We start from the raw sequence: 72,089 nt of genomic DNA, 5'->3' as shown, positions 1-72,089 counted from the left end.
TGCGGTGTGACCTCAGGCTTGCCAGACTTCGATACCTCCAACTCTTCTTTGCCATATCTTATAAATGCCCTGGTCTTTCCTTCTCCATTCCAGCCTATGGAGTCTAGGCGTGACATTGAAGACAGTCCTTTGGCAAGAGCATACACAATTAAGGGTAATTTTCAGGTTATTATTTCTCCTTTTGGGGAACTTAATAAGATTATTTGATTGAAAATGTAAAAACACAAAACAAAACAAAAAACCCAGGAGACAAATTGAATTTGTCTGAGGTAAAAGGCTTTCAAGCATTCAGCGGTGTGGAAGAGCACATTATACTTAAAATATACCCAATCCCTTATTGGATAGTTGATTTAACTTTGTTTTGAAATTTTATTAGGGGGGAAACTAAAAGGTCAGTGGAGCAAAAGTTTCTATAGCAACCTGGCAGCCACACCTCTTGTAACTTATGAAATCATTAAATTACGAGGTGCAACTAAGTCTGAGATGGGCCTTGTGGGAATTGGCTGACCAATGGTTATATAACTGGAATGAGTGACGGTTTCAGCCCACTTATCAAGGAGGAGCCTGAGGCTGTGTAATATGGCCCTATTGTCAGGAAGGCCTTCAACCTGGGGTGGGGATTGGGGGTTGGGAGTATATATGTTGTGTACATGTCTTCAGGAATGGGGGGGTGGGGAGTGCCCTAAAGAGTGGGAGGACAAAACCTGAGAAAACAGAAAGCCTAAGACTTCATTCTGAAAAGCTTGGTGCTACTTGGACTAGGTAATCCCTGCTGGTCTGGTTCCCTGGCAAGAATGGGCAGGCCTCCTTTTTGGGGGGGAAGGGTGGGTGGAGATGAGTACAAGCCAGATGTACTTGAGAGTAAAGTGATGTGTGGGCAAGAAAACACAGGAAGACCAGGATTGCATGCTGGCGGGTACCAAAAAAACAAATAAAAAACAACAAAAAACCTAGGCCTGGGAACCTGAGGATTTACCAAGGCTAAAAGGGCTAAATTGCCCAGTAGACACGTCCCCCGCAGCCCTCAGTCTCCTCCATCCCAAACCTATGACAACAACCGGAAATTCCCATTTATGCTCAGGTAGAAAATTGATGATAAGTATAGAGACTGCTGGAAATGAATCCCCGCCATTAGTTTCTTTTATCTCAGCCACACCTCTGCAAACCAGATGTAAATAGATGAATCAGCCCACTTTCGCTAAATGCGGGGAATTGCAGCGCCTCATATAAGGCAGCTCCTTTATTTTGCACCTGTGGATGAGAATGGTGTTTGACTTAGAGAAATTTGTTCCCAGTCTGGGTAATACGATGAAGGAGAGAGAGAAGGACATGCGTTCTATTTTCTCAGCATCCTGTGGGAGGGAAGTCTGTCACCTGATCAACACCAGCGCCACCAGAGGGGCCGAAGTCCCCATTCTCACCAGCTGCGTGAATGTTGACAGACCGGTCTGGGGGGCTGCCCAATTCTTGGACCCTGGAAATCGCTTCTGTGTCAACCTCCCTTGTGTCTCAGAACCCACCTCTGCCCTCCCCACCCCCCCAACCAGCACAATCAGGCACCTTATTTGCGTCTTTGATCACATGTGTCTGAGAGAAGGCAGGCGTGGGAGACGGAAGAATGTTTAATTCCGTGGGAGTGGTGGTGAGGGAGGTCAGTTTGGGATAACACCCAGTACCACAGCGCTCATGTGTTGGCTCTAATACTGAAGTCCAGGTCATTTCCAAGTTGCTGAGCGACCTTCAGTCTTCTGTGAGTCACAGCTGCAGCTGAGTCACAGGCACAAGGAGAGAGGGTGTGCTTGCTTCTCATAAGCCTTCTTCCTTATCCCCGCCCCATAGTCTTCCTAGTTCTTCTTCGAGGAAGGGGCTGTGTCTTCTATTACTATTATGACAGAAGTCATGACGGCTTTGGAGTCACAGAGATCTGTCATTTACTACCTATAGATGACTTCCTCTGTCTGAGGCTTAATTTCCTTGGCTACAGTATGGGGGGAAAATAGTACCTCATGGTGTATATCAGAGGATTACTGTGAAGTTTAAACAAGATCAATCATAGAAAGAAATTTTCAGAGTCCCTGTCACACGTAAGTACTGAATGAGTGTGAGTCATTATTAAGTCATTCCCCCAAATCATTTTGGAAATATTTTTGGAAGTTTCTCTGTTATGAGCTTGGTTATTGAGAATCATTTCCTCAAAACCTCATCACCCTGGAGGAAGAGGCAGTGATCCAATCCAACTTCTCAAGCGAAGGGCTGCCCCTAAGCATGTGTTGACCACATCAAAGGGCACATACCCCACAAAGTTGTGCGTGAAACATCACATGGGCTTCTCCCTGTACCTCTCCTGTACACGGTAAGGAGTGGATTATGCAGTAACTACCTCCCGCTTGTTACACTTCTGTGAGGGCAAGTGGTGTCCCAGGTTTCTCCATGTTTATGCTGATGGAATGGTTTGTCCAAGCCACATAGAAACATGATGCTTTTCCTCACTGTCAGTAGAACCTGTCCTTTGGCCACCTGGGTGCCCCCTGGGTTCCCTCTGGGTTCCCTGCACACTTGACATCCCTTATAGGTATCCCTTGGGTGCCCTGACATCACACTCAACCAATGGAACTGACCAACCCTCGAACTGAAGGCTATTTTGCTAGTTTCTTTCTCTGGAAACAGCACATTACAGTAATTGAGATGTTTACCTCTAAACTTCTACATTTACCTTTTTTTTCTTTATTTTTTTTCCTCCAGAGAAAGGAAAGTCTGCAAGTGAGCTTCTATGAAATGTTGCTGTCTTTTCTACAACAGGTGCAGACAGACAATTTCAGGACTGGGTGTGCTTTTAATATCCTCCCCCCAAATCAATAAGGACCAATTTTCCACACAGCCTTTCAATTCCGGATTGTAGTCATGAGAAATCGACAGGTTTCCAGGCTCTGGAGAGAGCTCTTTTTTTTCAGGAACAAATTTTCGGTAATGGTTCATACGCACAAGGCCAAAGGCTAGATCAGTGCGATGTTTTAATTGTTCCAGACACGGTCATCAAAGAACTATTATGGGGTGCCTCTGAAGCACGCCCATGTGTTCCACATGCGAAGGGTAGAGGCACATAAATGTCGGTGATAAGGCGCGGGTTCCTCAGCCTCGTTTGGTGTGCTCATGACGCGCCCCTGGACTGTGCCAACCTTCTCCTGCAGGTTCCTGCAGGGCTTCCGCTGTCATCCACCCCTCACGACAGGCTACAGCCACGGGCAGAAAAGTTCTGCAGTGCTGCTGAGGAGCCTGTGCAACTTTGCCTCTGATCGTCTCATGGATATATTCTTAAATCCAGTAATTCACGCATTTTAGTTTTTCTTACCTTTGGGCTAGTAGGGAGCAGAGAGAGTGGACTTTTCTGTCATAGGGGACTTATGGAATTATTGTGGAATGATATTTATAATTGGGCAGGTCCTTAGAAACCATCTAGTCCAAGGTCTTCATTTTTTACAAGTGAATAAAGTCCAGAGAGATTTTTGTCATTTACCCAAGGCCATTATGGCAATTTAGTAGCAGAATCAGAGCTAGAATCCAGTTCGGTGCTCTTTCTGGGACAACGTGTACTTTCCACTGTATTGGCATTTGTTTTACCTTAGATAATAACAGCTAATATTTTTTGACCACTCTCTATGTGCCAGGAATTGTGTTAAGCACATTATCGGTTTCAATCCCCAAAACAACTCTAAGATGTAGGGACTTATATTTTCCACACTTTTTTTTTTTTTTTTTTTTGCTGTACGCGGGCCTCTCACTGTTGTGGCCTCTCCCGTTGCGGAGCACAGCCTGCGGAGCACGCGCAGGCTCAGCGGCCACGGCTCATGGGCCCAGCTGCTCCGCAGCATGTGGGATCTTCCCGGACCGGGGCACGAACCCGTGTCCCCTGCATCGGCAGGCGGACTCTCAACCACTGCACCACCAGGGAAGCCAATTTTCCCCACTTTTATAGACAAAGAGATGGAGGCTTAGAAAGGTCAGGTAACTGAGCCAAGGTTACACATCACACCATACAACTCTCTTAATATTTAATTTACTAAACTAACTAATCTAATCCAAGGAGAAGAGTACTCAGACTAGAGGGGATATTTATGTTGACCAGACTCTATAAGGCAGAATGTCAGAACTGATTTGTACATTTGTTAATTTGTATCCTGAGAAGATGATTTCCTGCGTTAACATTTACAAAGCCATTTCTAGGAGGTTCTCTTCCCTTCTGAATGCTCTCATTGACATTCACCACTGTGATAAGCCCTTGCAAACGTGCACAGGTTGGCATTAAGAGGGGGAAGGCAAAAATTGAAGAATTAAAATATTGATTGAATAGGTATCCTGGGATGTTTGGAAAGGATAAATCCATTTATTCTATTTGTCTTTTCCAATTATTCATACATCTCCTCCCACTGAATTTTGGTAGAATAAAGCCACTTGAGGTAATGGATCTATCCTCTGTGTTCGTACCTATTTGGTTTTTTCCCGCACAAAATGTCTTCATACACATTTCCCACCTTCCTTCTCCTCTGCAACTGAGCACTAGGTACCCTCTACAGCACCCAGATAAACCATAAAGCAACACTTTGAAGCAACTCATTTAATCCCTCATATGGGCAAAAAAACCCACAAGAGAAAACATGCTAGGATGTACAGGTTATGAGGACCTATCTGATTATTTAGTGAATACCTCTTTCAGTTTCCATTCAAATCACTTGGGTCCCTATTATTTCCATGACATTGTCCAAACATTTTACTGTTCCTTGGAAGTAGAGTTTGAGCTGGTAGATGGAGTTGGTAATCTGGAGAGTTGGACTTTAGTCTCAGTTACCCTTTCAGAGGCTCAGTTTCCCCTAGGCTATTTAATACCTACCTTTCCGACATACAGAGTGGCTATTAAGTCAACGAGAAGAAATATGTGAATGTTCTTGAAAAGTTACAGGTTATGCAAATGCAAATTATCACTTGTGACGGTTAATTTTATGTGTCAACTTGACCAGGCCATATGGTGCCCAGATATTTGGACAAACATTATTCTGAGTGCGTCTGTGAAAGTGTTTCTGGATGAGATTAACATTTGAATCGGTAGACTGAGGAAAGCAGATTGCTCCACCCAGTGTGGGTGGGCCTCATCCAATCAGTTGAAGACCTGAATAGACCAAAAGGGCTGACCCTTCCCTAAGTAAGAGAGAATTTCTCCTGCCTGACTGCCTGCAAGCATAGACATCAGCTTTTTCCTGCTTTTAGATTCAATTGAAACATTAGCTCTTCCTGGGTCTCAAGCCTTTGGCCTTCAGACTGCAATTACACTATTGGCTGCCCTGAGACCATGATCTGATTTATGTTTTTAAAAGATAACTCTGGTATGGAGACTGGAGTGTGAGTGTTTGTGAAGAATTAAAGCAGAAAGACCAGGTTGGAGGCCATTGTAGTCATCTGGGAATGAAATAATAGTGGCTTAGCTTAACGTGGTGGTAGTTGAGATGGAGATAAGTGGATGGATTTGGAATATGTTTTGAAGGTAGAGGAAATAGGACTTGATAAGAGATTTCAGGTGAGAGGTAAAAGGATGGAAGGAATCAAAGATGACTTTTAGGTGTTGGGCTTGAGCAACTTGGTACTGAAGTGGGAAACACTGTAACTGGAGGTGGGGGAAAATCAAGAGTACAGTTTTGGACATATTAAGTTTGAGATGCCATACAAGTGGGAAGCTGGATACACATGTCTGGGGTTCATGGAAAAAGTCAGTCCTGGAGATAAACTTTTGAGAGTCATCAGTATTGACAGTATTTAAAGCCATGGGACTGGCTGAGATTGCTAGAGAGAGTGTATGGGAAACAAGAGTCCCAGGACAGGGCCCAACACTTAGAGATTTAGCAGACCAGTAGGATCCAAAAAAGGAAATATAAAATAAGGAGTTGATGAGGTATGAAGAAAATCAGAAGAGCACTTTCCCAGAAGTGAAGAAAGGAGAGTGTTTCATGAAGGAGAGTGTGAGCAAATGTGTTAAGTGTTGCTAAAAGGTAATGGAAGAGGGGAGGAGAAATGACCGCTAGGTTTGGCAATATATCAGATTTATGGTGTAAAAGATCACTCTAGTGTCAGCATGGAGAAGGCATTTGAGTGGATGGGAGATGGTGGCAAGACTGGAAACCGGGAGATTCCAGTCAGAAAATCACTGTTACCAAAATTTCAAGAGAAAGACCATAAGGGCCTGGATTGAGGTAGTGGTATTGAGGGAGACGAGGAGGAGACAGACAAGGAAAATCTCTTAAAAATAAAACAAAGTTCTCTCATAAACACTTCTTTCTCTCCATTTCAACTGTTCCTATTTCAAGACCTCATTAGCCCTAAAAGCACAGGGTTTAGAAAAACCCAGGGATTATCCAAACGAAGCTCTGATATGATGCTTCCCGAATTAAGCATTAAGAAGTCATTCCCCTGGGCAAAAGCTTTCCATAGCAGAAATAAAATTAATATACAAAAATCAGTTGTATTTATCTATACTAGCAATGAACATTCCAAAAATGAAGTTAAGTAAACAATTCTAATTACAATAGCATAAAAATCATAAAATACTTAGGAGTAAATTTAACCAAGGAGGTAAGACTTGTACATTGAAAACTACAAAACACTGTTGAAAGAAATTAAAGTAGATTCAAATAAATGGAAAGACATCCTATATTCATGGATTGGAAGACTTACTGTTGTTCAATGGCATACTTCCCAAATTGATCTACAGATTCAAGGCAATCCCTCTCAAAATCACAGCTGTATTTTTTTAGACAAAATGGATAATCTGATTCTAAAATTCATATGGAAGTGCAAGGGACCCTGAATAGCCAAGGCAATCTTTTAAAAGAAGAACAAAGTTGAAGGACTTTTCACTTCCAATTTCAAAACTTACTACAAAGCTACAGTAATCTAGACAATGTGGCTCTAGCATAAGGATAGACATATAGGCCAATGGAATAGAATTGAGAGTCCAGAAAGGAGCCCATACATCAATGGTTAATTGATTTTCCACAAAGGTACCAAGACAATTCAATGTAGAAAGAATACTCTCTTCAATAAATGGTGCTGGGACAACTAGATATCCACATGCAGAAAAACGAAGTTAGATCCTTACCACGTACTATACATAAAACTTGGCTCCAAAGAGATCCAAGACCTAAATGTAAGAGCTAAAACTCTTAGAAGAAAATATAGATATAAATCTTTGTGACCTTGGTTAGACAATGGTTTCCTAGGTATGACACCAAATGCACAAGCAGCCAAAGAAAAAATAAATAAATTGGACATCACCACAATTAAAATAGTTTGCACTTTATTATGTATTAACTTGCTCTTATACAGATTGATTTTGTTTACTGACTTATTTTAGACTTTCTGTTGTCCCTTTTCTAGAAATTGAATACTAATATTGAACCCTGTGATTTCCTAATTTAGAAGACATGATCTCTAGCCATCTGATCAAGTTATACAGAAATATAATAATATACAGAAATAGAAAATGCCCATTTTATCATCAGTGGCTTCATCTGATTAGGCTTAAGAATGTTTTCACCAACAGGGGGTGAAATTTATACTTGAATATAGGCCACAGATGTTCTTAGAAATAAAGGGGACAAAAACATGGATTTCCTAATTCAGGAGTTATCCACTATTTACTTCTATTAAAATCATATTTACTTACTTTCCTAAATTTACCATAAACAAAAGTTTAAAAATCCTAAAATAGCTTGATAATCACAACTTTCCTTATATTCTTGCAATTCTCTTTTGCTTTATTTGGCACTAACAAAAATGTTTGAGAAAGGGGGTCTAAATGGATAAAAGATGTTCTAGGAACGTCAGTAAAAAAGCACAGCGCAGGGAAACCAACCACAAAAATGCCTGAGGGAGCTGTATTCTGATTAACGGAGGGTTAGATAGAATGCATAATTTACTATGTTTTGACCCTTACAAAATTTCCTGCCCTTGTCCTAATATTGGTGCTCTTCTCAGCGAGGTTGTCCTTGGACCTCTGTTTAAAAATCTCACCTCTACATATCCTATATCTCTTTCCTCTATTTTTCTTTTTTAATTTCTTTTTTTCTTTTCTTTTAATTTATTTTTAATTTTTTATAACATCTTTATTGGAGTATAATTGCTTTACAATGGTGTGTTAGTTTCTGCTTTATAACAAAGTGAATCAGCTATACATATACATATATCTCCATATCTCCTCCCTCTTGCTTCTCCCTCCCACCCTCCTTATCCCACCCCACAGGTGGCCACAGAGCACCAAGCTGATCTCCCTGTGCTATGTAGTTGCTTCCCACTAGCTATTTTACATTTGGTAGTATATATAAGTACATGCCACTCTCTCACTTCATCCCAGATTACCCTTCCCCCTTCCTGTGTCCTCAGGTCCATTCTCTACGTCTGTATCTTTATTCTGGTCCTGCCCCTAGATTCTTCAGAACCATTTTTTTTTTTAGATTCCATATATATGTGTGAGCATATGGTATTTGTTTTTCTCTCTGACTTACTTCACTCTGTATGACAGTCTCTAGATCCATCCACCTCACTACAAATAACTCAGTTTCGTTTCTTTTTATGGCTGAGTAATATTCCATTGTATGTATGTGCCACATGTTCTTTATCCATTCATCTGTCGATGGACACTTAGGTTGCTTCCATGTCCTGGCTATTGTAAATAGAGCTGCAGTGAACACTGTGGTACATGACTCTTTTTGCATTATGGTTTTCTCAGGGTATATGCCCAGTAGTGGGATTGCTGGGTCGTATGGTAGTTCTATTATTAGTTTTTCAAGGAACCTCCATACTGTTCTCCATAGTGGCTGTATCAATTTACATTCCCACCAACAGTGCAGGAGGGTTCCCTTTCCTCCACACCCTCTCCAGCATTTATTGTTTCTAGATTTTTTGATGATGACCATTCTGACCTGTGTGAGGTGATACCTCATTGTTATTTTGATTTGTATTTCTCTGATTAGTGATTTGAGCATCCTTTCACGTGTTTGTTGGCAATCTGTATATCTTCTTTGGAGAAATGTCTACTTAGGACTTCTGCCCATTTTTGGATTGGGTTGTTTGTTTTTTTGATATTGAGCTGCATGAGCTGTTTGTATATTTTGGAGATTAATCCTTTGTCAATTGCTTCATTTGCAAATATTTTCTCGCATTCTGAGGGCTGTCTTTTCATCTTATTTATGGTTTACTTCGTTGCGCAAAGCTTTTAAGTCTCATTAGGTCCCTTTTGTTTATTTTTGTTTTATTTCCACTTCTCTAAGAGATGGGTGAAAAAGGGTCTTGCTGTGATTTATGTCATTGAGTGTTCTGCCTATTTTTTCCTCTAAGTGTTTTATAGTGTCTGGCCTTACATTTTGTTCTTTAATCCATTTTGAGTTTATTTTTATTAGTCATCATCTAACATATTACGCAATTTTGTTCATTGCCTGTCCACCCTCACTAAAATGTCAGATCCATGAGCCAGGGATTTTTTTGTCATTTTATTCATTACTATGTTCCTCCCAGTGCCTAAACCACACTAAAAACAAAACATGTACTAAACATGCAATTACTATTTAAATAAACTTTTTATTTTAGAATCCTTTAAGAAAATAGTTGCAAAGAGAATACAGAGTTCCTGTATACTTCACACACAGTTTCTCCTATTGCTAACATCTTACACTAGTATGATGTATTTGTTACAATTAGAGAATCAATATTGGTATTGAATACATTAATATTACCTGCAGTTCATACTTTATTCAGATGTCCAGAGTTTTTACCTACTGTCCTTTTTCTGTTCTAGGATCCCATCAAGGACACTGCATTACATTTCGTTGTCATGTCTCCTTAGACTCCTTTTGCCTGTGACAGTTTCTCAGAGTTTCCTTGTTTTTGATGACCTTGATAGTTCTGAGGCCTACTCGTCAGGTATTTCATAGACTGTCCCTCACTGGGATATATCTGATGCTTTTTGTTTTTTAACGTTTTTATTCGAGTATAATTGCTTTACAATGGTGTGTTAGTTTCTGCTATATAACAAAGTGAATCAGTTATACATATACATATATCCCCATATCTCTTCCCTCTTGTGTCTCCCTCCCTCCCACCCTCCTAATCCCACCCTCCTAGCTGGTCACAAAGCACTGAGCTGATCTCCCTGTACTATGCGACTGCTTCCCACTAGCTATCTATTTTACATTTGGTAGTGTATATATGTCCATATATACACTACCACTCTCTCACTTTGTCCCAGCTTACCCCTTCCACCCCATGTCCTCAAGTCCATTCTCTAGTAAGTCTGCGTCTTTATTCCCGAAGTGCCCCTAGGTTCTTCATCACCATTTTTTTGTTTGTTTTTTAGATTCCATATATATGTGTTAGCATACGGTATTTGTTTTTCTCTTTCTGACTTACTTCACTCTGTATGACAGACTCTAGGTCCATCCACCTCACTACAAATAACTCAATTTCATTTCTTTTTATGGCTGAGTAATATTCCATCGTATATATGTGCCACATCTTCTTTATCCATTCATCTGTCGATGGACACTTAGGTTGCTTCCATGTCCTGGCTATTGTAAATAGAGCTGCAATGAACATGGGGGTACATGACTCTTTTTGAATTATGGTTTCCTCAGGGTAAATGCCCAGTAGTGGGATTGCTGGGTCACATGGTAGTTCTATTATTAGTTTTTCAAGGAACCTCCATATTGTTCTCCATAGTGGCTGTATCAATTTACATTACCACCAACAGTGCAAGAGGGTTCTCTTTTCTCCACACCCTCTCCAGCATTTATTGTCTGTAGATTTTTTGATGAGGGCCTTTCTGACCGCTGTGAGATGATATCACATTGTAGTTTTGATTTGCATTTCTCTAATGATTAATGATGTTGAGCATTTTTTCATGTGTTTGTTGGCAATCTGTATATCTTCTTTGGAGAAATGTCTATTTAGGTGTTCTGCCCATTTTTGGATTGAGTTGTTTGTTTTTTTTGATATTGAGCTGCATGAGCTGCTTGTAAATTTTGGAGATTAATCCGTTGTCAGTTGCTTCATTTGCAAATATTTTCTCCCATTCTGAGGGTTGTCTTTTTGTCTTGTTTATGGCTTCATTTGCTGTGCAAAAGCTTTTAGTTCATTAGGTACCATTTGGGGTTTTTGTTGTTGTTTTTATTTCCATTTCTCTAGGAGGTGGGTCAAAAAGATCTTGCTGTGATTTGTGTCATAGAGTGTTCTGCCTATGTTTGCCTCTAAGAGTTTGATAGTGTCTGGCCTTACATTTAGGTCTTTAATCCATTTTGAGTTTATTTTGGGGTGTGGTATTAAGGAGTGATCTAATTTCATTCTTTTACATTTAGCTGTCCAGTTTGCCCAGCACCAGTTATTGAAGAGGATGTCTTTTCTCCATTATATATTCTTGCCTCCTTTATCAAAGATAAGGTGACCATATGTGTGTGGGTTTACCTCTGGGCTTTCTATCCTGTTCCATTGATCTATATTTCTGTTTTTGTGCCAGTACCATACTGTTTTGGTTACTGTAGCTTTGTAGTATAGTCTGAAGTCTGGGAGCCTGATTCCTCCAGCTCCATTTTTCTTTCTCAAGATTGCTTTGGCTATTCAGGGTCTTTTGTGTTTCCATACAAATTGTGAAATTCTTTGTTCTAGTTCTGTGAAAAATGCCAGTGGTAGTTTGATAAGGATTGCATTGAATCTGTAGATTGCTTTGGGTAGTAGAGTCATTTTCACAATGTTGATTCTTCCAATCCAAGAACACGGTATATCTCTCCATCTATTTGTATCATCTTTAATTTCTTTCATCAGTGTCTTATAGTTTTCTACATACAGGTCTTTTCTCTCCTTAGGTAGGTTTATTCCTAGGTATTTTATTCCTTTTGTTGCAGTGGTAAATGGGAGTGTTTTCTTAATTTCACTTTCAGATTTTTCATCATTAGTGTATAGGAATGCCAGAGATTTCTGTGCATTAATTTTGTATCCTGCTACTTTACCAAATTCACTGATTAGCTCTAGTAGTTTTCTAGTAATCCTAAAGTAACATCTTTAGGATTCTCTATGTATAGTATCATGTCATCTGCAAACAGTGAAAGCTTTACTTCTTCTTTCCGATTTGGATTCCTTTTATTTCTTTATTTTTTTTCTCTGATTGCTGTGGCTAAAACTTCCAAAACTATGTCGAATAATACTGGTGAGAGTGGGCAACCTTGTCTTTTTCCTGATCTTAGTGGAAATGGTTTCAGTTTTTCACCATTGAGGATGATGTTGGCTGTGGGTTTGTCATATATGGCCTTTATTATGTTGAGGTAAGTTCGCTCTATGCCTGCTTTCTGGAGGGTTTTTTCATAAATGGGTGTTGAATTTTGTCGAAAGCTTTCTCTGCATCTATTGAGATGATCATATGGTTTTTCTCCTTCAATCTGTTAATATGGTGTATCACATTGATTGATTTGCGTATATTGAAGAATCCTTGCATTCCTGGAATAAACCTCACTTGATCATGGTGTATGATCCTTTTAATGTGCTGTTGGATTCTGTTTGCTAGTATTTTGTTGAGGATTTTTGCACCTATGTTCATCAGTGATACTGGTCTGTAATTTTCTTTTTTTTGTGACATCCTTGTCTGGTTTTGGTATCAGGGTGATGGGTACCTCGTAGAATGAGTTTGGGAGTGTTCCTCCCCCTGCTATATTTTGGAAGAGTTTGAGAAGAATAGGTGTTAGCTCTTCTCTAAATGTTTGATAGAATTCGCCTGTGAAGCCATCTGGGCCTGGGCTTTTGTTTGTTGGAAGATTTTTAATCACAGTTTCAATTTCAGTGATTGTGATTGGTCTGTTCATATTTTCTATTTCTTCCTGTTTCAGTCTCGGAAGGCTGTGCATTTCAAAGAATTTTTCCATTTTTTCCAGGTTGCCCATTTTATTGGCATAGAGTTGCTTATAGTAATCTCTCATGATCCTTTGTATTTCTGCAGTGTCAGTTGTTACTTCCCCTTTTTCATTTCTAATTCTATTGATTTGAGTCTTCTCCCTTTTTTTCTTGAAGAGTCTGGCTAATGGTTTATCAATTTTGTTTATCTTCTCAAAGAACCAGCTTTTAGTTTTATTGATCTTTGCTATCATTTCCTTCATTTCTTTTTCATTTATTTCGGATCTGATCTTTATGATTTCTTTCCTTCTGCTAACTTTGGGATTTTTTTGTTCTTCTTTCTCTAATTGTGTTAGGTGTAAAGTTAGGTTGTTTATTTGAGATGTTTCTTGTTTCTTAAGGTAGGATTGTATTGCTATAAACTTCCCTCTTAGAACTGCTTTTGCTGCATCACATAGGTTTTGGGTCATCGTGTTTTCATTGTCATTTGTTTCCAGATATTTTTTGATTTCCTCTTTGATTTCTTCAGTAATCTTTTGGTTATTAAGTAGTGTATTGTTCAGCCTCCATGTGTTTGTATTCTTTTTACAGATTTTTTCCTGTAATTGATAGCTAGTTTCATAGCAGTGTGGTCAGAAAAGATACTTGGTATGATTTCAATTTTCTTAAATTTACCAAGGCTTGACTTGTGACCCAAGATATGATCTATCCTGGAGAATGTTCCATGAGCACTTGAGAAGAAAGTTTATTCTGTTGTTTTTGGATGGAATGTCCTATAAATATCAATTAAGTCCATCTTGTTTAATGTGTCATTTAAAGCTTGTGCTTCCTTATTTATTTTCATTTCAGATGATCGGTCCGTTGGTGAAAATGGGGTGTTAAAGTCCCATACTGTGATTGTGTTACTGTTGATTTCCCCTTTTTTGGCTGTTAGTATTTGCCTTATGTATTGAGGTGCTCCTATGTTGGGTGCTTAAATATTTACAATTGTTATATCTTCTTCTTGGATCAATCCCTTGATCATTATGTAGTGTCCTTCTTTGTCTCTTGTAATAGTCTTTGTTTTAAAGTCTATTTTGTGTGATATGAGAATTGCTACTCCAGCTTTCTTTTGGTTTCCATTTGCATGGAATATCTTTTTCCATCCCCTCACTTTCAGTCTGTATGTGTCCCTAGGTCTGAAGTGGGTCTCTTGTAGACAGCATATATACGGGTCTTGTTTTTGTATCCATTCAGCCAGTCTATGTCTTTTCGTTGAAGCATTTAATCCATTTACAGTTAAGGTAATTATCGATATGTATGTTCCTATGACCATTTTCTTAATTATTTTGGGTTTGTTATTGTAGGTCCTTTTCTTGTCTTGTGTTTCCTGCCTAGAGAAGTTCCTTTAGCATTTGTTGTAGAGCTGGTTTGTTGGTGCTGAATTCTCTTAGCTTTTGCTTATCTGTAAATGTTTTAATTTCTCTGTGAAATCTGAATGAGATCCTTGCTGGATAGAGTAATCTTGCTTGTAGTTTTTTCCCTTTCATCACTTTAAATATGTCTTGCCACTTCCTTCTGGCTTGCAGAGTTTCTGCTGAAAGATCAGCTGTTAACCATATGGGGATTCCCTTGTGTGTTATTTGTTGTTTTTCCCTTGCTGCTTTTAATATTTTTTCTTTGCACTTATTTTTTGATAGTTTGATTAATATGTGTCTTGGCAGGTTTCTTCTTGTATTTATCCTGTATGGGACTCTCTGTGCTTCCTGGGTTTGATTAACTATTTCCTTACCCATATTATGGAAGTTTTCAGCTATAATCTCTTCAAATATTTTCTCAGTCCCTTTCTTTTTCTCTTCTTCTTCTGGGACCCCTATAATTCGAATGTTGGTATGTTTAATATTGTCTCAGAGGTCTCTGAGACTGTCCTCAATTCTTTTCATTATTTTTTATTTATTCTGCTCTGCAGTAGTTATTTCCACTATTTTATTTTCAAGGTCACTTATCCGTTCTTCTGCCTCAGTTATTCTGCTATTGATCCCTTCTAGAGAATTTTTAATCTCATTTATTGTGTTGTTCGTGATTTTTTCTTTTCTCTTTAGTTCTTCTAGGTCCTTGTTAACTGTTTCTTGTATTTTCTCCATTCTATTTCCAAGATTTTGGATCATCTTTACTATCATTATTCTGAATTCTTTTTCAGGTATACTGCCTACTTCCTCTTCATTTGTTAGGTCTGGTGGGTTTTTACCTTGGTCCTTCATCTGCTGTGTGTTTCTTTGTCTTCTCATTTTGCTTGACTTATCGTGTTAGGGGTCTCCTGATGCTTTTAACACGAGGTTATGGGTTTTGAGGGAGGAAAACCACAGAGGTCAAGTGCCTTTCTCATCACATCATATCAAGGGTACATACTAGCAATGTAACTTGTCATTATTATTATTTTTTATTTTTGCGGTAAGCGGAACTCTCACCGCTGTGGCCTCTCCCGCCACATAGCACAGGCTCTGGATGCGCAGTCTCAGCGGCCATGGCCCACAGGTCTAGCCACTCCGTGGCATGTGGGATCCTCCCAGACCAGGGCACGAACCCGTGTCCCCTGCATCGGCAGGCAGACTCTCAACCACTGCGCCACCAGGGAAGCCCAACTTGTCATTATTGATGTTGACTTTAGTCACCTGGCTGGAGGTACTGTCTGTCAGCTTTCTCCACTGTAACATTACTCTTCCCAGCCCACCCCCTTTACATACTGCACTCTTCAGAAGGAGATCACTATGCCCAGCCCACAGTTAAAGAGTGCCGGGTTACACTCCACCTCCTTGGAGGCAGAGTATCTACATAAATTATTTGGAATTCTTCAGCACAGGAGCTTTGTCTCTTCTCCCCCATTTATTTATTTATTAATTATTTATTTAATATCAGCATGGACACATGGATATTTATTTTTTACTTTGGGTTATAATCCAATATTCTCATTATGTATATTTTGACTCAGCTTATTTCAGCTTTGTTCACTGGAAACTCTTTCATATCAGTTCCTGTGTCTCTTCGATATACCCTCATCATTTGGGGATTTTGGTTTTAGCACGTTCTTATTCTCTGTCGCTACAAGATGCTCCAGACTCATCTTATGTATTCCCTGCCCCAGTCCTGGAATCAGCGTTTTCTCCAAGGAGACCTGGTTCTCTTTATTGGAGAATAGCATTAGAAACCAATATCAGGGGACTGGGTGTGCTCATTGTTACTGGAGTGTTGTTGCTTCTAGGCCCCTTCAGTGACAGAGCTAGGAGATATATGCATACATACTAACCCATGTATACTTGCATATCAAGAATTATTTCTCTATGTCTTCATCTGTATCTGTGTTAAGATGGACATGAGTTCAAACTGATATCTCTAATTGGTTATCACATGTGTCATTCTGGCTTCGTCCCCTTGCTTATCTGTAGCCTCCCACTACAACCTCCCACTACAGGTCGGAATCTGGTTCCCACCATCTGCCATCCATTTACTTAATTGGCCAATGTATACATGTACATCAATTTTAGAATTGCACCTGTACCTCCATGAGAAACACCTTTACCAAGTAGAGTGTTTATGTACTCTCTTATCTTTAGCTTTACATTAGCCAGTAAAAATACCATTTGCAAAGTTACTTAGGTAAGCATCATTTTCCACACTCCCTTCAGGGAGGTTATGTCATATGTTTGTAATACAGCTAGATTCATTAGTCTGCATCTCATACTGGGGTCCTCCAACCTCCTGGTTGGTTAGAAATTATTTTTTTTCATATATTAAGGTTTATTTTTTGTGCTGTAGAGTTCTAAGAGTTTTGACAAATGCATAGTGTCATGTGTCTACCACTAGAGTAGCATACTGATTACTTCTATCACGCTAAAAATATCTCCTGTGCTTCCACTAGTCAAACTCTCCTCCTCTCCAAACCGCTAGCAACCATTAATCCATTTTCCATCTCTCTAGTTTGCCTTTCCCAGAATGTAATACAAATGGAATTATACATTATGTAGCATTTTTGATCTGACTTCTTTCACTTAGCAAAATGCATCTAAAATCCATCCATCCATATTGTTGCCTGAATTAGTAGTTTTTTACTTGTATCATTGAATTCCATTGTATGGATATAGCACAATTTGTTTATCCATTTATCTATTGAAAGACACCTTGGTTGCTTCCAGTTTTAGCTTCAATACAATGCTGTATATGTTACCATTTCGAACTTAGCCAGGCAAATTGAGAAACACTTGCTGAGTGTTTCAGTGTTAGTAATCTTAACAGGCTTTCAAGTACTTCTAGGGCAATCAGATCTCTATTGCTCCACGCTTCAGTTTGGAAAGAAAGTTTGGATTTAATGCAATAGGAATAGATGCACATCGCCAGGTGACACCTTTCCTACCTATATTGTGTCATCCAGAGAAACTCATCAAGAGAAAAGTCTATGGGGGAAAAATATGGGAAAAGATGTGAGGCAACTGAAAAGGTTGAATAACGAGAGACTGGGGTCCTTCAGAACTGGATTTCTGTTAACGACTCAACAATGAGATAGATAATAGGATTGAACATTTTAGTAAGGCTAGTTCACATATGTCAAAAGTTTCCAAAATCATGGCACACAGACCTTCTCCACGTTGCTGCAGTGAGTGGGTTGCTCCTGTGCAAGTAGGGATCTAAATTTAAAGTTTCAGAGATAATTGGTACAGAAGTATGAATTTTAATTTGAATTTGTTATTTTGGGTCTGTGATTTATTCATAACTAAGGAAATACTATACTCAGTTTTAGAAAAATGTTGTCAGCATATTATTAATTGAAAGGATGATGCATCCAAATGTTAAGAGAACATTTTTTAAAAGAAGATATGTTCAGTAGCTGTAATCAGAGTTAACTTGCTTTGAACTGTAGTTCAGATACTTATCTTTTTTTAAATTAATTAATTAATTTGTTTATTTTTGGCTGCGATGGGTCTTTGTTGCTGCGGGCGGGCTTTCTCTAGTTGCGGCGAGCGGGGGCTGCTCTTCATTGTGGTGCGTGGACTTTTATACATAGATTACAGGGAAAAACCAGCCATGGCTGCAAGTCTTGTTGGGAAGTGAAAAGACACTGTCCGGGTGTTGGAACAATTGCAGAGAGGAGCTGAGTCATCTCCCTAACTGGAGCGTGATCAGGACAAAAGGAAGTATGATGCGCACTGGATTGTGGGATTGTGACTTGTTACTAAAAGAAGTCTTCCTCTGTCTCCACAGTGCCTAAGATTGCCCCTGTCATTTCATTTATCGTGCTGTGTTGTACTGTGAATGTTTCAGACATTTCTTGGATTGTGTGTGGGGATTCTTGAAATGAAACTGAGTGGCAGGTCTGCAGCCATAGCCCTCAGTCATTTTAGTGATAATATCAATGTCCTCTAGCCAAAGACTCCCAGGAACACACATGTAGTGATCAAGCTGGGTTTGTCACTTGCTGCAGTGAGAGAGAATGTGCACCATGGAGAACTGTGAGGCAGCTCAAGAAAAGGGTGCTAAAGAAACTTATAGGATTTGAGCTTTGGTTGGGTGACTTGGGGGAGGGTCAAAGGAAGCTGTGGTTCACTCTAGGTTGGGTGCTGTCAGAAAGCAGAGCAGTTCTGTGATGAGTATCTCAATAAATTTTATCTGGAGTTGGGGGCAGACTAGAGTGAGGCTGACACTGTAATTGGTAAAGAAGCAGTGGTCACTCATATTAGGCAGGAAGGAGAAATATTCGGTCATTTCTGTGGTTTGGACAATGTTCATATTTTGTCTGTGACTATCCATCATAGTCGCAGAGCTTCCTTGTCCAATATTGATGTCCTGTGAAATTGTTTGGGTTCAACAGAACACCAAGCTCTAGTTTGGTGTTGTTACTAGTGCCAGGCCAGCACCTAGCAACACCAAGGCTAGCCGATAGTACCAGGCTAACTCCTGGATGTTAGGAAATGCTTTTCTCTTTTTAGTTTGGTGCTTTACCAGCAGGCCATGTGCAAGGCGGCTTCCTTAAATGCATTTCAAAGAGGGCTGACCTCCCCCTCCACCCCACAGGCATTTCTGTGTCTAAGCCCACATTCTTTTGCCCCCACTGCATTGCTCTAGCTCCACCTACTCATCCCCTGGCATATTTCTGGGGCCTACCCCAAGTCCTACATCTTCCATGAAGCCATTTCTGATCACTCCACTCCGAAGGACTTTCCTGCTGCTCTGATCTTGGTGCTTTTATAGTTTTCTCTATTTTATTGGCACTTTTAGGGCCTAACACTACATGCAATCTATGTATGTAGTGATAAGAGGTAACATGCACTGTTAATTGCCTTCTACTGCATAAGTCCTATCTCTCCAAATGAACCCTAAGCTACTTGAGGGCAGGGATCATATGCTGAGAATTCATGTTTGTTTTTTGTTTTTTTGTTGTTGTTATTGTTTTTGCGGTACGCGGGCCTCTCACTGTTGCGGCCTCTCCTGCCGTGGAGCACAGGCTCCGGACGCGCAGGCCCAGCAGCCATGGCTCACGGGCCCAGCCGCTCCGCGGCATGTGGGATCCTCCCGGACCGGGGCACGAACCTGCGTCCCCTGCATCGGCAGGCGGACTCCCAACCATTGCGCCACCAGGGAAGCCCAAGAGAATTCATGTTTTTTATGTTCCAGGCTCTGTTCTAAGTTTTTACATGTGCTAACTCATTTAATACAACAAATCTATAAAGCACTATTATTATCTCCATTTTTCAGGTGAAAACAAAACACCTCTTATTAGCTCTTCTGCTACCTCCCCTGCCCCTTCTCCATCCAGTTCACTAATAGCCTGGTTAATATAATAGGCTGGTTAATAATAGGCTGGTTAATGGATAACAAAAGGCAGGGTAGTGGTGTGTGGAGATTTTCTCCCCAAATACTTCTCAGGTATAACTCACTCTACATAATATCAATACATGTTCTTGAAAATCGACATTAATAAAACTGTTGGCTTAAACAGAAGAGTACCACTACTACGTGGATGAGGATAGCATTGTGAGGGTTTATGAAGATAGATCAATGCAATTTGGCCTGTGGTATCTCCTTAGACTTTCACAACAATGCTACCCTTATCCTCATTTTACAGGTAAGGAAACCACAGCACAGAGTGGTTCCTAAAAAGAAAAGAGGAAGACAAGATAAAAAGGTAAAAAAGAAAAGAAAGAAAAGTAGAGCTACAGATTCAGTGCAATCCCTATTAAAATTCCAGTGGCATTTTTCACAGAAATAGAACAAACAATTCAATCATATGGAACCACAGAAGACCTCAGATAACCAAAGCAACCCTGAGAAAGAAGAACCAAGTAGGAGGCATCACACATCCTGATCTCAAACTATATTACAAAGCTATAGTAATCAAAATAACATGGCACTGGCATAAAACAGACACATAGGTCAATGGAATAGAAATAGAGCCTAGAAATAAACCAACCCATATACGGTCAACTAATATTTGACAAGGGAGCCAACAATACTCAATGGGAAAAGGATGGTTTCTTCAATAAAAGGTGTTGGGAAAACTGGATATCCACATGCAAAAGAATAAAAGTAGACCCCTATCTTACACAACTCACAAAAATTAACTCAAAATGGATTAAACGCTTAAATGTAAGACCTGAAACTGTAAAACTCCAAGAAGAAAACATAAGGCAAAATCTCCTTCACATTGGTCTTCGCAATGATTTTTTGGATAAAACACCAAAAGCACAAGCAACAAAAGCCAAAATCAACAAGTAGGACGATGTCAAACTTTTTAGTGCTTCTGAGCAGCAAAAGAAACAATAAATGAAAAGGCATTTCAGACTACATAATGGGAGAAAATATTTGAAAACCATATATCTGATAAGGAGCTAATATCCAAAATATATAAGGAACTCATACAACTCAATAGCAAAAACACAAATAATCCAATTAAAAAATGGGCAATGGACCTGAGTAGACATTTTTTTCTAGGGAACTCATCCAAATTGCTAACAGGTACATGAAAAGATGCTCAACATCACTCATAATCAGGGAAATGCAAGTCAAAAACACAATGAGATATCACCTCACACATGTTAGAATGGGATCACCAAAAAGACAACAAATAACAAGTGTTATTTGAGGATGTGGAGTAAGGAAACCTCTTGCACTGTTGGTGGGGTTGTAAATTGATACAGCTACTATGGAAGACAGTATGGAGATTCCTCAAAAAATTAAAAATAGAACTGCTATATGATCCAGCAATCCTACCTCTGGATATATATTTGAAGAAAGTGAAATCACTATCTGGAAGAGATTTCTGCACCCTCATGTTCATTGCAGCATTATTCAAAATAACCAAGACATGAAAACCACCTAAGTGTCCATTGACAGATGAATGGACAAAGAAAATGTGATACACACACACATGCACACACGAATATTATTTAGCCATAAAAAGAAGGAAATCCTTCCATTTATGACAATATGAATGGACCTTAGGGCATTATGCTAAGTGAAATAAGTCAGATAGTGAAAGACAAATACTGTATGATCTCACTTATATGTAGAATCTAAAAAAGCCAAACTCATAGAAACAGAGAGTAGAATGGTGGTTGCCAGGGACTGGGGACTGGGGGAAATGGGGAGATGTTAGTCAAAGCCTACAAACTTTCCATTATAAGACGAGTAAATTCTGGCTATCTAAGGTAAGCCATGGTGACTATTGTTAACAATATTGTATTATATACTTGAAGGTTGCTAAGAGAATAGATCTTAAATGTTCTGAGAGAAAGTGGTAGTTACGTGATGTGATGAAGGTGTCAACAAACTTTATTGTAGTAATCACTTCACAGCATATACATGTGTCAAATCATCATGTTGAACACCTTAAATTTATGCAGTGTTATGTGTCAATTGTATCTCAATAAAGCTGGGGGAAAAAAAGGAAAGTGGAGGGCCATAGTGAGAGAATAGTGGTGGAGCTTTGCGGAGGTGGGTTAGGAGAGGTGAGGGAAGGTTTAGGTAGTTTTTTTTATTATTATTGTGAACCTGGAAGGACAAGGAAAAGAATCCAGGACTAGAACTTTCCTGGAGGCACTGCCTAGCCAAGCCTCCTGGAATAAGGTCTGAGGTAAGAGTTGCCAACAAACAAACAAACACCCGAAACAAAAACCCACAAAAACTTTTAATTTGTCTTCTCTCTACCTATAGCAAAGCCCAACCTCTACTCCAAAACACAGTCCCACCGCTCCACCCGGTGGCAGTCTTGAGGTAGTGCACTGAGAATGTCTGCCAGAGCCACCCAGACTGCATCAGTACCTCGACGTGGCAGGGAGGAGTGGCCATGTTATTATCTTTTAACCCTCAGGGGATTCTAACGTGCTGCTGTATTTGAGAATGGCTGGCCAAATGTGCATTTTCCCCTGACGCAGAGACTTTTTCTAGTGCCAATCAGGATGGCAGGCAGCACCTGAGCAAGGTGCTAACCTGGGCAAGGTGCTAACCTAGGTCGTTGCTTTGTTTTTTACATTCTCTCCCCAGGAGTTTCACTCTTTCTCATCAATTGCCATTTCTCAGAAAGGGATTGTGTATTAGGTGCTGGGAATACGGCACTGCACAAGACAAACAAGGACTCTGTCTCATGGAGCTTACAGTGAGGAAGACAAGCAAATCTGTACTTACAGATGGTGATAAGTTCTATGAAGGAAATGGACATGGTGTTGAGATGGAAAATGACTGAGGTGAGAGAAGACTTCTTCAAGGAGGTGACATTGAACTGAGACTTGGAGAATAAGAAGTCAGTTATACCCTGAATAGCCAAAGCAATCTTGAGAAAAAAGAACAAAGCTAGAGGTATCATGTTCCCTGACTTCAGACTATACTACAAAGTTACAGTAATCAAAACAGCATGGTACTGGCACAAAAACAGACACATAGATCAATGGAACAGGATAGAGAGCCCAGAAATAAACCCACACACTTATGGTCAATAATCTACAACAAAGGAGACAAGAATACACAGTGGAGAAAAAACAGTCTCTTCAACAAGTGATTCTGGGAAAACTGGACAGCTACATGTAAAAAAATGAAATTAGAACACTTCTTCACACCACATACAGAAATAAACTCAAAATGGCTTAAAGATTTAAATGCAAGACCTGAAACCATAAAACTCCCGAAAGATAACATAGGCAGAACTCTCTTTGACATAAATCATAACAATATTCTTTTGAATCTGTCTCATAAGGCAAAGGAAACAAAAGCAAAAATAAACAAATGGGACCTAATTAAACTTAAAAGCTTTTGCAAAGCAAAGGAAACCATCAACAAAATGAAGAGACAACTTACTGCATAGGAGAAAATATTTGCAAATGATATGACTGATAAGGGGTTCACATCCAAAATATATAAACAGTTCATACAACTTATTATCAAAAAAGCAAACAACTGATTTAAAAAATGGGCAGAACTTTTGCAGCGACATGGATGGACCTAGAGAATATCATACCAAGTGAAGTAAGTCATAGGCAAATATTATATCGCTTACATGTGGAATATAAAACATAATACAAATGAATCTGTATACAAAACAGAAACAGACTCACAGACATAGAAAACAAACTTACAGTTACCAAACGGGAAAGGAGGGGAGGGATAAATTAGGAATATGGGAATAATAAATACAAACTACTATACATAAAATACATAGGGAACAAGGATTTAATGTATAGCACAGGGAACTATATTCAATACCTTGTAATAACCCATAATGGAAAAATAGATATATATATAAATTATTCACCTTGCTGTACACCTGAAACTAACAAAATATTGTAAATCAACTATATTTCAATTAAAAAAACAAAAAAAAATAGGCAGAAGACCTGAATGGACATTTTTCCAAAGAAGACATACAGATGGCTAGCAGGCACATGAAAAGATGCTCAACGTCACTAATTATTAGAGAAATGACAATCAAAACCACAATGTGATATTACCTCACACCTGTCAGAATGGCCATCACCAAAAGAACACAAATAACAAATGTTGTCAAGCATGTGGAGAAAAGGGAACCCTCATACACTGTTGGTGGGAATGTAAATTGGTGCAGCCACTGTGGAAAACAGTATGGGGGTTTCTCAAAATCTGAAAATAGAGCTACTATATGATCCAGTAATCCCACTCCTGGGTGTGTACCCAGAAAAGAGGAAAACTCTAATTTGAAAAGATACATACACCCCAATGTTCATAGCAGCCTTATTTACAATAGCCAAGATATGGAAGCAACCTAAGTACCCAATAACAGATGAAAGGATAAAGAAGATGTGGTATATGTATACAATGGAAAATTACTCAGCCATGAAAAGGAATGAAATTCTGCCATTTGCAACAACATAGGTGGACCTAGAGAGTATTATGCTTAATGAAATAAATCAGACAGAGAAAGATAAATACTCTGTTATTGCTTATATGTAGAATCTGAAAATAAACAAATGTATATAACAAAACAAAAACAGACTCAGATATAGAAAACAAAATAGTGAGGGAAGTGGGGACGGGCAAGATAGGGGTAGGAGATTAAGAGATACAAAATACTATGTATAAAATAAATAAGAGACAAGGACATATTGTGCAACACAAGAAAATATAGCCATTATCGTGTAATAAATTTAAATGGAGTATAATCTATAAAAATATTGAATCACTTTGTTGTGCACCTGAAATAATATAATATTGTAAATCAACTAAATTTTAGTTAACAAAAAAGAAGTCAACTATAGGAAGAGTTGAAGCAGGGCTTCTGCCAGCCCATAGAGTGCCTTTGTTCCAAAAGAAAAATTAACTCTTCTCTGAACACACATAGCCCTGCTGACTTGTGCTAAGTGCTCACTGTCACTTTGAGGTCAAGAGATAAAGCACTTTCTCTAGGGAGTTACAGTCCCACACCATGGCGTACAGCTTGGACAGTAGATTGTGGGCTAGATTTCAGCTCACTCTACACCTCAACTGGGTACCCTTGTGTAGAAAACAACACTTAGATGGGAGTGGGGAGTAAGGACCCAGCTTCAACTCTTCCCATGGCTAACTTCAAGCAGACGGAACTGCATGTGCAGGAAAGAACTTCACGTGTTCTAGAAACTATGAGACCAGTGGCAGGCAGAGGCCAGATCACACAGGTTCTTATAAGGTAGAATAAGGAGTTTGTATGTTATTTAATCCATGAGTAGTGAAGGTTTTTAAGTAGAAGGAGTGAAAGAATCTGAGTTATATTTTAAGAAAATCGATCTGGTTGCTGTGCAGAGGATCTAATGGAGGGGCAAGACCCCTCCAGTATTAGCACCCCAAATTCCACCTGCCACCTTAATTCCCCTTTGCCATGCAACCTAACATATTCATAGAATTCCAGGGATTAGGAGGTTATTGAGTAGTCAGATCAGAGATGGCGATGGTTTGGATTAGGACAGTAGCAGTTGAAGAGGTGAGAAATGGACAGATTTAAGAGATATTTTGGATGTAAGTTGTGTAAAGGAATTAATGAAGGATAGCAGGATTTTGACTAGAGCCACTGGGTGGGAAGAAGTGCTGTTTCCTAGGATGGAGAAGACAGGAGGAAGAACAAATTGGGAGAAGGAGCAAACCAAGAATTCCATTTTGTTACAATAGCCAAGATACGGAAACAACCTAAATGTCCGTTGATGGATGAACGGATAAAGAATATGTGGTATTGGGACTTCCCTGGTGGAGCAGTGGATAAGACTCCGTGCTCCCAATGCAGAGGGCCTGGGTTCAATCTCTGGTCAGAGAACTAGATCCCACATGCATGCTACAACTAAGAGTTCTCATGCCACAACTAAGGAGCCTGCTTGCCGCAACTAAGACCTGATGCAGCCAAATTAAAAAAAAAAAAAAAAAAAAAAAAGAAGAGTGGTATATACATGTAATGGAATATTACTCAACCATAAAAAATGAAATATTGCCATTTGCAACAACATTAATGGACCCTGAGGGCACTATGCTAAGTGAAATAAGTAAGACTGAGAAAGACAAATACCATACGATCTCACTGATATGTGGAATCCAAATTTAAAATAAAACAAGCTCATAGATACAGAGAAGAGATTGGTGGTTGCCAGAGGCAGGGGAATGGTAAGTGGATGAAATGAGTGAAACAGGTTAAAAGGTGCAAACTTCCAGTTATAAAATAAATAAGTCACGGGCATGTAATGTACAGTACGGTGACTATAGTTAATAATACTGTATTGCATATGTGACAGTTGCTAAGAGGTAATCTTAAAAGTTCTCATCACAAGAAAAAGAATCTGTAACTATGTATGGTGATTAATGTTAACTAGACTTATTGTGGTGATCATTTCACAATATATACAAATCATTATGTTGTACACCTGAAACTAATATAATGTTATGTGTCAATTATACCTCAATTTTTAAAAAAGAATTCCATTTTAGCCATTTCAGGTTAAAGATATATGTGTGAGATAGTCAAGTGGAGATGTCAAGTAGAGTTTGTTATGACACTGTAGCTCAGAGGAGAAATTTGGGTCAGATATATCAATTTGGAAATTATCATCATTTGGGCTATTTTTCAGGCCATGAAAAAGGATCAAATCACTTAGGGAAAGAAAATGCAGAGAGGTAAGTCTCAGAACAGAACCCAGAGAAACTCCAGTTTGAGGGAATCAGGTAGACAGTGACCAAAGTGGGAAAAAAAAAAAACCCAGGAGACTTGTGCCACAGAAGTGCCAAAAGACGACTATTTCAAGAATTGTGTGGACAGCTGTGGCTGAAGGATCAAGAAAGATAAGAATTAGAAAGTGATCCATGACTTTGACCATATGGTGGTCATTGAGGATCATAATAAGAACAAGAGGACCAGACTGGAAATATAAGAGTGTGGGATGCTTGAAGTTGAGATTTTTGGAAGTAATGTCGATTTTCATTAAGAAAGGTCTGGGACCCTGGGCGTGGCACTGGGAGTAGATGACAAATCATTGGAAATGAGGAAGCTAAGAACAGAGAGGCTTGGGTGTTGAATGGTGAAGTTGTCAAGGATTTGAGATGGAGAGGAAGCGTAGTGAGGTTGCCAGGCAGTCTTGAGTGTGCTTGTGATCACAAATTTGTGGACAAACCAGTCAGGCAATTTTTAATATTTTCAGCTGCTTCAATATAGACAAAGAACCATGTGGTTCAAGTAGGCTTGGGGTTTTGCCTAGTGGATATGATAGGCAGCTAAGAGGAGAAAGGAAGTGGACTGACTTTAACAAGGGAGTGTGTATTGGTTTCCTATTGCTGCTGTAACAAATTATCACAAACTTAGTGGCTTAAAACAATACAGGTTTATTATCCTACAGTTTTGAAGGTCAGAAGTCCAAAATGTGTTTTACAGGGCTAAAATCAAGGTGTCAGCAGATCTGCATTCCTTCAGGAGACTCTGGGGGAGAACCTTTTCTAGCTTCTAGAGGCTCCCTGCATTCATTTGCTTATAGCCCCCTCCTCCATCTTAAAAGCAAGCAACGTTGGGCTGAGTCTTTCTCATGCTGCCATCTCTCCAGTTTTCTCTTCTAATGCCCTCTTCCACTTTTAGGGAACCTTGTGATTGCTCTGGGCTTGTCGGCATAAACCAGGATAATCTCCTTATCCTAAGGTCAGCTGATTAGCAACGCTAATTCTATTTTAACCTTATTTTCCCTTTGCCATATAACCTAAAGTATTCACAGGATTTCAGGGATTAGGTTGTGGACATCCTTGGTGGAGGGGTGGATCATCATTCTCCCTACCACAGAGTGACTATAACAATGTTAATGGATGGACTCTACACCAGGTAAGGAGGCAAATGGAGAAAACGATGGGCAGATGAAGAGTAAAAAAGTGGTGGAATCAATGAATTGGAGAAGTAATCTGAAGGGATTGAAGAACTGTAGCACTAGAGTAGAAATTTTCAAAATGGAGCAGTTTCTGGTGATGAAAAAGGCTCGTGTAGGATCATATCACAGAGGTGAGTATCTGATGTAAAGTTGTAGAAAAGACCAGCTAAAGCAGTCATGGCTACCATATGACCCAGCAATCCCACTACTGGGCATATACCCAGAGAAAACCATAATTCAAAAAGACACATGTATCCCAATGTAATATTCATGTAATATTTTACAGCACTGTTTACAATAGCCAGGACATGGAAGCAACCTAAGTGTCCATCAACAGAGGAATGGATAAAGAAGATGGGGCACATATATACAGTGGAATATTACTCAGCCATAAAAAGGAATGAAACTGTGTCCTTTGCAGAGACTTGGATGGACCTAGAGACTGTCATACAGAGTAAAGTAAGTCAGAAAGAGAAAAGCAAGTGTCATATATTAATGCATATGTGTGGAATCTAGAAAAATGGTACAGATGATCTTATTTGCAAAGCAGAAATAGAGACACATATGCAGAGAACAAACGTATGGACACCATACGGGGGTGGGATGAACTGGGAGATTGGGATTGAGGTACACGCACTACTATGTATAAAATGGTAACTAATGAGAACCCGCTGTAGAGCACAGGGAACTCTACTCAGTGCTCTGTGGTGACCTAAACGGGAAGGAAATCCAATAAAGAGGGGATATATGTATACGTATAGCTGATTCACTTCGCCATTCAGTAGAAACTAACACAACGTTGTAAAGTAACTATACTCCAATAATAAAAACAAAAAGCAGTCATGGGATCTTGGTGCTGATGAGCTAGAGGGCGGATTCCACGATGGTGCTTTGCTGGCACTGGTGTCCACACAGTGGAGGGAGCTCCCGGGAATGGCTGTCACCAGTGTCTGTGTTCCCAGGGTGAACTGCAGTTGTTTCTTGCCTCTCCAGGACACTCTCAAAGATCAGCAGAGTTGTAGAATTACAAATTAAAGAACGCACCTCATAGACCAAGAAGCAGCTGATGCATTTCGGAGTTGTTTTGCAGAAACCAGACCCCACCCAGACGGAGGGTGCTGAGCAGTGAGCGCACAGTCCCCAGACGGGCTGGGGCCTGAAGATGGGTATGTTAACCCCTGTAGCCTCACCTTGTTACCTCACCACCCACCAATCAGAGAACTGTGCAGGAGCTGATCACATTCCCAGTGACCCTCTCCCTCACCTTGCATTTAAAACCCCTTCCCTGAAAGCCATCAGGGAGTTCAGGTCTTTTGAGCATTAGCCAACCCTTACTCTTCTTGGTACCTGGCAATAAATGCTGTACTTGCCTTCACCACACACTCATAAAAAAGAAGTAATGGAAGTGAAAGTCTAGGGTGTGGGATGGGTGATCCAAGTGGATGTTAAAGTCACCAAGAATGATGAATGAGCTTCAGATTGGGGAGGACAGCTGAGCCTTGAGGAAAAAATGTAAACCTCACAAGCTAGGGGAGCCTGTGAGTGAAAAGGGGCCTTTGTCGGTGCCAGCTCAGCCGGGACCAGGGTCCGGCAGGGCTGCAGCTCCTGCTCAGCAGGAGGGATGGAGCCCTGATACTCCACGCCACTCCCAGGGGCTCCGGGTCACAGGCCTGTGCAGTGACCCCCTTGGGATGTGCAAGAAAGATCAAGTCCTGAGACCCCGGCACTCCTGCCGGTCCCCTGCCCCTCCCGTGGCTTCCACGAACAGCAGGAGGTGCTGGGCCTGAGGACCCTGTGCTCTTCACCCCAGGGCTTTTGGCTCCTGTAGGCAGATGACACCCCTGTGTGGGTGCTTCTCTTCGGTGAGCACCCACAGCCCGGTCTGGCTGTGACACGGTGGTCTAGGAGGCCAGGGACAGGACGAGTCACTCCCTGTGTGTGTGTGTGTGGGGGGGGGGGGGGGCGAGGCCTCACGGGGCGGGGGGGGCGCAGTCCCTCCTTGTATCCGCCATCACAGCACCACAAGCATCACACGCGGCCGTGGGAGCGGAAACCTCCCGGGAGGCCCTGCAGAGGAGCCAAAGAGACAGGAAGAGGATGGGAAGGCCCTCTGTAGACAGGCCCTGGGCAGGTAGAAGAGAAGCGCCACTGATGGTGAGAAGAGGGATTCCAAAGGCCTCGTGATTCAGTCAACAAACACCTACCTGTGCAGACACCATGGGGGTCACAAACTTGAAGAAGATCTGGACCGTCCCCCTGAAGGGCCTGTGCTTTTCTAGGGGAGCCAAACAATGTCCACACATCTCAGTGCAACCAGGAGAGCCTGTGGGGGAGCAGGGGCAGCAGATGCAGAAGAGAAGGCTTCCCGGAGGTGGTGAGCTGGGGGCCGGGCTGTAAAGGAGAGCTCTGGACTGGTCTTCAGGGAGTGTGCCCTGCCATGCCCGGCAGGAACTGAAAACCTCTTCCAGCTGTTGTGGCCTTGGGTCCCTCCCCCGTCCCCCCTGACCCTGATGATGGATCTGCAAAGGGAAAAGACGTGGTCACTTCTGCTGACTAACAAGGGGTAGGGTGGGGAAAGAGCACCTTTACTTAAGGAAATCTGAAATCCTGGATTGTGCCAACTTCCTGACTTGGAGAAGATCAGAAGTTATGGGTGGATGGCTGGAGACGGACGGCAGGCAGCAACTGAACACCAGTGACAGGGAGTGGGACGTCCTGGGTGGGTTTGCACCCCTGGGCGAGCTCAGGCAGATGACTGAGGCCCTGGAGACTGACCCATGGACTTCTGGGCCACGTACTTGCCATGAAGAGAGTCCCAATATGAGAGCTGGGAGGAGACTCTCCCTCCATTTTGCTTTAGGTATTTCCAGGAGGCACACTCGCTCAGCATTTTCTTGTCTTCTTTGTTTGCTGGTGCCAATTAGTTCTCACTCCCAGGGACTTGGACCTAGCTCCAACCTCCTGGGGAGATAGCTTGCTGCCGCTGCAAACGCACCATCTCCTCCAGGGTCCTCTTCACTCCTGTCATTTCATAGCTATAGTTTTTCATTGGCAACACCTTGCTCCATGACAATAGCTTTCTCCATGGCAAGCCCAGTGCCCAGTCCCACCTCCCTTCACAAAGAAGAGGCTCTAGGTGCACACCTTGTTACCAGAGACTTCATGATTGACAGCAGTCATCATGTTGTGTTTCGGCCCTGCTGAGAAGTAGAGGAGACAACTGGAGAGGATATGATTGAGTATAAATATGAATAGAATCTTGGCAAATATATCGAAACACCAACACTGTGTGCAGCTGGGAGGGCCCAGCTTCCAGAGGTCTCAGCCAACCCCTCCAAGAAGGGCCCAGGAATGATGGTTGGGGAGACAGTAAGATGGGGACTGTGGACAGTTCTGCCATCTTTGAGTTTCATGTGTCAAACAAGAACAGATACAAATGATAGTTCCAATGGCGAGTGGCATTGGTACATTGAAAGTTACCCAATAAATTTGGTAGATGTGTAAATGCATGATTTAATGAATAAAACTGATAGGTTTGGGTAGGAGGTGAAAAGGATGGGAGGGCACTGAGCTAGGCAAGAGAGGAAGAGATTGGTGGCACAAACAGGAATATGTGCTTATATAGGAGGTAGAAGACTTTCTTAGTAATAATTTTAGTAGTAATAATTATTAGTAGTAACAATTATGGCCTCAATCTGCTTTCCAGGCCCATCTGCCACGCTGCCCATGCTGGAGCCATTTCATTCCCTGGACAGGGACACATGCACACACATCTCTTCTACTATGCAGGCTGTTTTCTCTCCATGCAGAGACCTCCTTACCCTTTCCCTGCCATCCTTCATTGCTAGATAAACTCCCAGTGATCCTTCAAGGTCCAGGTGAAATGCCTCCCCTTGAGTACCTTCCCAGGCACCAACCCACTTCCTTCCTTCCCCTGTCCCAGTTAATCATTCTCTCTCCCATACTCCCATAGCACTTTGTGTTCATCCCTGTTTTAGCACTTGACACCTGTGTCATCATTGTCCAACTGTCTGCCTCTAGACCATGAACTAGAGCAAGTCATGAGACTCAGACATCTGTGAGTGAGGCCTCTCTAACACAACCCTGGGTATATAAGTGCGTACTCAGTACTTGCCTGGTGAATGATTGAATGGCTAGGATCTGTAGTGTATGTCCTATAACTTCATGGGTCAACAGATGGTATTAATATTGCTAGGCTGTTGCTGTTTATTTAAGGAGTCAATGCTGAATTGTTGTTTTTACATTGTTTTTCTGGGACTCTCTTCATATATGAGTTTTATGAAGGGCAGACCGCATTGGACTGGATTTTTCCTAACAAGTCCATAGAACTATTACCGGCCTTCTTGTCTCTGATCATAAGAGGTAGAGAAACTTTCTGATGAACTGGAAGTGGTGAAGCAGTGTGCTCATTCATGAATGAAATATTTATCTTTGCCAGCTAGACTTATCGATAGTAAAATATCACAAAGAGAAATTGCAGAAACCACTATACAAAGGCCCACATACCCCTCATGCTTTTCTACCAGTGGACAGTTATTACCAAGTATTTTGACAATGGTTTGTCTGAATTCCTTGAATGTTTTTGATTTAGCTGCTGTGTCTACTTCATATTGAGTGTCACAGAGACTTGACTCTGATGGTGTTAAGCTATGTAGCAACTTTCTGTTAAATTGGGGTGAGCAATAAGGGGCTTGAAGGTAGCTTGAACTCCAAATGAAAGATCACCTTTCATTGTATGGACAGAAGCACTGTTTTAGCATCATATCCTATACCGGTACTACTGTTCTTTATGTGTGAATTAGGACTCAGCTCTGAAATGATTAGTCATAGTAATCTTGGTCATTTCATAGCTGTTTTTCATTGGCAGCTTCCTAATGAGCTCGTCTTTGGGGTGCCAAGTGGCAGAGCTATGGGACTTCTTGAACAGATATGAGAGGTATAGTCAGATAGTCAATTAGCATTTTTATTTACTTTGGGAGAGATTTGAGTTCCAAGACCTGCCTGAGATTTTCCTGGTAGTACTTGCACTGTCTAACAAAACATGTCAAAATTTTCATACTTGTCATCCTAGGAATTTGGCAGTAACAGTATTGAGCAGACTAGGACTGAGGTGGGTGACTGCTGAGTTTAAAATGACTGACGGATTAGTAGCTATGAACAGTCCGCATGGAACTACTCTGGGTCAAATATTTTTGAAGAAGTTGAAAAAACACTTAGTATAACCTGAAGTGGAATCTGCTAAGATGTGTTACAACCGACGGTGTTAAAAAATACGTGTGGGGCTTCCCTGGTGGTGCAGTGGTTGACAGTCCGCCTGCCGATGCAGAGGACACGGGTTCGTGCCCCGGTCTGGGAGGATCCCACATGCCGCGGAGTGGCTGGGCCCGTGAGCCATGGCCGCTGAGCCTGCGCATCCGGAGCCTGTGCTCCACAATGGGAGAGGCCACAACAGTGAGAGGCCCGCGTACCGCAAAAAAAAACACCAAAAAACCTAGCATTATCAAAAAGGCAAAGATATAGTATGAGGAAAAATAGATGTTTTACAGAGAAAACACAAAACTAGCATATGATTGTACAATATCACATTATACCATCATCAGGAAAACCAAGCACCAAGGGTTTAAATTAGCTCTGGCACCTCACAGCCTCTCTGAATTTGTTTTTTGCATGAGGCAGCACCCTACTTGGGATTTAAAGGCACAGTTATGTCTAGGTCTGCATTTCTGTTTAAGCAAAGTAGCCCCAAGGTGACAGAGGCAGACACAGTGAAAGGTATATTAAGACACTTCTGGGTTTCCTGAGAAAATGAGCTAGGTACTGTCCAGGCATCCAAAGGGAGCTCTCCATTAGTGTTTAATGTGCTTGGGGTTGGAATAGAGGGGAAGGACTTGGGGGGGAGTGGTTCACTGGGGAGGTGGGGGCTGTCCAGCCTAGTGACTGTTGAGGTGTGTGTGCCTCTAGGAATGAGGGCAGGGAAAGGCTGCTTCAATCACTTCAGGCTTCCCGTTAGCAGAAAGTCAGTTGTTCTGTGGCTTTGAGGATGCAGTCTTGTCTTAGGTTAAAATCTTCTAAAACAGAGACTGCTGAGGGAAACGGACAAGAAACTGGGCTACTCAGAGATTTCCACTTTAAGGCTGGAGCCAGGGCATAAGACAGCTCTCTAGTGGCCCCAGACTTCCTTGTGGAAGGCTTCCCATCTGCCCCATTGAAAGCACAGCTTTTGGAATCTGCAGAATTTTGAATTTCAACAGGATCTTAAGTGCTTTAAAAATAGGATATGTATGAAGTGCAGTACACTTCTGAGCAACTAGGGAGGGTCACAGTGGCACTGGGGCAAAAGGTCAAACACTGATGGGCTAACGATGCAGAGAAGTATGATAATCCCCAAGGAATGTTATGCCCCATAGGAAGGTGCTCACTGCTGCCAGACTTGTGACACGTTGACATGGGGCACGTGGAAAGAGAGCTCTGTGTAAGTTGCAGGTGTTGGGAGCCCTCAGGGATACAAAGAAGGTGTTTCAAAGGGCAGTGGGCTGATTGGGGGACTGGCTGTGCAACATTTTTCTTGGAGACCCAGAATTTTCACTTCTACCACCTCTTCTTAGGGGGCTTTGCAAAGTTTGGAGCAGTAACCAAAGAACTGAAGCATTTAACTAGGCTCATAAAGCCTAGGAGCCAATCGTTGCACCAAATCATCTGGATGTTTCCATTAGAATGAATTTATTTGATCAAAGGAAATGACCACCTCTTAGTTGCTCCAACAAAATGTTTTAGCTTTCTCCCTTCTAAAGCGCATTGTTCAAAGTTAAAGTTTTCTCAGTTTGACAGCAGTGCAAACATGTTACATAGGTTTTTTTTATATCTTTATTGGAGTATAATTGCTTTACAATGGTGTGTTAGTTTCTGCTTTATAGCAAAGTGAATCAGTTATACATATACATATGTTCCCATATCTCTTCCCTCTTGCGTCTCCCTCCCTCCCGCCCTCCCTCCTATCCCACCCCTCCTGGCGGTTACAAAGCACCGAGCTGATCTCCCTGTGCTATGCAGCTGCTTTCCACTAGCTATCTATTTTACGTTTGTTAGTGTATATATGTCCATGCCACTCTCTCACTTTGTCCCAACTTACCCTTCCCCCACCCCGTGTCCTCAAGTCCATTCTCTACGTCTGCGTCTTTATTCCTGCCCTGCCCCTAAGTTCTTCAGAACCTTTTTTTTTTTATATTCCATATATATGTGTTAGCATACGGTATTTGTCTTTCTCTTTCTGACTTACTTCACTCTGTATGACAGACTCTAAGTCTATCCACCTCATTACAAATAGCTCAATTTCGTTTCTTTTTATGGCTGAGTAATATTCCATTGTATATATGTGCCACATCTTCTTTATCCATTCGTCTGTAGATGGACACTTAGGTTGCTTCCATGTCCTGGCTATTGTAAATAGAGCTGCTATGAACATTGTGGTACATGACTCATTTTGAATTATGGTTTACTCAGGGTAGATGCCCAGTAGTGGGATTGTTGGGTCATTTGGTACTTCTATTTTTAGTTTTTTGAGGAACCTCCATACTGTTCTCCATAGTGGCTGTATCAATTTACATTCCCACCAGCAGTGCAAGAGGGTTCCCTTTTCTCCACACCCTCTCCAGCATTTGTTGTTTCTAGATTTTTTGATGATGGCCATTCTGACTGGTGTGAGATGATATCTCATTGTAGTTTTGACTTGCATTTCTCTAATGATTAATGATGTTGAGCATTCTTTCACGTGTTTGTTGGCAATCTGTATGTCTTCTTTGGAGAAATGTCTATTTAGGTCTTCTGCCCATTTTTGGATTGGGTTGTTTGTTTTTTTGTTATTGAGCTGCATGAGCTGCTTATAAATTTTGGAGATTAATCCTTTGTCAGTTGCTTCATTTGCAAATATTTTCTCCCATTCTGAGGGTTGCCTTTTGGTCTTGTTTATGGTTTCCTTCGCTGTGCAAAAGCTTTGAAGTTTCATTAGGTCCCATTTGTTTATTTTTGTTTTTATTTCCATTTCTCTAGGAGGTGGGTCGAAAAGGATCTTGCTGTGATTTATGTCATGGAGTGTTCTGCCTGTGTTTTCCTCTAAGAGTTTGATAGTGTCTGGCCTTACATTTAGGTCTTTAATCCATTTTGAGCTTATTTTTGTGTATGGTGTTAGGGAGTGATCTAATCTCATACTTTGACATGTACCTGTCCAGTTTTCCCAGCACCACTGATTGAAGAGGCTGTCCTTTCTCCACTGTACATTCTTGGCTCCTTTATCAAAGATAAGGTGACCATATGAGCGTGGGTTTATCTCTAGGCTTTCTATCCTGTTCCATTGATCTATCTTTCTGTTTTACATTTTACATAGTTTTTATAGAGGAAAAGCTGGGTTTTCAGATGCTGGCAGTGACTGTACTGAAGGTTAGGCATTCATGGCATCTGTTTCATTCAAATAATTATTAGCTTTAATTCCCCTTTTAAGGCTCTTATGCGTAATAAAAATGATTACGGTAAATAATTCACTACGTGACATTAATACAGCTATTGGCAATTATCATTTAAAATGCTGATACTCCACCCAGGAGCTATTTATTGCGTGGCTTCTTCTACCCGGCTCCATGCTTTGGCTTTCTTCTTGGCCAGGGAGAACCAGACTGGCTCATCCGGCTCAGCCGGCTCAGCCGGCTGTTGTAGCACGGCTGGGAGAGTTGAAAACCTTCTGGTTTCTTCTTCCGTAGAAGGTACTTGAAATATCTTCTCATCTTCGAATCCTACTGGAACCATAGCAAATAACACACAAGCAGTTAAGAAGCCCCAGAGATACTGAAGTATGTTTATGGGATGCAGTAAAAATTTTCCTCCTTTCAGGTTTCCTCTGGCTTCTAAAAGTCAGTGCATGGGCAATGCCATAGGGTGGTATGTGAAAAGGGTAACATCAATATGGCTAGAGCCACAGGGGCCTGACATGGGAAGGCCTGAGAGAAGATACCTACAGCTATAAATGCCAATCTTTGGGTGGTTATTATTGGATTGTCTTACCCTTTTGAATTGAGATCAGAGAGGAAACATGTTGTATGGTATCTGTCCAGTTTTTAAAATTTCATATTAGGTAATATTGTTTTCGTTTTGCCAATCCATTATGCTGTATGAAATGATTGTTGATGACTCAATAGATACACCCTGTAAAAGTCTATATGCTAAATAACATTATATCAACTACTCCTACCTAGCAGCCTACTTCACTATTCCCCAGTTCTACTCCTTCCCTCATCCTGCTTTACGGTTGATTGACTTAGTGGCTTAGACTCAACCAGTGGTTCTCAACCCTGGCCACACATTAGAACCCCCTAGGGCTCTTTTTAAAAATACAAATGCACATGCTATTTCCTGAACTAATTGAATTAGAATCTCTAGCAATGGATCCAGGGCCATCTGTAATTTTTAAAAAGTACATCAGGTGATCCTAATGCACAGTGAGAGTTGGATTACTGTGCCCATGAGAATATTCACAGCTATAAGCAGGTCAAGTGCTGCTGTATCATGGCCAGATGGTGGGTTCCTAATTCCTAGTTTAATTTCTTCATGAGGCGGACTGAGGCAGAGAACAAAGATGACTCAATATAAATCTATCCTCCCCTCCCCCTGCTCCTTCTGAAAAAAAAAATCCCTCTGGCACATGACTCTACTGACGAGACCCCATTCTATTCTATCACAGCACAGTGTTTGTTTCAGCTTTCAACATTTCCCCACCTCTCATACCTCTGCTCAGAATACAGAGGGGCTGAAACAAGCCTTCTAAATAGTTAAAAAACAATTCAATACCATTGGGCATTTATAGTGGATTACTTTCCACAGTTTCCCTGGGAATGTAGAAGGTGAGAAAATACCATTTTGCTATGGACTAGAAAGTGGCTTGGTTCTTTCCTCTTGAATACCAGCCACAGGAAAGTTCCAGTGAGTGATCACAATTTTGTTCCGATACAGCTTCCTCGATGGGGTAAAAGACTGTAAGACCCTCTGAAAATTATACATTGGACTGACTTAGTCATAATAATTGGATTTTCCTAAAACAAGCTAATATCTGTATCTAATGGAAGAACCATGAGAGAATCATAAGCTGATTTGGGGGAAGAGACATGTATTGTCTGAAATTGCAAAAGTTTCACAACTTCTGCCAGGGCTATTTTGGGAGTGGGGGGTTGGGGGTGTGTTTTTTACCTGCTCTGGTAGACTTCGGTGGCTTCAGTGCCATCTTCTCCTGTCTGTTAACATCAGAAGTGAAAACACTCCTCGGTTGGTTTTCATCTGCAAGGCCAGTTCTCTTTAATACAAAAACGAAAACAGAAAGCTTGTAAGTCCTGACATGAAAACAGCAAATTACTTATTCAGATCACAAGGTGCAAGTCCTGTCCTGGGTATTATAAGTTCAACATTAATCAAAAGGAAAGAGAGAGATAAGGAAAGAAATAGCACAGAAAGCACCTTGGTTCAGAATTTAGGTTCACAAAATCTAAGCTGGCTCAACTTTATCACCTTTCTGAGCTGGGAGAAAAGGCTGTCTAATCATACAAACAATGTAAACAGGTTAACAAGAGAATTATGTAACTTGACAACAACGTCTTCTCTAGGACTTTACCAGCACTTAACAGAAAGCTAACAGAAATGCGGTGGTCACAAACAAACCTTATCAGTTAACTGACTTGAGTTCCATAGATTTCTATGGAACAAAACCTATTTACATCTGATGTGCGCTCCTTGCATTACAAAGTGATATAACAATAGGTCTTTTCAAAATTGTACAGTTTAAGCTTTTCAAATTAACCTCTCCACAACTGGTCTAAATTAATTAGTTCATATACCCTAGTGTATTTCCCTCTGACAAAGCTTTAACCAAGGTGGACTTTGCCCCCTGTATGACCCTGCTCCCTTAAAAATCCTAATAATGAAATGAAAAGATCTTTAAAGCAAAGAGTTAAACAGATTTTCACATGATCCCACAACAAATTCAGTAAGCACCTAAAAAAGTATAGGAACTTAGACATCTCGATATGTAAATTTCATTGAGTTTTCTTGAGTCAGTTTTATGTAGTTTTGACAAGAGGGGTTCTCATTCTAAAACTTCCAAAGACATTGAAAATGGGACATTGGAAGCAAGGCATCATCCCAGCATGCCTGATCCACATGTGGTAGCATTAGCCTAGTCCATCACATAACTCCTCTTTTAACCTATAGGGAGATGCCAGACCAAACCAAATCAATATATGGAAACCCAAACACCAAACACTACCTTTATTTACATGAAGTTAAATCATTATGTACTGATATGGAAAGGTGCCCAGAAATAAAATAAGTGAAAAATAATATGTATAGTTTAATTCCATTTATATTTTCTTAAATACATATACATATTTATAGGCCTAAAATATCTGTAAGAATAGTTCCTCAACTCTCACCCCAGTGGTGACCTTTGGGGATTTTTAATAACTACTTATTTCTCAACCAATTTCATGGAATCCTGCTCTAGAATATTTAGGGCAGGATTTGATTTACAGAATCTTCTCGTATTCATTACTTTTCACAAATGCTTTAAGAACATAAAGTGGAGCACATTTCTATGAGTACAAAGCAAGTCTTTTCCCCCAAAGAGTTCCCTTCCCTTGCCTAACACATCCAAAGAGCTGGGGAGCTGCATGTCTGGGAAAGTTCCCATTGTAAGCTTAACCAGTTGGCTCCAGCACCCTTTTGGAGTGTTTTGTGGGCTGTTCCAGGTCCTACCCCATATCTAGGTTCCTTAGTCTCAGCCTCGGCTCCAGCTCTATTCTTGGTTTCTGGCTCTTTCACAGGAATGTTGGCCTGGAGACTCTCCTGCCTCTGGTTTATCATGGTTATCCAAGCTGGCTCTGAGGTGGCATGATCTGACTGTCGACCAGGAGCTTTACCTGAGAAAGGAATGAAAGAAGTTAGAACTAAAGTGAGGCAGGGGCTTCCCTGGTGGCGCAGTGGTTGAGAGTTCCCCTTCCGATGCAGGGGACACGGGTTTGAGCCCTGGTCTGGGAAGATCCCACATGCCGCGGAGCAACTAAGCCCATGCACCACAACTACTGAGCCTGTGCTCCGGAACTCGCGAGCCACAACTACTGAAGCCCACGTGCCACAACTACTGAAGCCTGTGCTCTAGAGCCCGCGAACCACAACTACTGAAGCCCACGCGCCTAGAGCCCGTGCTCCGCAACGAGAAGCCACCACAGTGATAAGCCCGCGCACCGCAACGAGGACCCCCCAACGCAGCCAAAAATAAATAAATTAAATAAATAAATTTATTTTAAAAATAAATAAATAAAGTGAGGCAGGCAGGGTCTTGAGACTGGCTGGGACCTACCCACAATAATGTCCCAAATGGGGATCCTTGTTAACTGCCAAATGAAAATAAAAAGATAACATATAGAGAAGGGCCCCCTTCTTTTGTGCCCTCCCCACAACTTGGCAAGGCAGGAGTTCCTTGAGTAGATAAGAAGCTGTACTTCAAAGTTTGCAAACCATCCTCTTACTGGTCCCTTTGCCTCCCTTGTCCATCCCTCTTCCTATCCCCATTTCAGGGTAGGACAATGGTTGCCAGGTGGGCTGGGAAAATTCCTAGGAGGCCAGACGCTTAGGTCACTGATGTCATTTCTCTAACTCCAAGGAAAATCTTATTGCATTTGTTACTTCGTGGTCTCTAATGCAAGTGTGTGGTTAAATGGATACGGTTATAGGCACGTACAAGACTGTGTGATGATGAGTCTGAAGGTACAAAGGCTTTGAGAGCCATAAATGCTCAAGAAATCACCTAGCTCTGGATTCTTGGACATTTCAGGTGAGTTAAGAAGCTGTGTAAGCACAAACATTTACAGTAGATTAAGATTTCAAGCTGAGGGTCTGAACATAGTGCTCTATTAATGAGCCGGCTTTTAAAATCTACATGGTGCCGAGGAGAGCATCCACGTAACGGTATTTTGAGAAAAGCATAAACTCCATCTACATGTAAGGTGCACGGGGAAAGAGGGATGGGGAGACGGTTATGTGTCCATTACAGAATGTGGACAAATGTCCAGAGGGGACCCCTTTGGGAAACAGAAGGAAGCTTGGTAAAATCTCTTTTCTCACCCTTATACTTCTATGAGGAAGAGGTTTTTCTCAGTTGGACTCCAAAAATGTTTTCAACAACAGCCCGATTGGTGGATAAATTTGAATGTCTGTTACCTTGATCACCACTCTCAAGAACTTCCTCCTTAGAGTAGGTGCCCCAAGAAGTGGATGTTTGCCAGACAGGAGCATCGGTGAACGTCACAGTTTTGGTAGCAGGAATCGGGACGTTCTTAGTGAGGTCTTCAGAGTCTTGGCTGTGTTTCTTGGTTTTGTTTGCAGAAGCTGGGTCTCTCGGTAGGGACCAGCAGCTAGGATCGCTCTCCAACATGCTTCCCTCAGCAGCAGCTCTCATGGGACTTGAATAAACCTGTTGCTGGTGTTCAGGGGCTGCAGGAGCCTGAAAAGGGTGTCTGGGAGGCAGGTGCTCCTCCGAGCCTCTCCACTCCACAGTTGCACTCACTGGGCCTGTTGCAAAAGTCTGTGGCTGAAATTCAGCCTCATCTTCGGCTTGGCCAGGGTGTCTGCAAGGCGGCTGCTCTTTAGAACTACTGCACTTTACAGGAGTGCTCTCTGAACGTGAGAAGACTTCCTGCAGGCCTTCGGGCCTCCCCAAGCACGGTAAAGGGCTTTTCGCAGGCAGCTGCTTCAAAAAAATGCCTCCCTCAACATCGGTCCCCTCGTAGCCTGAGAAAACTTGGTGCTCGACTTCAGGCCTCGACAAGGGTTTGGAAGGTTGATTTGAAAACAGAGGATCCACATGGATTCCCTCCTCAGTAGAAGGGATCTCTGAAAAGATATGCTGTACCATAAACTTCATGAACAACTGGAAAAGATGATTGGGAAGCACCGATTCCTTAGATATGCCTTCTTCAACTGCCATGCTCTCTAGACGTGAGGACATTTCCTCAACTTTAAACTTGTTAACCCTCTGGGCAGGATATTTGGGAGGCAGTGACCCCCCAGAAATGCCCACCTCAACAGCAGCACCCTCATAACTTGACATTTGCTGGAGTTTAGGTCTCACAGTGGCCTGGGAATGTTTGGAAGGCAGCAGCTTGGTAGAAGCATCCCCTTCAGTGTCGACACTCTCTGGACCTGCAGAGATTGGTTGTTTCACTACTGGTCTCCTCTGGGCCTGAGAAGTCACTCTGGGAGGCCGCGCCTCCGTGGAAAAGCCCCACTCCACAGCAGCGCTCTCTGGACCTGCAGAGGCTTGTTGCTCGGATGTAGGGCCCACCCAGGACTGGAAAGGGCGCCTGGGAGGCATCTGCTGCACAGAAGCACCCCACACTCCAGGTACGTTCTTTGAAGCCCAGGAGACATCTTTTTGGTCTTTGGGCCTCCCCAAAGTCTGGGAAGCGCATCTGGGAGCCAGCTGCTCATCAGAACCGGTCATTTGCACAGCAAAACCGGATTCTGCAAAGACTTCTTGGCCATCTTTGGACTTCCTCAAAGGCTGGAGAGAGTGCCTGGGAGCCCGCTGCTGCCCAAAGCCACTCCCCTCTTTGGAAGCACTCTCGTAACACGAAAAGACGGCTTCCACTTCTGGCTTCCCCGAGGCACGGGAAGAATATCTAGGAGCCCACCGCCTAGGAACCTGCTGCTGCTCAGGACCGCTCACTCCCGCAGCTGAACTTTCTGATTCTGGGAAGTCTTCTTGTTCGTTTCTGTGCTTCTTGGAGGGCTGGAAAAGATATCCAAGAGCCAGCTGCTGCTCAGAACCACTGTCAGCCTCTAAAGTACCCTCTGCGGCAATGGCTTCAGCTTTCAGCTCCCCCGAGGACAGGGAAAGGCTTCTGGGAGGCAGCCTCTCTGCAGAAATACCTCCCTCTACCGAAGCTCTCAGCAAGCTATCTGAAGTGCTTGCGGTAAAGGCCTGGAGAACGTTTCCAGGAGACTTTTCTTTGTAGGTATCTTGAGCTGACTTCATTTTAAATTGGACACTTTTCAAATCAAAGATGGACGCTTCTTCCTCTTCTGACTGGCTATCAGAAGGATCCGTAAACGCTGAGAAAATATCTCGGGTTGTAGAAGGGCTTCCCACCACGGGTAAAAGAGCGGCTCTGGCTTCTGTCTTCTCGGCTCCAGAAGCCCCATCCTCACCACTAACCGTGGACTCTTCCATGTCTCCAGGTATGGGCTGTGATGCTGGTGCTTTTCTGCGTTCAAAATCTATACCGGCATTGCTCCTTCTCATGTCATCTTTATCTGAAAGCAGCTCCTGAGGAGTAGCGCTTTCTGTTCGTGCCGTCGGGGGCTGCTCCATGACTTGCTTCACCAAGGGCAGGTTCCAGGAACGGAAGTCCCTGGCAGTCTTACCGGCAGGTGGGAACCAAGCTCCATTACCTAGGTCAAGTGCTAGACTGGATGCTTTAAAGCTTCTTCCTTTGGATTCATGCTCACTTCTTTCCAAAGTACTTGAGCCTCTCCTTCCACACTGTCTTCTGTATGCCGCTAGAAATGGGTAGCCCTGGCTCTCAGCGGCATCTCTGTTTGCAGCCGGATCTCTTGTCTTCTGTTCATAAATCCCAGTTTTGTTTCTCTGTTCCCAGCCTGAGGCACCTGTACCAAATAGAAGTAAGGAAAAGGAAAGATGTGTACTTTTGATTCTGTAAGATAAGAATACTCCTCCCTGGCCCAATGGGTACCTATTTGCTATTGAATTCCCTAGCATGGAGAAGTAGCTATTCAGAACACAGGGAACAACTTGGTCACTATTAGCCTTCTGTGGTGGGAAATTTTTAAATCAAAGTGAAATCCGGTTTTATGAACTGATTCCAAGGTCGGCACATCACCATTATATCAATACTCTGTTCCACCATTAGATGTGAGACACAGCAAAAGGCAATTTTTGAACTTGTAACAACGATTACCTTTTAGGAAACTGACTGGGGCAGGGTGAAGGGAAATTCTACTTCCTACTTAGTATTTCTATTTTCTACTTAATTCTACTTAATTTTTATATAATGTGCAGGTATTGCTTTATTTTTTAGAAAGGTGTCAACAGGGGTTATCTGGAAGGTAGGATTATGGCCCCCCATTTCTTCTGCTTTCAACTCTCTTTATTAAAATAATCTGATGTAATATACATGCAAAGCCATTCTTGGAAAGCCTTAACAACTGCATCGGTCCACAGGCTTCAGGTCGAGCACAAGGCAGCAGTTCTACAGACTGCTCCTCTCCTCTCTAGTACTTTTACTAAGGAACTTATTTTAATCCCCAGGTGGGAGGGCCCTCGGGGGCCTCCCCTCCCTCATCATCCACTGGTCCCTAGCTCCATCTAGTGGTTTCACATCCAGCGTACAGTGTTGAGCATGGGGTGCTGTACTCCAAACCACTCCCATGACATGGAAAACCAAAGTATCTGCCCTCATGGACACTGAATAAGTATTATCCTCTGTGTGTAAAAGTGACAGCTATTAAAAATAAATATGAGGGCTTCCCTGGTGGCGCAGTTGTTGAGAGTCCGCCTGCCGATGCAGGGGACGCGGGTTCGTGCCCCGGTCCGGGAAGATCCCACATGCTGCGGAGCTGCTGGGCCCGTGAGCCATGGCCGCTGAACCTGGATGTCGGAAGCCTGGGCTCCGCAACGGGAGAGGCCACAACAGTGAGAGGCCCGCGTACTGCAAAAATTAATTAATTAATTAATTAATTAAATATGAAAAGAGGATAAAAAGAAAGCAAAAGAAATTACTCATTTAATTTCTTGTTTTGTTGTTGTTATGCAGAAGAGTTTTGTGGTTTTGTTTCTTTTCATGGGAAAACGTATTTAGGGATATCCTGCCTTTGAACCCACATGTGAAATCCTTTGTGGAAAAAATATGAAAGAGCTGTTTGACTTAATTTGTGGAACAGGAATTTTGGTTTATCAAGTATTGCCTGAAATTAGATTGCCATCAGCTGGAGCTAACACACACACACACACACACACACACACACACACACACACACAGGTTTTCACTCCAGTGGTATTTGTTGTTTGGGGATTTGATGGGTGTTGGCCGCCAAGGACATCTGTCTGCAGCTTCCCAAGCCCTCTTTGCCCATGGATATGGGAACTGGTCTCACTGTTAACACAAGACCTTTTCTCTCTACTGGAAGAGAAAAGCAACTTTAAAAAACCAGGGTCTTTTTCACCAGTTCTGTTATTATTGTCTGGTTCTGTTGCTGAGGGGGAATGCTGAAGGGGAAATCACTGGCTGCCCTCAGATATCTGGGCTCACGGAGGAACTCAGCATGTACATTAGACATAGAATTAAACACACAAACAAACCTAAAACACCTCTCTGGTTGGAAATTCATTTAGGTACAATAGGAATCCAGGTATGGCCCTTTACCTAAATCTCACACAAGTGGCAACTGTATTAATTGGGCAGTTTAGATGGATAAACTTGGACCACATTAGTATGCATCTTAAACTGAAAGCTCTCTGAGGACCACAACAGCAGGCCTGGGTTCCTGTCACATAGCATCATGCCGGTAAGCTTGAGGACATGTTTCTGGGTGAGGGTGAAGATATGCCAACCTATACTGTCTTTTTTCGGCCTCTTTTGGTCAGCTTCTTTCCCTTCGGTTGTGCTTTTCTCTTCTTCAGAAGCCAGTGGAAGGCGTGGCTTCGCCTGCTTTGGTTTTGCCTAAAAGAGGGAAAGAAAGAGCTTGAATCAAACTTAAGTGCTCTGAACCCACCCCTGAATGGTTGCTGAAGAAAAAAGCATCAGGAAAAAAGTCCTTACTATCCAAATGGCTCTGTTGGAAGCATAATAATACAATTCACAATGGAAATTATTTCCAATGGCGTCCATAACCTGGTGATCATTTTACCTATTAGAAGTGCTTCACCTAGATTTGAGGTTTCTGATCTCTGAGTGATATGCTGCAGGGAACTCTAGAAAACACCCCAGAAACCACTGACCCACACTGCAAGGCCATAAATCTGAAAATGGGGTTGCTGGGCCTGACAACAATCATACTCTTGGCAACACTGGAATTCTTAAATTTGCTTCACCAGACCTGGGAGCCACATTCAAGTCCTGTTTGGCTTCTTTTCAGGGGATTTAATGAAAGCACGAATTATATCTTTCTAGCTCAAAAGAAGAAAAAGGATTGGGGTTTGGTTAGGAAGGAAGAGAGAAAAAGATGAAGGGCTCAGCCCTCACACTGAAGGGGGTGAAATTGGTTTAGTATAATCAAGGTTTTCAGGTAATGACAGTGCAGCTTTGGAAATGTCAGAGTTGCACTGCACTGAACAGTGTCTGTAATTAGCTTTGCGTAAGCCTTTGTGATATACATCTAAAGGCAAACATACAACTCTTTATGCTCCTACTCGAAGTGCCTATGTAAACAGACACAGCTCAAAATTATTTACTTTTGAGTGAATGAGGTCAGATAGACCTGGATTCAGGTCTTTGCTCCATCATTTACTCTCTGTGTGATCTTGGGCAAATTATTTTCTAAATCTCTGTCCGCATCTATAAATTAAGGATAAGGGCAAACCTCCTGTGGGACTTGCAGACCTAAGAGATTCCAAAGCAGGGAGCCAGTGGCAGCAGCCTCTGTGTCATAAATGTTCCTGGACTCTTTTGTATTCATCCATGTGTCAGGGAGAGAGTCACAAGGAAGAAGTAGATGTCCTGGCCTTGTTAGAGAGCGCTACCCAGGCCTTTCCTCAATTAGGCAGAAGGAAGAAAGTCAGAAAGAAGAGTCACGCTAAGTTTCCCTTAGCCAACATTCCCTGTCTTCCAGGTTTGTGGTGAGGTTTCCAGGCGATCATGCACATACAGGATTTAGTGCATAGCAATTGATCAGCCTCTGCTTGACACCAAACCAAGGAGATTCTCTCAGGGCCACCAGAACGCCCTCCTAGGCTGGCCACCCTACCAACTGTTCTTTCAACTTATACTTTGTTTTCCTTTTAAAGCTAAACTGTAATGTTTAAGCTAGGGGCAACATGATGGGGTGAAAAGTGTACTGGGACGGAAGTCAAAAGACTGGGTTCTGGTCTTAGCTCTGCCACTACCAGAGTGTTTGACCCTGGGCATCTATTTGTGCTTTACTGTCCTTCCCTGTAAAATGCTTTTAACTATGAAATCTTTTCATCTTTTCCAGCTCTGATTTACAGCCCTTTACTTATAGTCCAGAGTTACTGAGACTAAAGATTCACCAAAGTGAATCTTCCAGCTAACTGACACAGCCTTTAAAATACCAACATCTTTTCATTCTTAGCCTTTAGTAAACATCTTTTCCAAAGGCATTACTTCCCTATCTTCCTAAATAGGGATCAGGGAATATAGTCCAACTTTTCTTGATGATTTGGATGAATAATGAACATGACCTATTACACTGGATACAGTGTGGCCCTGCTACTGTTGCTGCCATCTGCCCCCCTTATAGTCACCCTAGTGAATTCATAAACGAGGGAGGATGGCAGAAATAGCTGAGAAACTCTCATGCCTAGGGATGGTAAGGGTTTAACTGCACCACCAAAGATTAGACTTTCTGCCTGCAAGCCCAAGATTTAACCTATAACAACCTGACTCAATTCTTCAATTTACTAATAGAGAGTTTATGACATTAAAGCAGGACAAATGTTTAGATTGATGTTAGGAAATATTGACTATAAATAATTTAACTCTATTCATTAACCTATAAAATACATAGTTAGCTTACTCAAGTTAATAGAAAGAGAAAACTACATGTCTTAAAATGTTAATTTTCTTAATTGTAATCCCCAAGGTAACCACTAAGAAAGTAATTTTAAAATATATAGAGAAGGGAATGAAAACAGTACACTGAAAAAAATTAATTAAATCCAAAATAAGGTAGTAATGGAAGAACTGAGGTACAAAAAAGATGTAAGATATATAGGGAAAAAAGAGCAAAACAGAAGAAGTCCTTCCTTATCAGTAATTGCTATGAATGTAAATGAATTAAACTCTCCAATTAAAAGGCAGAAATTGGCGAGATGAATTTTAAAAACATGATCCATTTATATGCTATCTACAAGAGACTCGCTTTAGATCCAAAGACACAAATAAGTTGAAAGTGAAAGGATGATTAAAGGGCTTCCAAGCAAATGGTAGCCAAGAGAGAGGTCAGGTGGCTATACTAACATCAAACAAAACAGACGTCAGGTCAAAATTGTTATAGGAGACAAAGATGGACATTATACGTTGATAAAAGGGTCAATCCATCAGGAAGGTAGAACAATCATAAATGTATACACACCAAACAACTGACCCACTCCTAAATACATGAAGCAGAAATTGACAGAATTGAAGGGAGAAATGGACAGTTATACAATAATAGAGACTTCAGTATCCCACTTTCAATAATGAATAAATAGTTAGACAGAAGAGCAATAAGGAAATAGAGGACTTGAAACAATACTATAAACCAAGTAAGCCTAACAGACATATACAGAACATTCCATTCAACGAGAGCATAATACATATTCTTCTGAAATACACATGGAACATTCTCCTGTATAGACCATATGCTAGGCCACAAAATAAATCTTAATAAATGTTAAAAGATTGAAATCATGCAAAGTCTCTTCTCTGACCACAACAGAACAAAACTAGAAATCAATAACAGAAGGAAGACTGGAAAATTCACAAATAGGTGGAAATTAAACAACACTCCCTTAAGCAACAAATGGGTCAAAGAAGAAATCAAAAGGAAAGTTAGAAAATACTTTGACATGAATTAATACTAAAACACAACATAACAAAACTTACGTGATACAGCAAAAGCAGTCCTTAGAAATTTATAGCTGTATATGCTTGTTAAAAAAGAAGAAAGGTCTCAAATCAATAACCTAACTCTCCACCTTAAGAAACTAGAAAGATAAAACTAAACCCAAAGCTAGCAAAAGGAAGGAAATAACAAAGATTAAAGCAGAGGTAATGAAATAGGGAACAGAAAAACAGTACGGAAAATCAATGAAACCAAAAGTTGGTTCCTTGAAAAGTAAAACAAAACTGACAAATCTTTAGCTAGACTGATTAAGAAAAAGAGAGACAAGATACAAATTACTAAAATAAGAATGAAAGGGAACAATTACTACTGACCTTATAGAAATAAAAAGGATTATAAGACAGTACTATGAATAACTGTATAGATAGCCTAGATGAAATGGATAAATTCCTAGACACATCCAAACTACCAGAATTGAATCAAAAAGAAATGGAAAATCTGAATATGCCTATAACAAGTAAAGAGATTGAATCAGTAATCAAAACCTCCCAACAAAGAGAAACCCAGGACCAGATGGCTTTACTGGTGAATTCTACCAAACTTTTAAAGGATAATGCCAATCCTTCACAAATATTTCAAAAAAAAATATGAGGGAACACTTCCTGATTCTATGAGGCAAACATTACCATGATTCCAAAGCCAGATAAAAGCATCACAAGAAAAGAATGCTATAGACCTACATCCCTCATGAATACATGTGCAAAATACTAGCAAACCAAATCCAACAGCATATTAAGGGCAATTATACTTTATAAGCAACTGGGATTTATCCCAGAATTGCAAGGAGGTTCAACATATGAAAATAATTATGTAATATATTATGAAAATCAAATGTAATATACCATATTAATAGAAAGAAAGAAAAAATAATATCATCACAATTGATGTAAAAAAAGCATTTTACAAAATCCAATACGCTTTATGCTAAAAGCACCTAACAAACTAGGGATAAAAAGCATATATGAAAAACCCATAGCTAACATCATACTTAATGGTGAAAGGCTTAACGGTGAAAGCTTTTCCCCTAAGATGAGGAACAAGACAAAGATGTCTGCTTTTGCCACTTTTATTCAGCAGTCTACTGGAAGTTCTAACCAGAGCAATTAGGCAAGGAAAAGAAAGAAAATGCCTACAAATTGGAAAGGAAGTAAAACTATCCCTCTTTACAAATGACATAATCTTATGTACAGAAAATTCTGTATATAGATATAGTCATTATACTTATAATGAATGATCAGATGTGGAATTTCAAAGAGAAATGGAAACTATTTTTAAAAGGAGCCAAATAGAAATTCCCAGAACATATGAAAATTACAATGTCTGGGGAAAAAATTCCCAGATAGATTTTGCATACTCATGAAAGCAGAAGAAAATACCAAATAAATTTGTATAGAGAAGTCAATATAAATGACATACTATAAAGAAAAGAAATTAAAAGATTAACAAATTTAAAAAAAGAAAATTCTGAAAAATCCCCATAAATCTGTTAGAGCTAATAAATGAATCAATCATAGTTGAAAGATACAAAATCAACACACAAAATCTAGTTGTATCTCTATACACTCAGAATGAACAACCCAAAAAAGGTAATTAAGAAAACACTTCCATTTACAATAGCATCAAAAAGAATGAACTAATTGGAAATAAATTTAACCAAGGGGTTCAAGACTTGCACACTGTAAACTACAAAATATTGCTGAAAGAAATTAAAGAACTAAAAAAATGAAAAGACATCTCATGTTCATGGATTGGAAAACCTAATGTTAAGATGGTGATACTCCCGAAAGTGATCTACAAATTCAGTGCCATCCTTATCAAAATGCCAATGTGTCTTTTTGAAGATATGGAAAAACTGATTGTAAAATTCATACAGAATTTCAAGGGATCTTGAACAGCCTAAACGATCTTGAAAAGGAAGAATGGAATTGGAGGACTCACACTTCTTGATTTCAAACCTTACTACAAAGCTACAGTAATCAGGACAGTGTAGTACTGGCATAAGCATAGACATATAGATCAATGGAATAGAATTGAGAGTCCAGAAATAAGCCCATTCATCTACGGTTAAGTGATTTGCAGAAGGGTGACAAGACCATTCAATGGAGAAAAGAATAGTCTTTTCAACAAATGGTGCTGCGACAACTGGATAGCCACATGCAAAAGAATGAAGTTAGAACCTTATCTCACACAATATGTAAAAATAAACTCAAACTGGATCAAAGGTCTAAATATAAGAGCTAAAACTCTTAGAAGAAAACATAGGGGTAAATCTTCATGATCTTAGATTTGGCAATGGTTTCTTAAATATGACACCAAAAGCACAAGTACCAAAAGAAAAAAATCAATAAATTGGACTTCAACAAAAATTTAAAAATTTTATCCAATTTTGTTCTCTTGATAAAGTTAAAAAACAACTCACAGAATGGGAGAATTTTTTTGCAAATCGTATATCTGATAAAGGTGTAGTATCCAGAATATATAAAAAACCTTTTACAACTCAACAACAAAAAAACAAACAACCCAATTTAAAAATGGGCAAAGAACTTGAATAGACATTTCTCCTAAGAAGATAATACAAATGGCCAATAAGCATATGAAATGATGCTTCACGTCATTAGTCACTAGGGAAATGCAAATCAAAACCGCAGTGAGATACTTCACACCCACTAGAAACACTGTATATAAAAAAAGGAAAATAACAAGTGTTAGCCAGGATGTAGAGATATTGGAACCCTCATATATAGTTGGTGGGAATGTAAAGTGGTGTAGCTGCTGGGGAAAACAATTTGGTGGGTCCTCAAAAAGTTAAGTATAGAATTACCATATGACCCAGCAGTTCCACTTCTAGGTATATACCTAAATGAATTAAAAACAGGTGTTCAAACAAAGACTTGTGTATGAATGTTCACAGCAGCAATAGCCAATGGTGGATAGGACCCAAATGTTCATCAATGGATGAACAGCTAAACTAAACATGGGACATCCATACAATGGAGTATTATTCAGCCATAAAAATGACTGAAGTACTGATCTGTGCTGTGGACCTCAAAAACATTATGCTAAGTGAAAGAAGCCAGACACAGAAGGCCATATATTGTGTGATTACATTTACATGAAGTATCCAGAGTGGGCAAATCCAGAGACAGAAAGCAGATTAGTAGTTACCAGGGGCTGAGAGGGAGGAGGAGTGATGAGTGATTAGTGGGCCTGGGGCTTCCTTATGCAGGAACCAAAGCTATTCTGGAACTGGACAGCGGTGATGGTTGCACAACATTGTGATTGTACTTAATGCCACTGAGTTGTACACTTCAACATGATGAATTTTATGTTATGTGTATTTTACCATGATAAAAAATGTTATCTAATTCAGTCCTTCCACCAGTTCAGACTGTTCCAATTTGTCTGACTTAGTGCTATTGTCGTAGCCTAAATTCATAAATCAGTGAGCATCCTAATTTGGCTTTGAGAGTTTGACGGCCATCTGTCCTGAGCAGAGCCTATGACAGAAGCAAGCGTGTCAGCTCCACGACAACAAGGAATGTTAAAGCCTGTGCTTTAACTTTGGTCCTAACCAAATTGTTTTTTTGTTGCCATATCTAACTGAAGGCTGCTTCTCTCCATAGAATCTTTTAACATCAAAACAGAGGAGTTTTGCGCTGACTGGACAATTATCTTCATCATAAATTACCTTTCTGTATACTTTTTAGTCCCCAAGGTTAATTGTTCTAAACTCTACTTCACTCTAAAAGCCCTCTCAAGCTCAAAAACAACCAATCAAATTAACCACACAATAGTATGAGAATGGAAGTGTTGATGTGAGCAAAATCTGCTGATTTTCCAATTGTTGATGGGTATTTTTTGGTTGGCAAAGCTAGACATATGAAATACACATACCTGCCCTCTCGTGTCAAATGACTTTTCATACGAATATGTGTCTATCAAACAATACTACGTGCCCTAACCTTTGAGATTTGGGCATTGGAATCTATAGAGGCTTTACTTCCATAAAAATCTCTATTGTTTTCTTCGTGAAATAACTGAAAACATCTGCAAACTTTTTTCAGAAATACTGTCTTCCATTTCTTATAAATTACAGTGCTGATTATTTGGTTTGTAGAATTGGACAGAAAATGTAAACCACCAGGCAAACCAAAAGCAAGAATGGCAGCTCCTTCCCCAGACATCCCCCTAGCATTGAGCTACAGCAGGAATAAAAGCGTCCCCCACAACCTGCGACTTAGGATGGAGCTAACACTTGCCTTCTTCAATGTCAAGATCGTGTGTGATAAACCCTTCTTCCGTGGGCTCTTCAGTGACTCATCAGCAACAGAGATTTCTTCAAACTCCTCAGTGACTGTGTCAGATTGAATAAGAGGTGAGCTGATGCTGGCTTGGCGTGGGTGCCGTGGTGGGATCTGTCAAGGAGGAGGATAGAAGGAAAAAGTTAAAACTTGTGTGCCTTCCTCCAAATTACTTGTTGCTTAATGATTGAAGGGCTAAGAACCCAAAGTGAAAACAATGAGCCACGGAAAGGATCTCCTACCTCCTTGTCTTCCCTTCCAGTACGTACTCAAACCAAAAACGAATAGCCTTGGTTCACTCTCTGGGGATTGGCTGCACCCGTTTGCCAATCCCCAAAGACAGAAACTTCAAATCGCTTGTTTGATCCAAACCAGAATCCTGGTGTTACCTCCTACTGATGCCAACTATAAATCTTGTTTGAGTCTGATCTTTGTTTCGACCTTGGCCCTGTCTTTGGAAGTCCAGATCTTGTGAAGGTGAGTCTTTGAGTTACGATCTGGGCTTTCTATCATTCTATCAGTCCAGGAATTGTCTGGATCAAATCTTGACCGTGTTGGTTGCTTGTCTTAAGCCTGTCAAGATTGATTTTCTGGGATTTTTAGAAAATCTACAGAACTAGTCCTGGTTAGAACTGGTTTTTACTAGTTTTCTGAAGTGGATAAAGTTGATCGTTTGGGTTTACCTTGAGCTTCAGCAGACTGATTTAGTTGATTCCAGTTTGAAGTTCATGGTACACTTGAATTTGAGGCACCGGTCCCTGCCACGGTCCCCTTGATGTGGATCAGAACACCTGATTTTATCTTTAACAAGTACTGGCTAAGCATGTGCAGTGTACCATACCCATTCTAGGCAGTGAGTCCACAGCAATAAACAAAACAAAATCCTTGTTGTCATGGAGCTGACATGCTTGCTTCTGTCATAGGCTCTGCTCCTGTTCAGGACAGACGGCAGTCAAACTCTCAAAGCCAAAGAAAAGGGGCCACAATGAGTTTCTGCCTGTGGGGTACTCCCAGCCAATGTCTAAGGTGCCCTCTTATTACTACCAGGTCCCACTGGGGGCTCTTGAGGAGAGACCTTGGGGATTAACCATCCCCAAGCCCAACTGCGATAATAATCACTATACTAATGGCAGCTAACTTTTACTGAAGGCATTGCTCTGCTTTAATCTTTATTATTTCCTTCCCCTCACTAGCTTTGGGTTTAGCTTGCTTTACTCTTTCTAGTTCCTTAATCTGGAGAGTTACGTTATTGATTTGAGATTTTTCTCCCTGCTAGGCAGGGAGTGCTCTCCATAGATGTATTTCATTCAAACCTTACAATTCTTTGAAAGCGTTTGCTCTTGTGGTCTCCATATTACCGATGGGGGAAACCAGGTCTGAGAAGTTACATGACTGGCCCTAACTCTCACAGTGGCAGAGCAAGCATCTGAAAAGGTCTTGCCTGTCTTTAAGCCTACGTTCTTAACCAATCCACACTCCTGTCTCCTAACTACGAGGGCCGGGAAGGGGATGTCCCATACTCAAGTTCAGGAAGTTTAAAGGCAACAGCCAGAAGAGGCGGTGTGCCTGCTTCCTTTAGAAGGGCTGCAGAGGGAGAGTCGGGTCTGTGAGCAATAAGAAAAGCTGCTTTGTGCTCTCAGTTTCTTAAATGACTGAATTCAGTTTGATTCAACAATAAGAAGATGCTAATAATCTGCTATTACCTCTTCTTGTCAATTTGTCCTCAAATAAAAAGAACATGAAACATCTCGAAGAGTAGTCTAGGCACCCACATTCCTAACACTTCAGATAGGACATCAGGTGAAAATCTGCCAGTAGCATATGCTTGTCAGAGATGAATCCATGTATGTCTAAGTACGCACAGCTGGGGCGGTGAAACTCCGAATGGCTCATGAAATCACTTATGGTTCCTTTAGCCGTTCACTCCTCTCCTATTTAGATAACTGTGGTAATTCTAGAGCTAATACATGTCGATGGGCGCTGACACCCCCTCTCGGGGCGTGGGGGATGCGTGCATTTATCAGATCAAAACAAAAAATTGGCTCGGTCTTGGTATTTCTAACAAAACTGTATGCCTGGATTTCCTCTCCCACAATCTCCCACTTGCTCTGAATGTCACTTAATCCATTAAGAATCCTGCTCCTTCAAGGGACCCAACCATTGGCCAAGTCCGTATTTACCCCAGCTTCTATGCAACACTGCATGTCAGGACCCTTGACTTAATGCTATCAACCACCCTGTCATTTAGGAATGTCACCTTGGCACTTAAGGGAAGCTTCCCACGCAAGCATCAATCTGGTTGTTGATGACTCAGCTTCTGTTAACACCCTACTCCACCTTCAGCCCTGTTTCCCAAGGGAGGGACTAAGGGAGCAAACCAAAAGTATGAGGTGTGGGCCCAAACCAGACATTGAAGAAAACTTGTTTTTGGGCTACTGTGGTTTTCCCTGCTCCCTTCATTGTGGGAAGAAACACCCCTAGAATCTTTTTCTTATCTTTTTTTATTTTAATGGACTATCTCTTCTATAAGAGTCTCTTTGTTTCTGGGACTGAGAGGAGGGAGAGAGGGAGGAGTCCAGGAAACAATGTTCCCCTTTCTGAATGTAAGAAATAACCCCGTGGCATTTGCTCGTGTGTACCTGGATTTTTGCCGATTTTTGCCACTGGATGCCAAGGGAGTATAGCTGTGGAGACAAGTGAAAGCTGGTGTTGATGTTTAAAACTGAAGACTGGAAAGTTCATGGAAGTGACTTTTCCTGCTGTAGTGCGAGAGGCCAACAGTCTGCTGACCTAGGGGCTGCTTTACAACCATAAGATCAGCACTACTGGTGACCATCTCAGTGTTTGCTTCTCCACCCTTCATGGCTAATGTACCCAGCAGAACTTCCACACACAGTATGAAAACCAGAGCGAGAGATAGGGGGTCTTAAGCAGACATGTCAGAAATAAGCCCCAGTTACCTCTTGCCAAATGCAAAATAATCAGCTCTCTAGTGGAGAAGAGTCTGACTGAGCAATGGGTAGGGGTAACTGAAGGTAAGAGACTGTTCTACGTAGGCGTTGCTTTTTGCATAGACTAAAGATGTACCCTCCTTCCTGTGGAGGCAGGGCCAGAGAAGCTCAACATCTTAGAGACTGGTGTAAGGGAAAGACTATGGGTTTGGAGGTCAACACATCTGGGTCAGAGTTCCAGGTCTACCACTAACTATACGGGTCAGCTTGAGCAATTTCTTTAATCTCTCTGAATCTGTATTCAATCCTCACGAGCAACCCTTTGAGGTAGATATTAATATTATACCCAATGTAGATGAGGAAAGGAAGGCTTAGCGAGGTTAAGCAATCAGCCCAAAGTCTCAGAGCCAATAAGTAGCAGAGCAAGGATTCAAGTGTAGGTCTATCTGTCCGACTTTGAACAATTCTCTTCTATTACCTCAGTGATCTTGGTGCCTGCAACCCCGACTCCACTTCTGGGCACAGATTGCGGCCTAGCTCCAAACGCAGCTCTATGCACACTACCATTCAAAGCTCTAGGCAGAGTTCTAAAAATATAAGATCTCTGTGGAAGAAAGAAAAAACATGGGGGTTGGAATGTCTGCACATTAACAGTGGAATGTCACTGTCATAATACTTAAAGCATTCTTGGGGTGTGTAAAGAGAAGTGAATATGGTGATACCAGCCAACACTGTGTGCCGGGTACTAGGTAAGCACATCATGTATTTATTTGTTCTCTCATCAATGTTTACAACAGTGGGGTAGAATCAGCTGAGAAGCAGGTCCAAATTCCTCCCTCCTTGTTTTTTGACAGGAGAGGAGTCGGGAATGGAAGATGAATAGTCCAGTTAGGCACTGATGCTCGAGTTCACTGTTACCTGAAGCTGTCTGCCTCTCTGGACCTCTGGAGAGGGGCATATTCTGCTTCCTGATCTTTCAGACTCAGACTTCAACATGAAGATGCTGTCGTGGGACAGGACTTTGTTCCCCATGCTGCTCTTGGCCCTGGACAGGAAGGAAAAAGTCTTGAAAGCAGCCAAGGGAACCAAATGAACCAAAGACACATGTATCAATATGTCTATAATATGGCCTACCATAGACACCTCAGAAGCATATGTGCTGACACAGAAAGTTGTCCATGAGATATAGAGTGAACAAAATAAAGAACAGTATGGTCCCATTTAATACATATACATATATTACATACATATGTAGTTTGTGTTCATAGAGAAAAGTCTGGAAGGATATCCACCATATTGTTAGTGGTGGAATGGCACTAGGAACTCTGAGGAATGGCACTAGGAACAGGAGGGATATTTTCATTTTATACTCTATGTACTTCTGCATAATTTTGATTTTTTAAAATGATCAACATGTATCTTTTTTATATAATAGCTTTACTTTTACTGAGATATAGTTTACCTACCATACAATTCACCATTGAAAGTATATAGTTCAGTAGTGGCAACACTGAGGAAGGGGAGGGAAGACCCTGAATCTTGCTATTATTAAGATGAGAGTTATAAAAGATCTTTCACACACAATTTGTCTCTAGTGTTTTTGTTTTGATGAAAAATATCACATATGTGGGCTTCCCTGGTGGCGCAGTGGTTGAGAGTCTGCCTGCCGATGCAGGGGACACGGGTTCGTGCCCCGGTCCGGGAAGATCCCACGTGCCGTGGAGTGGCTGGGCCCGTGAGCCATGGCCGCTGAGCCTGCGCGTCTAGAGCCTGTGCTCCACAACGGGAGAGGCCTCAACAGTGAGAGGCCCATGTACCGCAAAAAAATATATATATATATATATCACATATGTGCCCAGACGCTGGATACTTTCATTCACCAGGTCTTTTCCTCTTTCACACAAGGGTTCTGCAATATATTTGTCCTATTTTCAAATTCATCTTATGCACCCACCCTACCCACCTCCAGCTTGCTAAACCCAGATGGAAACACCTTCTGATTGGGAATGGAACCAGGTTGATAAGAATTACGTTAGGACAAATCAGGGGAAAGTTAGAAGCAAATGAAAGGCTAAAGGCACAAGACACTCCTTTGGGGATGTGGAAATATATTTCACCTTTTAAAATTTTCAACCAAAGACATCACAAGAAAAGAAAACTACAAACCAATATATCTTATGAATATAGATGCAAAATTCTTCAATAAAATACTAGCCATCTGAATCCAGCAGCATATAAAAAGAATTATACACTATGACCAAGTAGGACTTGCAAGGAATGCAAGGTTACTTTAATATATGAAAACCAATTAATGTAATATACAATATCAATAGAATAAAAAGAAGAAACCACATACATGGTCACTTCAATAGATGCAGAAAAAGCATTTGTAGAATCCAACATTTTTTCATGAAAAATACACTCAACCTTGACGGAGAACATCTGTGAGAAACACACAGCTAATATCATAATGATGAAAGACTGGATGCTTTCTCCCTCGGATCAAGAACAAGACAAGGATGTCTCCTCTCACCACTTCTACTCTGCATTGTACTGGGTTCTAGCCAGGGAAATCAGGTAAGAAAATGAAATAAAGGGCATCCATACTGGACAGGGAGAAGTGAAATTATCTCTAATCACAGATGACATAATCTTGTGTATAAAACTCCTAAGGAACCCATTAAAAACTACTAGAGCTAATCAATGAGTTCAGCAAGGTTGCAGGATACAAGACCAATATATAAAAATTGATTGTATTTCTATATACTTGCAATGAACAATCCAAAAGTGAAATTTAGAAAACACTTCCACTTACAATACCACCAAAAAGAATAAAATATGGATGGACCTAGAGATTATTATGCTAAGTGAAATAAATCAGACAGAGAAAGACAAATACCGTATGATCTCACTTATATGTGGAATCTAAAAAACAAAACAAAAATCAAGACAAAACAGAAACAGACTTATAGAAACAGAGAGCAAACTAGTGGTTGCCAGAGAGGAGGGGAGGTGGGGGGCTGGGCTCAATAGGTGAAGGGGATTAAGAGATACAAACTCCCAGGTATAAAATAAATGTCACGGGGATGTACTATACAACATAAGGACTATAGTCAATAATACTGTAATAATTTTGTGCGGTGACAGATGGCTACTAAACTTCTCATGGTGATCCTTTCATAATGTATTTGATCGACTCAGTATGTTGCACAGCTGAAACTAACAATATTGTGTGTCAACTCTACTTCAATTTAAAATTTTTTATAAAAAAGAATAAAATAGGAATAAATTTAATGAAAGCTGTGTAAAACTTATACTCTGAAAACTATAAAACACTGATGAAAGAAATTAAAGAAGATCTAAATAAATGGAAAGACAGCCTACGTTCACAAATTGGAAGACAATCTTGTCAAGAGGGCAATACTCCACCAATTGATCTACAGGTTTAATGCAATCTCTTTAGAAATCTCAGCTGCCTTAAGTTTTTTTTTGCAGTAATGGACAAGCTGATCTTAAAATTCAAAGCGAAGTGCTAGGGACCACAAATAGCCAAAACAATCTTGAAAACGATGCATAAAGTTGGAGGACTCACACTTGCCAATTTTAAACTTACTACAAAGCTACAGTAATCAAGACAGGGTAGTACGGCATGATAGACATACAGATCAATGAAATAGAAGGGAGATTCCATAAATGAACCCATTAATCTATGGTTAACTGATTTGCAAGAAGGGTGCCAAGACCATTCAATTGGGAAAGAATGTTTTTTTAAATAAATAGTGCTGGGACAACTGGATAGCCGCATGCAAGAGAATGAAGTTAGACCCTTATTTCATACCATATATAAAAATTAACTCCAAATGGGTCAAAGACCGAAATATAAGAGCCAGAACTCTTAGAAGAAATCATAGGGGTGTATCTTCGTAACCTGGATTTGGCAATGGAGTCTTAGACATGACACCAAAAACTTAAGCAGCAAAAGGAAAAAAACCAGATAAATAGATTTCATCAAAATTACAACCTTTTGTACTTCAAAAGACAACCCACATAATGGGAGAAAAACTGTATACCTGATAAGGGACTTGTATCTAGAATATACAAGAAACTCTTACAATTCAATAATAAAAATAAAAAAGAATGAAATTTTGCCATTTGCAGCAACATGAATGGACTTGGAGGACATTATGCTAAGTGAAACAAGTCAGACAGAGAAAGACAAGTACTGTATGATAGCACTTATATGTGGAATCTAGAAACTACAACAAACTAGTGAATAAAACAAAAAAAGAAGGAGACTCACAGATATAGAGAACAAGCTAGTGGTTACCAGTGGGAAGAGGGAAGGTGGAAGGGCAATATAGAGGTAAGGGGGGAAAAGGATTACTATGGGATTATATGAAATCATGTGTGTGAAACTTTTGAAAATTGTAAAGCACAATAGAATTTAAAGAATCTTTCATTCAAAAAATAAAAAAATAAAAATACAGATAACCTAATTAAAAATGGACAAAGGATCTCAATAAACATTCCTCCGAAGAAGGCATACAAATAGCTAACAAACCCATGAAAAGATGCTCAACATCATTAGTCAGCAGGGAAATACAAATTCAAACTATAATGAAATGCCACGTCATACCCACTAGAATGGCTAGAAACAAAACCAAGATAACAAGTATTGGCAAGGTTGTAGAGAAATTGGAAACCCCATACACTGCTGGTGGGAATGTAAAAGAATTCAGACACTTTGGAAAACAGTCTGGTGGTTCCTTGAAAAATTAAACATTAACTTACCATGTGACCCAGCAACCTCACTCCTAGGTATAGACCCAAGAGAAATAAAAATATATCTATCCAAAAACTTAGACACATATCTAACTCAGCATGCTTCATAATAGCCCAAAGGTGGAAATAACCCAATATATGTCAATTGATGAGTGCATAAAGTGTAATATATCCAGGCAGTGGAATACAATTCAATTTTTAAAGGAATAAAGTACTGATACATGTTACAACATGGATGACTCTTGAAGACACGCTAAGGGAATCAAGCCAGTCACAAAAGACCATACATTGTATGATTCCATATATATGAAATATCCAGAATAAGCAAATTTACAGAGGCAGAAAGTAGGTAAGTGGCCACCTATGACTGGACTGGGGTTGACTGCTAATGGGTACAGGGGTTCTTTTAGGGAGGGATGAAAATGTTGTTAAAGTAATTTTTAATACTTCAAATACTTTTTTTCCATTTATTACCTTTCTTACCAAATTATACATGTAGGTTGGCATTTTTAAAAAGAATCTGTAAATGGTAACTAGAGTGGCAGCTCAGGCAGTGTAGGGCTAGCACCCACCTTGTCGTTGTTAGCCTGCCTGGCTGAGGGATGAGCACATGGGCTATTTGATTGTGACACACTCCGAGGACAATGTGGTGTTCTGGGGATTAAAATGGCACCCACGCTAAGGTGGCTTGTGGGCCAGCAGGGAGGAGAGGAGGCAGATGTCTGCCACTTTGTAGTAAAGTCCTACCCACATTTTCCCTAAAACTCTCCTACCCAGGTGGCCCTGGTGGTGAAGGCAAGGTTCTCTGCTTTATGAAAATAGCAGAAAATTAACGTGACTCCAGAGGAACACAATGGAGTTGTTTCTGATGCAGCACTGGGGGAGCATCTCTACACGTTCGCTCATTACGCACACATACACACTTCCATTCACTGCTTCTCTATGACCTGCTGGCTCAAATCAGGCTTGAGACCAGTGTAGGATCTGTGACTACTCCACCTCCCCTGCTTTGTGCAGAAAAACTGCAAGGAAATCTTAGGCCATAAGTGGGCTTAGAAACTCTGTCATCTCCATGCCGTGCGTCAGCCAGAGTATAACCGTTGCACTGGCTCTCTAGTGTCAAGCCCTCCCTGATCAAAGGATTACATTAGCACCAGCTGTGGTCAGGTCTGTCGGAAACCAAACCTCCTGTCCACTCCCTGGAGGCAAAGAAAACACATCCCAAATCTAAATAAAATCTTGGCCTTAATTAAAGGCAATAAAGTGTAGTACACCAGCACCCACGAAAGAATCAAACAGAGGAATGGGATTTGTCCGTTCTATCAGATACAGCTTAAAACACTCTTGGAAATAGATACTGGACCTATTGTACAGCACAGGAGAGGGCTGGCCATAAGTTTTGTTATGATTGATCACTTCAATGGATCGCTTCAATGGATCGCTTCAAGCTGATCTCCCTAACTCCCGAGTGATATTCTCCAGGGTTTCTCCCCTAGCAATTAAGCAAGAGGTTCGGGTCAGGGGTGAACTTCAGGCCTCCTAAGGTATATTCTTAATTAATTTACGCTCCTTGCAAAAAAAAAAAAAAAAAAAAGACCAATCTCAGGTCCTTAGAAAAACACCCTTCCTCATGTATGAACTAGTTCATGCACTTATACCCACTCCCTCTCGCTCTCCTTTCCTCCCTTCCCCGCCCCAGAGGTGCACATGCACACACCTTCTTAGTCTGGAGAATATATCAGACTAAGTGGACCATTTTGGAGGGAGAGGCACAAGTAAAAAGGGGCAAGGTAGAACTTCAGTAGAGACAGCCCTTGCCAATTTGTAGAGACAAATCAGAATAAACCCAAACTTCCCTCTCCCACCTCACCCTCTGGGTTTTTCTTAGGGCTAGTCTCAGTTTTCCTTAGACCTCTAATGCAATGGTCTATAATGGTATGATTTGTGAGGTATGAGGCAAGTCCCTTTGCAAAACCATCTCCCTTGCTAGTAAAGCTATCTGAAATACCTCACATTCAATGCACTCATTAAGGTCCTTTTTAAGGAGACCTACGTGCTGTGAGTGGGCAGTATAACATGTTTGCTAACTATCCCATTACCTCCAAGTAAAGCCTTGAGGGAATGGGTAGCAGCACACGTGAGCTCTGTAGGGAGTCCAGATAAGCCTGGAATTTAAGGCCAGGGGAACAGACCCAAGTGGAACTCCACAGACAGGAATCCAATTGATCCAGGAAGAGCTGCAGGTACTGGGTGTCCAGATTTTCCACAATAAGATGTGGAAGTTGAGGCTTCAAAGATGAAAATTTGAATAGGAGTGGCAATGTTGGCTGAGAAACAGTCTTCCCCATACCTTCTGTGACCAGTTACAGCATTTACCCCAGTCTCCTGGGACGGAGGGAGAAATGAATTTGGGTTCTTTGCTTGCTTGCTTTTTTGTTTTTACATTAACACAGTGATTTCATCCTTATGCCCCAACCCAACTAGATGGCTTCACTATCTAAGACTTTAATCACACATTAGGAGATCTGGAGTCTGAGGACTGGGCAAGCAAACCAGCTCAAGCTTCCTAAACGACGGAGGCCATCCTTACCTTATGAAACAGAGTCCTCTGGCTCCTAACTAATGGTAGGCCCCTACATCTCATGGTAGCTGTGACTGCGCAGGTTGCCCTGATCTACCCGCACCCTCTCACACAGCACTCTTGGGGGAGGGGTATGCATTTGTCATACTCCGTGCAACCCACTGAGCTGTGCAGCCCAGACGGCAAACATGTATATATGTGTATATATATATATATACACACACACACACACGCATACAGGGAAAGACCTCCAGGCCCAGCTCCCACAGGCAGGGAGGCCAAGAGTCCCTGGGACCAAAGGCCCATTGGAGACTTGGCTGCCAAAGGGGGACCTGGATCTAGCTACCTGCCCCTTGCCCCGCCCCCACTCCCCGCCCCACCTGAGCTTACCTAGGCTTGGTTTGTCGACCTTCGCAAACTGGCTTCACGGAAGAGATGTTAGTACTATCACTGGACAAGTTTGGTTTGAGGTTCCTCTTTCCCTGGGCATCTTCAGGCTCTTTTTTCTTCTTCTTCCCAAAAAATCTCTTGAAGCCTTTAAATTTGGATTTCTCCTTTCCTGGAAGTTAGAATTGAAAGTGAGGCAGAGTGTGATGGTGGAAGGGAAGACAGGAGAGGAAACGGCCTTCGTTGCAAGAATGAGGAGTATGATCCCAGAGGCCCTCCAGGTCTCGGCCCTCATCCCCAGTGCCCACAGCACCATTCATCCGGTTTGTTCTCTTCTTAGTAACTCACTAACAAAGTAGCTGAGTTTCTGGTGAAAGCAGAAGCTCAGATCCCAGCTTGTGGCCTCTGGGCAGCCTCTATTCTGGCTCAACTCACCATGCGTTCACTTGCCACTCAATTTCAACTATGAACACACACCTCTTTCCTGGCCCTAAGAAGTTCATTCATAGGCAGCAATTCTTGAGCCAACATAAGCACTTGGTACCCCGGTCGCTGGAGTCATGGTGATCCAGTTGGGGAGCGAAGCTTCCACATGTGACAAACTCTTCAGGACCCTTGGAAATCCCTGTGGGAGTTGGTACTGCCCAACCTGTGTGCTGAAAGGATGCAGACCCAAGGAGTGAGTGCAGTGGGGTTGGTGCAGTCAGGGAAGACGTCCTCAAGGAAGGGATTTATGAGCAAGGGAGAGGGCTGGGAACGGGGAAGAAAGGGCTGCTGGGCAAAGAAGCTCCCTGTGCAAAGGACATGACAAAATCACCTACGAAAGAGTTTTGCAAGGGAGGATGTGTGTGAGTGTGTGTGTGTGTGTGTGTGTGTGTGTGTGTGTGTGCGCGTTATGTGCATTGTGTATGTTCTTCAATTATTACTGATTGGTTCAGATTATCTACAGTGCTGATGCCCTCTGCAGCAGTAAGGAATGTGAGCTTTAAATGCTCCTCAGGCTTTGTTTGGGCTTTCTTGAGCTTCCTAGTAAACACATATATCTTTATCAGGGCTCAGTAGAAGAGGGGAAAAGGCAGGGGAGTTTGCACTGCATTCTTCAGAGGCAAGGAACCAACTCTTACTGCTTCGCATGCAATAATTTACCAACTCAGGTGTCTCATTCCAATTTCCAACAGCCTGGCCTCTGGAAGGGCTCTTGTCAGCACAGCAATGCTGCAGCAGCAGTGAAGGGTCCAGCCAAGGGAATTGCCGACAAGGCTGCCATTAGAAAGACTGAGTGGTGTGACGGAACGCACCACCGAAGAGTCAGAAAACTCTGGAATCCCGGGCTTGGCTCTGCTATCGATTAGCTCTGTGACCTCAGGTAAGTCACTCAACCTCTCTGGGGCTCAGCTGGAAAATGAGGGTATCACGCTAATCAGCATCTCCCAGAGTACGTTCAGAAGGATACTCATAGGTCTGTTGCATGAAAAGGGGGTTTGCAGTCTCGTCAATCTGGGAAATGCTGATTAAACAGAGTTTAAGGGTGTGATTTGCAACAAGACTCTTCTGAAACTTCAGCATGCCTATGTGTATGGTGTAGCGCCGAGAAACGGGGTAACGGTGTTGTCTCTCCAACGCGTGTATGCAGAATGTCTGGCAAAACACACTTTGGGAAATGCTGAAGTAGCGCTCCTTCTAGCGCTGAACGCTATGGCCAGCTTGTGTACTGATTAATCCTAGGCCTGCCTATTCGAAAGGTTTCTAAACTTCAAGGCCTGACTTAAGTCCAGTTTCCCACCATCACTACAATTCATGCTCCTCTCTGTACACCTAAAACTTGACTGTCGGCACCACAAGTTTTGCATCTGAATGTTCTCTAGTCTGCGCATTCATTCATTCATTCACCTATTCAATGAACGTTTATTAAGGTCAAGCACTTACTATGTTTTGGGTATCAGTGAGAGAGAAATAAGATACGGTTCTACGTCTTAGCTACTGTCTCCCACATCTAGGCTGTAGGCGGGGCCTCTTTAGCATCCTCTTTAGCAACTAGCACAGTGCAAAGCACGCTGTGACACTCGAGAGACAACTGAGTCCATTGAGGGGTGCAGAGTACGAACACAGCTTGTCACTTCCCTTAAATTGAGAACACTGGGCAGCGCCATCCTTAAGCATCCTATAATTTATACACTGGCCCTTATTGGGGTTGATATAAATGATAAATAATGTGGTAAAGATCTTGGCATAAGATCTGGCATGTAGTAAATGCTAATAAATGTGAGATAAAATTAGGGAATCAATAATTGTCTATTAAGACCAGATTCAATTCTATCTGTAGAATTGATCTATCAATTCTATCCATCTACTCTATCTATCTAGCGATAAGGGGAAGAACCCCATATCTATAACTCAATAGTGAATTCTAAAATATACATGATTAGAAGCAGAAGCCAGCACGGCTTGGGGCAATACAAGAAGGTGGTAGGCCTGTGTGCTTGGTAATCGTTGCTTAAGTAACTTCAGTTTTGAATGATTTGAGGAATTTCTCATCTACTAGGATGTACCTACACAGATAGGGTCATGGTTAGGATAAACTTGGCAATTCTACCTTGAGATAGACAGAATAAAGAGCAGAGGTACAATAGGAAACATGTTTTCCCAAGCTTCCTTCTTCAATTTTTTAAGGACAAAATTAAAGTAATTTCTATGATAATAAATTATTTAAAATGCTATTTGACCTCATAGAACCACTGTGAGGATTCAACGTGAAAGTGCTGAGAAGTATACAGGATGGAGTAGGCTTGGCTCTAAAGTAATCTATATTTTGCTCTCCGGCCTTCTTTCTTAATCTTCCCACCCCCAAAGGATTTCTACAATCCATGAAATAGTGCGATTTTTATGTAAAATCCTGATTACTATACTAATCACTAGAATCAGTTTTTTGCTGAGATGTATTTACCAACTGGATCTCTGGGGAAAATGCCCTTATTTGTAATGTCTGCCTACTCTTGTGGTGTAAATCCTCCCATCATAGTCAATTTCAAGCTACTAACATGACATTTAGGGAGAGATGTGCACAGCCTCCCAAGCCAGCGTAAGGTAGCTCCAACACACCACTAAATAACTCCTGCCCAGTGAGGATGAACTGGGCAGCGTCCCCTCACAAGCGGGAAGGAGCCTTTGCAGGCACTGCCATTTTTCAAACAGAAGGAATGACATTTATCGATTCTTGACAGATGGATCTCCTTCTGAAACGAGAACAACTTTCTGCTCAGAGTGTTTGGAAACATAATGATTATTGCCCTCCTTGCTTTGAAATCCCAGAATGGAAGGGAGGAGGGCAAAGCTAGACGATTTGGAGTTGCAAACCTGCTTTTCACAAACCAGCAAAGACAGAGGGACAGAATCAGTAGGTGACACAATCTACAAACACTTAAGAACTGAATAAAAACACTTCTAATAAACTTTTCAGGTTGTAAAACTGAATGTACCAAACATAGTCATTGTATGAGCAAACCAAATTAGGCATTAACACATTTTTATGTTCCTAAATTAACCAAATGACTAGTGACTATAGAACTGTAAAAGGTGTTAAAAATTAAGTATGCGTATATTCCAATGTTTCCCCAGTCTTCCGTTTTTTGCTCGGCAGAAACAACTTATTTTCCCACGAGGATTTAAAATACCTTAAGCAATGCATGTTTCTTTCAACCTTGGCCACTAGGAGGCAAAGAATGTTTCCTTTCCTCCCTCGGGGGTAGCTCTGGCTATAGTGGTGGTATAGCTTCGTTGGTAGGGAGTTGGGGAGACACCAAGAGGTGGGGTGGGCTGCCCATTGATCTGGGGCAGTGACTTGAAAATTGGACATAGCCTGACTAAGCAACCCATTGCCAGACATCCAGCTCAGCTGCAAGAGTCCAAGTCTTCAGCCTGCTCTGGCTTAGGAGAGCTCTCCATCCCCGACAGCATCAGACCCCGTGTATGGAGACCCTGGGAGTGAGATACAAAGCTGGGAACTGTCCACGTGCTATGTTACTTTCGAAACCCGAATGGAATCCGAGACACTTGCCATATATTCACTGGTGTAAATTGGCCTTTCAAACTTTCTTTTGCAAAGGGGTGCCTTTAAATTGCCAGCAGCTGGGGCTTCCCTGGTGGCGCAGTGGTTGAGAGTCCGCCTGCCAATGCAGGGGACACGGGTTCAATCCCTGGTCCGGGAAGATCCCACATGCCACGGAGCAACTAAGCCCGTGCGCCACAACTACTGAGCCTGCGCTTTAGAGCCCACGAGCCACAACTACTGAAGCCCGTGTGCCTAGAGCCTGTGCTCCGCAACAAGAGAAGCCACCGCCATGAGAAGCCTGCGCACTACAACGAAGAGTAGCCCCCGCTCGCCGCAACTAGAGAAAGACCGCGTGCAGCAACGAAGACCTAACACAGCCAAAAATAGATAGATAAATAAATAAATAAATTTATTTTTAAAAATATATTGCCAGCAGCTGAGCCCTGTGTGGGCTGGTTTCCAAAGTTGCTGAAAGTGTAAAGGGTAGATAGACCTAGACAGCAGGTTTGGGTCAAAACCCACATTTGTATCCAGCAATGTCTATGGAGATCACCTATACACTGGGTAACTTATGCCACCACAAGGCACAGCAGTGGTGGTCAGTGAGCTGACTGCTGTTTGGACTTCTGTAACGAAGCCATTGACTTCTCTGTCCAAGCCCAAGGACTACATATCCCCAAACAGGCAGTAGCTTTCAACACCCTCATCCACCGAGGGCCTGCAGTGCATCACATGCCAGAAAACAGCCCATGGAAGCAGTCCTCTCCCGTTCCCCCAGACAAGAACACACTTAAATCCAATGAAGAGATCATTGCTTTGGGTTGTGTATTTGCTTATTTACCACGCACACAGGCAGCCCTTCTGGGTTGCACTTGAGCTTTCAAAATGCATCGCGCATAACGGTGACCTTGTTCTCTTGTGTTGCTGCTTGGAAAGAAGACGCTTCTAACCGGCCTTTCTTCCCTTCAACCTCCAACAGCACCTTATTCTCTGGCTGGCAATGACTAATACTAAACATGTACCCAAATGCTGGATCTCTGTGAGAAAAACATCTTGGGAACAGAGAAAGGGCATTTCCTTACCTCCACCCTTTATCAGGATGCAGCGCAATGACACCTTTTTCTCTAGGCACCTGTCTAGCTCATATCCAGAAAGATAGATCAGTTCATTTGGCAGTTGGGGTTGCCTTGGTGAGGAGGCCTATCATTCATTCATTTATTCATTCATTCACTACAAACTTTTGAGTGTCTAATCAGTCTCTCTGAGACCCAATACTGAACAATGGTGACACAGATGAAGAGCCTCCAGGAAGCCACAAGAAGGTTCCCCTCTCTCTGTCCTTCCAGACCAAGTCTTCTGCACCACACTAAGAAACCTCAGCAAACATTGAAGAAAAACCCAGTGAACTGTTAAATTCAGTTCTGCCTTTAAATGCAATGGCTCATCTTATGCCTTATGGTTCCTCCCCTTCCCCCCACCTTTTTCCAGTGTCAATAAAGCGTATCATTGTTTAGTGACCTTTGCCTCTCTATTACCCCACTCATGGTCTCCTATCATTCACAGGTGGCACCATAATTTATGCAATGGATAGGTTTTGCAAAATAAATTTTTGTAAATTGATTCCCATTTAGCAGAAGCCTATGGTGGCTTCTTTGTTACTATCCCCCCTTGACTCCTCAAATTACAAATTTATCTGTTGGTTAAGTCTGGATTCCTATCTACAGCAAAACCTCAGTTGAATCTCTCAGATCCTGGCCTGCTCTGATTTTTTTTTTTTCTGATTAAGCAGAAATTCTTCTCATGCCTTAGTAAATGGAACCTGCTAACCATCCCCAAAGAAGATTGCAGGGCCTAGACAAAACTCTTTTGACTATCAGAGTTTGAGATGAAACAGAACAGATTAGAAGATGGAAAACTAAATATGGACTGAGTCTAGTGTCATTAGAAATTTGATATGAACTTGTTTTCTGTGACTTGATTCTTTTTCTAGGGGTTAAACACATTAAACAAATCTAGTTCTAGTTACCAAGATTTTATTGGGTTACTTACCCTCATCACTGGACTCCAGAACTTCCATACTGCCAGAAATTTCACTTAGTGATTCAGCTATAGTTCAATCACTAAAATAAAATATAGAGGAAAAAACAAAAAATCATTTACTATCTAGGATATAATACAATCATTTTACCCTACTCCTTATCCTCCAGTTAGATTCTTACACTATGCAAGAAAAGATATACAAAGGAAATTGCCATTAGAGAGAATTATTCTTCCTTAAAAAAGATAATGGGGCTTCCCTGGTGACGCAGTGGTTGGGAGTCCGCCTGCCGATGCAGGGGACGCAGGTTCGTGCCCCGGTCCAGGAAGATCCCACATGCCGCAGAGCGGCTGGGCCCGTAAGCCATTGCCGCTGAGCCTGCGCGTCCGGAGCCTGTGCTCCGCAACGGGAGAGGCCACAACAGTGAGAGGCCCACGTACCGCCAAAAAAAAAAAAAAAAAGACAATGATTCCACATATATGAAATGTCCAGGATAGGCAGACACATAGACACAGAAAGTGTCTTGCTTAAGGCTAGAGGGACGAGGGTGTTTTTTTTGAGTGATAGAGTACAGGGTTTCTTTTTGAGGTGATGACAATGTTCTAAAATTAATTGTGGTAATGGTTGCACAAATCTTTGAATATATTAAAAAGCATTGACTTGTACACTTTAAATGGGTGAATTGTATAATATGTGAATTATAGCTCAATAAAGCTGTTACCAAAATATAAAAGGCAAATGTACAAAACCTGATCTATTGCTTTGTGTTGGGGCCCATTACATTTGGAGGTCTGTTACTATTCATGGGTGTGCCCAGGCAGACAAAATTGTATAGATAAGCCATAAAGAAAAAACTGAGATAGTTGACTACATAAAAACTTTTAACTTTTGGCCAAAAAGAGTAAAGAGTTTACAAAAGAATAACAAACTAGGAAGCAATACTTACAACAAATATAGATAAAGGTGCCAATTTTCTAAATTTGTCAAGAGTGCATATAAACTAATAAATGACAAACAACTGGATATAAAATGGGGCAAAGGATACAACAGGAAGTTTATAGAAAAAGAAATACATAAAGAAAAGTTCAGTCCTACTCATAATTAAAGAAATGTAAATCAAAGTATCAAGTTAACATTTTTACCTATCAGATTGTCCAAAAGTTTTAATTCTGATGATATTCCATGCTGACAAGGATGAGAAAAGTGGACACGCTCATACATTATGAAGTGTAAATTGCTCTCTGAAGAACAATTTCACAGTATCAAAAGTTAAAAATACACATACCTTTTGATCCAGTAGCATCACCACTAGAACTTCACCCTGTAGCTATACTCACACTTGTACACAAAAATGTATATGCAAGAATGTTTATCACAGCATTGTTTTAAGCAGTCCAAAGTGGGAAACAACCAAAGTGACCATCGAAAGGGTAATCCTCCCATGACTCTGATTCTATATCACGGGAGAATTATCTGTCCCTGGGCTCCTTTCCACTAGTGCAGATAATCAATTGAGAGCCTACTGTACATTTTCAGTCTAGCCTTCTAGCCAGGGAAGCATGTCAGTTGATAATCAAACCTTTATAAATCAATGCTGACATTTTTGATGGGAGTTTGTGGGTGGAGGGGAGGGGGGACCTGATCAGCAGACCCAGAGAAAAGAGCAAGAATGCCGCGGAGAGGCAAGCAGAGACTGCCCTCCTCACAGCTCGCCTTGGGGTCTCGATGTGTCTGACTCAAGTACCATCAGGTTGGATTAAGTAGATTCTGGAGCCCCCTCCCTACACTGGATCTGTCCTGCTCCCAGAAACAGTCAAGCTGCCATTGCTGTTTCATGGATGGGCTCCAGGCCCATCGTGTGCTGCCCTCTAGCCGTTAAGCCCCTGATACTTCTCTGGAGCTAGAGAGGGGTGACCACAGGCTCTGAGGTTAAGGTGGATTTGAGAGGTCACCCACTGAGAGTGACTGAGGCCTTTGGAAAGCAAAAGCTTCCAAACCACAGGGAGAGCTGACAGGGTCCTGGTGTCAAGATGGCTTGAGACCCTCTCACTGAGAAGTCCTATGGTTCCCCACAGTGTACGTTCATTCTCGCTGCAATGAGGAATAAACCTAGCTTGTTCAACACCAGGTGTGTTGCAGCTGGGCTTTGGCTGAAAGGTATCGACACTTTATTCGAGTCACTCAAACTCTATGAGCCAATATCATAATTCTACCTGAAGATGACAACCCCAGGCCCACACAATGCTCACTAATTACCACACACACATACACACACACATACACAAGTTCCATCTGGAGATCTGGACAGAGCAGAGGGGTAGGGA

General features: G+C 41.5%; 1 protein-coding gene across 1 annotated transcript; it reads right to left on the bottom strand.

The window, feature by feature from the left end:
* Positions 1 to 36,386: 36,386 nt before the first annotated feature.
* KIAA1210 (KIAA1210 ortholog) lies at positions 36,387 to 69,849 on the bottom strand. The gene is given in 9 exon segments (XM_067722683.1): positions 36,387 to 36,571; positions 38,016 to 38,118; positions 39,573 to 39,736; positions 40,896 to 43,484; positions 45,448 to 45,556; positions 52,937 to 53,092; positions 56,848 to 56,974; positions 63,683 to 63,851; positions 69,777 to 69,849. Coding segments are annotated over 9 exon segments (3,630 nt in total). The 5' UTR covers positions 69,805 to 69,849.
* Positions 69,850 to 72,089: the final 2,240 nt, after the last annotated feature.

The sequence above is a fragment of the Pseudorca crassidens genome, chromosome X (assembly GCF_039906515.1).
Source record: "Pseudorca crassidens isolate mPseCra1 chromosome X, mPseCra1.hap1, whole genome shotgun sequence".
In the NCBI taxonomy this organism is placed as follows: Eukaryota; Metazoa; Chordata; class Mammalia; order Artiodactyla; family Delphinidae; genus Pseudorca; species Pseudorca crassidens.
Note: the sequence above shows the minus strand (reverse complement) of the source record. Positions and strands in the feature narration are given on the sequence as shown.